We start from the raw sequence: 72,089 nt of genomic DNA, 5'->3' as shown, positions 1-72,089 counted from the left end.
TCCTTAAACCCTGTTGTTATACTCTAACTACACTCCTTAAACCCCGTTGTTATACTCTAACTACACTCCTTAAACCCCGTAGTTACCCTGTAAGTATAGTGTGGTACCCCGTAATTAGCCTATAAGTACAAACATTTGTCCCCTGCTTCATAATACAGCCCGCGACCCCGTAGTTAGACTATAAGTACAGATCTTGTTACCCTCTAGTTAAAGTATTTTTTCACTCCTTAAACCCCATTGTTATACTCTAACTAGACTCCTTAAACCCCGTTGTTATACTATAACTACACTCCTTAAACCCCGTAGTTAGACTATAAGTACAGATCTTATAATTCACTCCTTAAACCCCGTAGTTAGACTATAACTACAGCCCTAAACCCCGTTGTTATACTCTAACTACATGCTTATTTGCGGGCTGTATTCTAAAGCGTTACCCTGATTACTTTTTCAAAAAGTAACTAGGTACGTTACTAGTTAGTTTTTTTCACCCCAAATACCTTACACTTAAGTTGTTACATGTCTAGCATGTCACTGTATTCATTATTTTCGCTTTGGTATTATATAGGCAATGTTAAAAGAAACGCCAAAGGCATTTTACTTTGAAATTCGGTTAGAAAGAACAGGAAGTGGTGTGTTAAGACTGGCTAGCTTCACACTGGAAAAGACGTGAAATGACAGTCAGACAGATAGATAACGTGAGTGGTTGCTGTTACTGTCGGAGACGAGTGGTAATAAAACAACAGCCTCAATGCAAACGTTTCAAGCTTCGTTGCTGAAAGAAAAGTGATGATGATCTGTCAACATTCCCTGGGCCGTCTGACTAGGTCAGAAGACTTTGACGAGAAGGTTAGGAAGTAACAAAGTGTACAACACTTACCTGTAATGTTTCTGTTGTAACTGACCAGACGGACAACGACGTACTGAACGATATCTTTATTCTTGTCTCTCGTGCATACAACCGTATCGTATCTAGCTGTCTCGCTGACTGCCTGATTGCAAAGATAGCTGACTGTTTATATCTTGCAACCTCCACTAGGTGGCATAGCTTATCTGCAAACATGTAAGTAGTGTAAACATCACATTGCTCTTTTTTTTTTCTTTTTAACATTGTTGTCAATACTATGGTTTGTCATTATCACAGTGAGCTTACTCATCTATTAAACATATCTCAATACGTGCCTCACATTACTCCTCTAGTAATATGGCAAATCTGTCTTTAACAGTACATAAGCACTTCACCTTTACATTCTAGGTCTGAACACATAACCCGTAGCACTTGTATGAAGAACCGTACCAATTATGACAAATATTATGACAAATACATTTTCGATTTTTTTTTTCTTTTCTTTTTTTTTTTTACAGGACTTTTCTCTTTTTTTTTTTCTTTTCTTTTTTTATATCAGTCCTTAAACTATGTGTAGTCCTGAAGGTACACGGGAGGACGTCTGTCACGCCTCGAGGGGTACCTCGGTGGTTCTGAGATTGTAGAGGCATCATCATGGTCGCTACCATCATCATCACGATCAGATGAAATGTCCTGTATCCCTGGAATTATCTTCTTGAAGAAGGATGAATTCCGGACGATGGAGTGTCCATTTCTGGCCGCCGTCACCATGGAGCCTTTCACTTTGGTCACAGTGTATGGCCTGCTGTTGTATGGTGTGGTGAGCTTATTACGCTTAGGCTGACGATGAAGCACAGTATCACCTGGAGCGAGGGTGTGTGGTGTAGCATGACGATGAGAGTCTGCATGAGATTTCATCTTGGTTTTAGCCTTCATATCCCTTGCTCTCACTTCAGAGTCCGAGCTGTTCCTTGTGGCATGAGTGACTGAGGGAATCTTTGTATACATCTTGCGTTGGAACAGCAGCTCGGCAGGTGAGATTTCCGTTGTGCTGTGAGGTGTGGATCTGTACTCACGTAGGAAGATGTTCAGCTGTTGTTTCCATGGAAGTCCTTGTGTTTCAGCCACACGGATAGCTTTACCCAGTGTGCGCATGAATCTTTCAGCTGTAGCATTGGCTTGAGGCCACAGTGGTGTTATCCGGCGGTGATGGAATCCTAGGTGTGCTGCGAACTGGGAGAATTGGTCACCGTTGAAAGGGGGGCCATTATCAGTCCTCACGACTCTGGGGATTCCAAACATGGAGAAAACCTTATCCATGACCGGCATGACTGTGTTAGCTGAAGTTGACTTTACACTCTCAACGACTGGGTAGCGTGTGTAATCATCCACGATGACTAGCAGGTACTCTCCTGTTGGAAGTGGTCCATAGAAGTCTGCACTAACGCTGTGCCAGGGAGCTTCTGGCAGTGCTGACATTTTTAGTGGCTCAGTATTTGATACTGGTGTGCTGGCCTGGCATGGTAGACAACTGCGTACTGCTGCTTCTGCTTTGCGATCAATGTCTGGGAACCAAACCTTGGTTCTGATTAGTGCTTTAGTTTTGGCAATACCTTGGTGTCCTTCGTGGGCCAGCTGTATGACTCTATCTTGTAGGGCAGTGGGAATCACTATTCTGGTGCCCCTGAGTACCACGTCTGATTCATGTGACACAGTTAGCTCAGTGTGGACTTTTCGAAACTGCTTTAGTATGTCAGCATATGGTGACTTGTCAGTTTGGTGCCATGTGTTATTCCTGATGTGAGCAATTACTTCTTGAAGGATCGGATCTGTGAGCGTCTTTGCCTTGATCTCGTCGAGTGTCATGGCTTTAGGTGTTGCATGACTCGCGATGAAGCTCACATACTCCTCTGCTACTTTTGCTGCTCGTGTGCTCTCAACTGTCTGAGATGGGAGGGGGTGTCGAGACATGTAGTCTGCTGGATTGTCGGCTCCCTTCCTGTATTCCACCCTGAAATCATAGGGCTGAAGCCTCAGACCCCATCTCTCAATCCTGGCGGGTGGTCTTGATCTGGGATTGTTCCATATTATTTCTAGTGCTTTGTGGTCAGTCACCAGAATAAAAGGGTGGCCATAGATGTATAGATGGAAATGCTCACAGCTCCACACTATAGCCAGCGCTTCCTTTTCTGTCTGGGAGTATCTCCTCTCCACATCGCTGAGAGACCGACTTGCATATGCTATGATATACTTCACCCCTTTTTCATCTTTCTGGCAGAGGATAGCACCTAGTCCAACAGGGCTAGCATCCACAACCAGCTCTGTTTCTCTACCAGGGTAGAAATATGACATGGCATTGTCACTGGTTAGGCTGTCTTTCAGTGTCTGTAACGCATCTTGCTGTTCTGGGCCCCACACCCAGGGTGCGTCTTTTCTGGTGAGCTTGCGTAGCGGGTCTGAGACGGAGGAGAAATCTTTGATAAACCTGGAGCAATAATTGGCCATGCCCAGTAGACTTTTGATTTCAGCTGGGCTCTCTGGGTCTGCAGCACGCTTGACTGCAGCAACCTTCTTTGGATCAGCTGAGACACCTTCAGCTGAGAACATGAAACCGAAGAACTCAAGCCTGGACTTGTTGAATTCACATTTTTCACGGTTGAGCGTAAGACCGCTTTCACTGAGCCTCTGGAACAACGCTCGAAGGTTGTCATCATGTTCAGTCTGGGAGGCACCATAGACGATGATGTCATCGCTGAGGTTCTTGACACCAGCGAGACCTTGCAGTGTTTGGCATATGGCGTTTTGAAACACCTCGGCAGCGGAAGATATGCCAAAACTCAGTCTTTTGTAGCGCCTCAATCCACGGTGAGTAGTGAACGTGGTGATATATCTGCTGTCTGGGTGTAGCTCCAACTGGTGGTATCCAGCTCTCAGATCCAGCTTGGAAAACACAGTTGCTCCATTCAACTCGTGTATTACGTCATCCATGGTGGGAGTAATATGACGCTCTCTCTCTATGGCCATGTTAGCTTGGCGCATGTCGACACAAAGCCGTACTTTGTCAGGCTCTTTAGGCTTTGGAGGTGTGACGATAGGCGAGACCCATGGAGTTGGGCCCGTGACCTTTTCGATGATGTCATCCGCCTCCAGTTTCCGAAGCTCATCCTCGACCTTCTTCCTTATGTGGAACGGTACTCGTCGATGCGGTTGGCATGTGGGTCTGATATCAGGGTTTATGTGGATCTTTACCTGAACATCCTTTAGTTTTCCGATTCCTTTAAACAGCTCAGGGTGACTTTCCACCAGCTCCTCTGCAACTGTTGAATATTGTGGTGTGGACGACACTGTGGTGACTATTTTAATCAGTCCCAGCGCTTTGGATGTGTTGTAGCTGAGAACATTGAAGCAGTCACTTTTAATGACAAAGAATGTGCACATTGTCTTTTTCTGTCTTTTTTCCACGCTGCACCTGAAGGCACCACTGACTGGCAAAGGAACTTTGGAGCGGAATGGATAGATCCTGGTTTTGGTGGCGCTGAGCTGTGGACATGGCATCAGAGTCTCAAAGCATGTTTCACTGATGCAGTTTACTGAGGCTCCTGAATCCAGCAAGACTCGCACACTGCTGCCATTCAGCATCACGTTAGTCTGTGGCAGCTCTGTCTGTGAGATCTGTCCACCATCCACTGCAAAGACATAAGCATCATCACTGCTGGAAGAGTTGTGCTCAGTTTGCTCATTATGTGCAGCCTTTGTTATGTGATGGACCTTCTTATGGCGTTGATCAGCCTTGCTTTGTGGTCGTCTTGAGTCTCCGGATTTTGAACGGCACTGTTTTGCAAAATGATTTTGCTTACCACAGGCTCTGCATTCTTTTCCTCTAGCAGGACAGTCACCATCATGAGGGTATTTACCTCCACAGTTCCTGCAGCGGTTGTCGGAACGCCGTTTTTCTGACCACCTGCTGTTGTTTGTATATTTCTCCCCTGTCTTTCGATCCATAACGTTGATTGCAGCTGCTGTGCCTTTCTCTATGCCAGATGCTTGCATTTCTGACAGTTCAAGTGTTCTCCCATGGTCAAGAAGCTCATCTAGGCTTAATTCAGGCTCCCTTAGCGCTTTCCTGCGCAGCCTGGATGATGCACAGCTTTGTATGATTTGCGTTTTAATCTCTGCTTCAGTATCTGCAAATTCACAGTTCTTAGCTAGCATCCTTAGCCTAGTGTGATAACTGTCCAGATTTTCTCCTGGCTCTTGCATGGTTTTTCTGAAGATGTACACTTGATACTGGATGTTTTTCTTGGGGGAGAAGTATCCAGATAACTTCTGTTTCGTTTCAGCATACTTGTCTCCTGTTGCTGCTAATGTATCATAGATATCATGCACTCGTTCACCTGCTATATGCAACAACAGTGCTTTGAGCCTAGCATCGCCAGTAATGTTCATTGCTGTGGTGTAGTTTTCAAACCTTTGCACCCATTTATTCCAGCGAAGTCCTACAGATCCAGGATCTGTTTCGGTGTCGAATGGTGGGAGAGCCGGAGTGTTTCCTGCCATGCTTACTGCAGTGCGCCGATCTCCCGTCTTCTTGTTGCTAGCTCGTTAGCTTCGCTCTTGTTGTTGCTAGCTTCGTTAGCTTAGCTTCACGTTTCCACTTGTCCGTCCTCTCCCTCTTTCTTTTTCGGGAGTTTCCGCGGTGACCGTGTTAACTCTTCACACGCCTTGCCTTTTTACACCTCGTCGCCAATGTAATGTTTCTGTTGTAACTGACCAGACGGACAACGACGTACTGAACGATATCTTTATTCTTGTCTCTCGTGCATACAACCGTATCGTATCTAGCTGTCTCGCTGACTGCCTGATTGCAAAGATAGCTGACTGTTTATATCTTGCAACCTCCACTAGGTGGCATAGCTTATCTGCAAACATGTAAGTAGTGTAAACATCACATTACCCAAAGTGTATCTGTTAATCCAGTGAACTGTTACACCCAAGTCTACCTCACCCAGCGTCGCCTTCAATTTAACCTCCATCCCCGCATATTCTCTCTCGAGGTAGCCAGCAAACGTCTTTCTCTGTGTGGCAGCTTGATATTGTTCTTCGTGGCTATTTTCTCTATGATGCATCGATATGAGGGCGAGTCAACAGTGCAAATAGGTAGCATCTGCCAAGCTGCTCGCACATGGTTTACAAAGGACAATAATGGTCCAGCTTTTGAACGCATATTTCTCTTGCTCGTCTCCCTTCTTCTGACTCCATCATGCTTCGGTTTGTTTTGAAAGCCGGTGTCATGCCGAGTTTTGCACCCCCGCCGCCAAATGCATCCCCATCTCACGGGAGCATATTGTAATGATTTATACGGAAACTTAACTGTTTACAAATGATATAATTGTCTCGGTAGACGTGATCTCAAGGCCAGGGGGTCTGTCCTGGCTCATGGAGACCGACTTTGATGCATAAAATCTGCATCGAGGTGTCTTCCATGCTTGGGGCTCTCTTCTGGCTCATGGAGGCTGACTTTGGTGCTTAAAATCCAGCTACAGGTGACCTCGATGCCTGGGGTCTCTCCTGGCTTTATGGAGGGGGAGGCAAGTCCCGGCGGTTTGTACCTGCCGAGATTTGCATCCCTGTTTTTAAGTTAAAACAGCCCCAAAATGTGGTGGGGATGCAATTCTCGGCGGGGGTGCAAAACTCGGCATGACACCGGCGTGCATGCTCTGACGCTGTCGCGCGCACATACACGTCATAGATGACGTATATGTGTGCGCGACAGGTCTACCTGAGTCCGTGAGGATAAAATGTTTTCTTTTCTTCTTTTACATAGAAAACACTGCATTCTGGCAGGCAATGATGTAACGCAGTAACGCATGCGTTACTTGGATTAGTAACTGTAATCTAATTACTGTTTTGGAAATTGTAACGCCTTATATTACTTAGTTACTAAAAAAGTAACTAATTACAGTAACGCGTTACTAAGTAACGCGTTACTGCCCAACACTGGTTACCATGCACTATAACCTGCCCTTTATAGACCCCTTATACGACTACGTCACACTGACGTCACGCAGCTGGCTGGAGGCAGGAAGACAGCCCTGGCAAGTATCTGCGGCTGGAAAACTAGTCGAGCTAGACATGTCTTCGTGTTGTGCAGTGGGATGCCAGAATCGGAAAGCTAATAATTGCAAGAGTACCTGGCTGCAGCTGCTGGGCGGAACTCACACCTCCGCAACTGACAGGAAGTCACGTGACCTCCGCAGCGGAAGTTAATCTTTTTTTCATCTTTATTGACATAAACCTCACACCTCGGCAGCGGAACCAAATAACTTTTATGGAAAGAAATGGCAGCTCCATACTGCCCCATTGCAACATCAGCGCCCAGTAGCCTCCGCCATTTTTGATTTTTGGAAACGTGACAGCGCCAAAAGAACCTCGCAGTGGTCAGCTGCGGTAGCGCTGGCCCCTATAATCAGCCTCTCTAAACAGTAACTCAACGGGAGTTGAACCTCGGGTCCTTTTCATTAGCTATTTATCTTGAAAAAAATAAAAAAATAAAACGAAAAATTTTGCTTAGTTTCCACAATATGGTTGTTGTTTTACATCCCTGCACTACACCACTTCAATCAAGATTTGCAGTACGCCCGGAAAAGATGTGAATCCCCAAAGTTTAGAGTGTTCTAATCTCCCGTTGAGTTACTGTTTAGAGAGGCTGATTATAGGGGCCAGCGCTACCGCAGCTGACCACTGCGAGGCGCATTCTGTTTCCAAAAATGGCCGGAGTGTCCTCTCTTTCCTTCTACGCTCTTTGGCGGACTTCGTTTTTTTGTAATCTTTATCGACATATTGAAGTTAAAAAGACACACAATGAACATAAATGCAACTTTGCCAATGAAGTAGCCTACATGACGTCGGCAGTTCGTCTTCATGTTTTGAACACAGATTTAAAAGGCCATGGTCTGGGTGAATACTCGATTCTGATTGGCTGCAGGGTGTCCATTAAAAAGTGATAATGTACAGTTGGTAAAGTTGTTCAGCCAAATGGTCTGTTCACCATTCATATCAATGCGCCATAGTTTCAACAGTGTTATCAAGAGAGCAGTCTGAGCTCTATACCCCCGTTAAGGGTTAATATGACACTTTTGGAAGTTGAGAAAAAAATTGAGCCGGTCAAAGTAAGTATTTAAATCACCCCTGTGTGCTCAGTTTATCAAAAATAACTCTTATTTACAATTTTGATTTTCGTTTCGGAGATTCCCTCTCCTGACAGAAGCCGGCTCTGAGCCATTAAGTGACGCGCGCGTGCAAGCTGAGCGGGGGCGAGCTGCGCCCTTCGTTCTGGTCAGCTGACAGAAGCCGGGCTCTCAGCTGTCAACTGTCAAACCCTCTGTTTACAACTTGCAGCAACCAGCAGCTCTGGGAGAGCCTGGCTGCCTCCATCACTGATACAAATCAAGTCAAAGAGGAAAAAGACGAGATCAACAATACAAAACAACGAAATGGGGAGTTAACAGCAACACACTGAGAGACGTCCTTGTACAAAACATACCTGGACTCCAACATACTGAAAGCAGATAGTTTTCACTCCTGCCTCGCGCCATTCATTTATCTTATAAGACCCGCAGACGTAAACGCAATTCCCTGGAATGCGAGTTTAAACGACCCAGTTACATGGCGTTGCATTCTTAGACATTGCCATTTTATTTTGTATGTTGTTACATAGGCAACAATTGGCCAAATTATTAGTTAGCTTGATTCGAGAATTGTGCCAGGTGTAGAAACTAAGCAGTCATTTTATCCAATGATAGCCTAATCTCGAGGGGACTATTTTGTCTCGCCGGTTCTCAACTCATATTCAAGGTTATGTGACCAGATTGATGCTAGTCGTACTTTTGGATGAATCAAAGTGACAACGCCACTCTCTTTAAGGGGAGAGACCCTGAACCAACTATACAATTACTCAGTTACTGTTGTGACCAAATATCCCCACTAGGTTGACAAGACAGACAGAGGCTTTTTTGCGTACAATCATTTGACACTTTATTTAAATAGCAGCAGAAAGAGTCTACAGGTAACACTGTGTCTGTACCAACACGCTCATTGACCGGGGGGGGGGGGGGGGGGGGGCAATGGCACTTTACAAAATAATCACACCGCACACTGATAACATTGAACACTGTTAAAACACTGCACACTAATAAAATTGAACACTCCGTTAAAACACTGCACACTCAAAGTGGGGAAGGGACATGCACGGTCGTCAATGTGAAGGCACAAAATAAGTGAGGACTCTTTATAAACTGAACACAAGGGAGGCACTTGGGCTACTGAAATAAACTACATGGAGGAAAAGAACAGTGGCTGCCCTGCTGACCACGGTCCTGTGTGTCACCAGTTCAGCCTACAATACACAAAAGCACCAATTAGTCACTGAGCACCCATCCTCATTACATAACACATACACCATACTGGCAAGCCCAACTCCCTACCTCCTAGGCCAGAGGCACCTGTGTACCCAACAGGTAGGAGCGTGGGCTGACCAGGGTTTGGGTCTGGTCTGGCACTCTACAACACAACACAGAAAATAATAGTTTAAACATCACAAAACGGTATTGGTTGCTATCAGACATAATGAGCAGGTTAATTCCTACCTCAGACTCTGCTAATGCACATATGGCAGTGTGTGGTTTCTGGTTCCCACACAACTCCTGCTGCACAGCACCACCAGAGATTCTGGAATTGCAGCAACAGCAAGTACTCATAAAACTCATAAAACAAACAAATAAAGTGTAACCCAAAATGTCTAAACATTCTGTGACCTACCTCTGTAGTTAGTTGCACACACAGCGCTGCGCTGACCACCCGGAAACAAGGACACGACGGACGAGAACAAACGCGACTTGTCTTTGATCTCACGGGATCTGCTCCTTCCCATATATAGGCTGCTTTCGCCTGCTCTGGGCTCCCAGGTCCTAGCGTCCCACCCCTCACATACACCCCCACTTTAAAAGGTTGCCGTCCCGGTAACATAACTTGCCCTGGCTAAAAGAGCATTAGTCCCATGGCCTGAATGTCACTTGCTGGGAGTGTACTGGTAGGTGTGAGGTTGGTTGGGCCAAGGGCAGGGGCAGGTTAAATGGGTTTGAGTGTTGACCAGCAGTGGTTCTGTGTGAGCGCCTTACGACCACCGGCTCTAGCTCCAGAGGCTGCAGGGTTGGCGCCGACCTTTCGGGGGGATGTAGACCATTCTCTAAGAGTTCTGGGGGCTCTTGAATGGACACTGCACCAGTGTCTGGCAGCAGGGGGTCTGGCTCCCTATGCCCTGCGTTCCATCGGTTTTGGGGGGGGGCATCATTTGGGAGGATCACAAAACCTGACGAAAAACTGCTGTTACTGTCGTCCTCCTCAGTTTCACTTCCTAGGAGAGGACTGTCATCCATTTGGTTGGGTGGGGGGGGCACTGCCAGTGGTTCTGACACCAGGGCTCCTCTCTCCGTGATGGGTCTTATTTGTGAGCGATGGACATTCTTCTGCTGTTCTGGGTTGTTGCGGGACTGGATCTTGTATACTGTACCCACATTGTCAAGGCATTCCACCACTTGGTAAACTGTCGATTCCCACATGTCTTGAATTTTTCTTCGTCCTGGTCCATGATTCTTCCGGTAAACTAGGGTGCCGACTGGAAGAATAGATGTAGTTGTTGGGGGTTGACGCCGCTCCCTGGCTGTAGCGGCTGCGTCCAGATGTTTTCGGGCCGCCACATACACAGTGGCCAGGTGATCTTGATGTTCTTTCACCCAATCATCTGCTGTAGTAGAAGCTGACTCTTCGTCGGCTCGTCCCAGCAGTAAGTCAACGGGCAGCTGGGGCTTCGGGCCAAACATCAATTCGTATGGTGAATGAGCAGTTGACTGGTGGACTGTGGTGTTATAGGCGAACAGCAACTGGGGGAGCATTTGAGGCCACTTTTGCTTCTTCTCACCTGGGAGGGAACGCAACAGGTCGTGAAGTGTGCGATTAAACCTCTCACATTGTCCGTTTCCCTCTGGATGGTAAGGGGTCGTCCTAGTTTTTGCTATGCCATACAGCTGGCAGAGGCGTTTGAGTAGTTCTCCTTCAAAGCTCCGGCCTTGGTCCGAATGGATCCGTTTAGGGACCCCGTAGGTGTAGAACCACTTCTCCGTCAGAATTTTAACTACTGTGTGGGCCTTTTGATCTGACGTCGGATATGCTTGAGTGAATTTTGAGAAAACGTCGGTCACAACCAAGATGTGTTCTCTCCCATCACTGGCTCTCTCCAACGTGGTAAAGTCAATGGCTAGCACTTCCAATGGTTTGGAGGCCATTAGGTGTTCCATAAAGGTTCTGACTGACGGCCGTACTGCTTTGGCAATGACACAGCGTTCACACTCTTTACACCACTGGTCAATGTCCAAGCGCATGTTGGGCCAGTAACACCTCTCCCGGACAAGGGCTGTTGTCCTCTCTGCCCCCTGGTGGCCATGGTTGTCATGTAGACTGGTCAGTACCTCAGTGTGTAGTGCTTTTGGTAATAGCAGCTGTTGCACTGCCTTTCGGCCTGGGGGCATCTGTACTTCTCGGTACAGCACACTGTCTTTCTCTCTTATTCTCCTCCACTGCCGAGCGAGCTCCAAAACCTGGTCAGCTTCCCTTGACCGTACTACTTTGTTTGGGGGGCGCCCTCTCCTCCAGTAGGTAAGGAATGGTTTAATCACTGGGTCAGTGGCTTGCAGGGCCTGCAGGTCGGCCTTCTCCCGTACTGGAGCTGCGTCCACGGCCATGGTACTGACAGTGAGCCGTGGTTGCCCCACCGGGCGCTGTATGGAACTATTGGCCACCTGTGGGGGGACGGAGAAGCCAGGCACAATGGCAGGGAGGGACTGGGGCACTGGGGTGTTTGGTTGGCGGGAAAGGGCATCAGCATTGCGATTGGCTGTGCCGGGGCGGTACTTAAGGTCAAAGTTGAAACTGGCCAACTGGGATGCCCACCACTGTTCTACAGCTGCCAATTTAGCCGTCTGGAGATAGCTCAGGGGGTTGTTATCTGTATATACAGTAAAGGTCGTCCCTAGGAGGTATTCTCTGAACTTCTCGGTGACGGCCCACTTCAAGGCAAGGAATTCCAATTTCATGGAGCTGTAGTTGGACATGTTTCTGTTTCTTTCCGTTGGCTTTAGTCCCCGACTGGCGAAAGCAATTGGCCTGCGTGCGCCATCCTGTGCTTGGGAGAGTACCGCACCAAGGCCCTGGTGACTGGCATCAATTTCCAGGATAAAGGGCTGCTTAAAATCGGCATAGCCCAGGACAGGGGCAGTAACCAGCTTGTTCTTTAGTGTCTGGAATGCCTGTTCACAGTGTTCACTCCAATGTTTTTCCAACTTGACACTGACCCTTGACCGTCGTTTCTTGGGGCCTCCTTCCAACTCTCCGACCAGCCGGTGGAGTGGAGCAGCATGTTTGGCAAATCCTTCCACAAAACGTCTATAGTAGTAGCAGAAACCTAGGAAGGAACGGAGCTCGGTCACGGTTGACGGATGTTTCCACTCTGTTACCGCCCTGGTCTTCTCCGGGTCGGTGGCCACACCGACAGAGGAGATGACATGGCCCAGATATTTCACCTCCCGCTGAAAGAAGTGGCATTTGGACAGCTTCAGTTTCAGGTTGTGCTGCTGGAGTCGACTCAGGACCATCTCCAACCGCTGCAGGTGTTGACTGAAGGTCGTGGAGAAGATGACGATGTCATCCAAGTATAGCAGTAGTGACTGGAAACTCTGGTCGCCGAAGTGCCTGGTGCATTGCAAAGTCCAAATGGCATTCTGTTGAATTCGAAGAGGCCAAACGGGGTACAGAAAGCCGTCTTCTTTGTCTTTCTCTGCCATTGGGACTTGATTGTAACCGCTTGCCAAGTCGAGAGTCGAGAACCATCTAGCCCCTGTAAGGGCATCCAACGACTCCTCGATACGTGGCAGAGGGTAGGCGTCTTTTCTTGTCTTGGCGTCGAGTTGTCTGTAATCAACACACAGCCGTATATCCCCACACTTCTTCTGGACCACCACGATAGGGGAAGAGTAGGGGCTGCAGCTCACTCTCACAATGCCCCGCTGTAGCAGGTCTTGTATGTGGGCCTTGACCAGTGAGAACTGAGAGGGGGGGAGGCGGCGGTACCGCTGGCGTACCGGGGCCTCGTCCATCACTGGAATATCGTGGTGGATCAAGTTGGTACAACCCAACTCCCCGTCAACCAGGCTGAATGCATCTCGATACTTAGTTAACAATGTCTTGGCTGCCTGTACATCATCAGGGGGCAGCTCAGGCCACTTCAGCTCATTCAGACCAGAGAGGGGGGGAGAGGGGGAGGGAGACGGGGAACGGGGCTGTGCTGACATGGACTGAATGAATACGACCTGTCTGTCCGAGTCCTCCAACTGCTCCTCTACGTGCACCGACTGGGAGGGGGAATGTAGATCGGCCAGCACTGTTTTTGGTTTCAGCCACTGGTCTTCCTCTCCAACATTCACAATGGGGATGTTGACAGTCCCCCTAGAAACGGCGAGGAGGGCACTGGAAATCAGCAGGTTTACAGGGAGGTGACCTTTTCCATAGGGCAGGGGCTCCAGCATTACATTGTCCAGTGCCGGACCAGGGCCTTGGTTACATGTGGCCTGGACGAACTTTAGGGAGCCTGCTGGTATGCGGAGTGCCGGACCTGGCAGGGCCACCGCTTCCCCCACACAGCCAGTCTGTAGGAGGCGTTCCAGTTGTTGGCACTCTGACAATGCACGCACCCATTCCTTCCCAGCTTGTTGGACTAGAGGAGAATAAAAGAGGTTGTTACCATGTTCCCTGAATAATACAGAATAGCAACCACTGAGAATGTTCATTCCCAGCAGGCCAGGGACAGCAGTTTTTCGACACTTGGAAACTGGGTGAGGAGGGTCTTTTACCATCAGGATACCCATCTGTGGGAGGACCGTGCCCAGGACTTCAACATCCAACTCCACATATCCCAAATATGGGATCTCCAATCCATTGGCTGCTATTAACACGTTCACTGCCAATGACGAGATATCTCGTCTTACAGAATCCAACCGTTGACTGCCAAAGACGAGATATCTCGTCTTAAAAAAAAAAAAAAAAATTTGACGGTCGGGCGTGGATCAACGCCCCCCACGTCTTTTATAAAAATATTAGAGCCACCGAACGTGTACAACCCATTCCACCGACCCACTAAGTGGCGACAGTGCTCTCCTGACTAGAGGAAGGCAAGCAAAAAGCAGCTTCCTCGAAGCCATTCTCATGAAAATGGATTGGCGAAAACGCTTTCGTTTTCGCGCTGATTGCTGGCGGTGCGGGATTGCAAATTTGCATAATAGATTACGGGTGGAACACACTTTGAAACACGCAGCATAAATATGACCATAAAAATGACTGTTCAAAACTATTGTTTAGATGTCTGACGTCTTACTGATGCCAAAAATGAATGGTTAAAGTGACTGTTCTATCGAATTTCACAAAAAGCCGTTTATCTCAGAATAATTTTTCTGACGCTGAAACCATGCTGTATTCAACTGCTAATGCTTACATAACTACTAACTCTACAAACTAACTCTTTTAGACAGAGAAAGCACACATTCTATTAGTTATTTTGAGATATTGTGTGTTCACAAAATCTTAGCAGAAAAGAATCCTCGGGTCTTGAAAGATGAGCCAGAATCCTCAAAAAAACCCTCTGGCAGAACCTACCTACAGTAAAAAAAAACGGCTGGCAGTGAATGTGTTAAGTGAAGCCAGTTACAAGATTTCAGCTGTTCGTTAGTTTGGGGCTTAAGATCTTGTTCAAAGAAGGCCTGTGTTACGGTAGTTACCATTGACCCGGTATCAAACAAGGACGGCACCACCACCCCTCCTATGATGACCTTAACCACTGGGCAACGTCCAATTAGCCTGGATGCTAAACTTGCCTGTTTTGAACCCAAAAAAAAACCTCCTGATGCCGGGTTCCCAACAACAGAGGGCGCTAGTTTTCCTGCTGCTCAACAGCATTCACCCTTACCCCCACCCTTTGGCCCTGTCCCCTCGACTCCACCCCACCTAGGAGCCCACTAGTGTCAACCCGACAAAACCTTGCAATATGACCTGCTCTGTTGCACCGCATGCATATTGGTTTACCATCTGGCTGAAACTTGTATGGCTTCAGCCTATTGCCATTGTGGAAGTCCTGGGGATTTACATAGTTAGGGACAGAGGAAGAGGGGCCTAGATGTTTAAGAATGGCGTCGAGTTGTACCTGCTGTTTACGTAAACACTCCTTCAATTCCCCCAACTCATCACTGGGCCTAACAGAAATGGCATTAGTATCAACCTCACCTTGACCAACTCCTGAGGCATAAGAGTCACAAGAATAGGCTCGTGCTCTGTGTGTACTAGTAGGGGGCCCTCGCTTTTCCCATTTGATGGCGGCATTACGTACCTCCGTAAATGACTGGTTCGGGTGTTGCCAAACCAGGTGAGCCAATTCACGCTGTAATTTGGTATCACGTACATTTTCAATGAAAGTGTCACGAATGACCAATTCTGGATGTAAAACACCACGTGGATCTTTGCATTTAAGCAGCTCCATCAAATGTAACAAAGCATGAGAGAATTCACGTACTCATTGTCCTGTTGTCTGCGTTGAAAGAACTGTCTCTGCAGCGTCACATATGTTTGATCACAACCAAAATTGTCAAACAATATAGTAAAAATTGAGTCAGGGTTGGCTCTATCTGCTGAAGATAGAAATTTAACTTCTCTTTTTGCTTCCCCATCTAAAAGATCACAGAGGAATGCTGCCTGTTCAGCTGGGGATGTTTGCCGTACAGACAATGACTTTCGCGCCTCCTCCACCCAATCCTCCACAGTCAAACCATCCTGAACCATGACTCCTGAAAAGCGTGGACATTTCCTCTCTCTTGGTGCATAAACATACACCCGCTCCGGTGCTGGATCATTGCTGACACCATTAGCAGCTACATGGCTAGCTGACCCAGAGGCCTCTACATTCACTGTGTCATTACCGCTGTCTTTGAGCCTATTATTTTCTGCCTGTAGCTGTTTAACAAGTTCAGTCAAAGCCCTGATTTGTTCATCAGATTCAGACATTTTACTAAGCTTTTTTTTTCACAGCCAAAATGTCAATAACCTGGGTAGAGGTGAACCACACAAGAAATGTCCACAGTGTATGCACCTGGATGGTATTGCAGCTAGAGGGCGGTAGATGTCCTCTTGATCTCCTCCTGGACAACCACTGCTCTTTTCCTCCAACTCTAACCTGTTGCCCTACAATGTTAGTGCCTCAAATTAACAAAACACAAAAAGCCTCTGCGTCCGCTGCCGACTTACGCCAAATGTGACCAGATTGATGCTAGTCATACTTTTGGATGAATCAAAGTGACAACGCCACTCTCTTTAAGGGGAGAGACCCTGAACCAACTATACAATTACTCAGTTACTGTTGTGACCAAATATCCCCACTAGGTTGACAAGACAGACAGAGGCTTTTGTGCATACAATCATTTGACACTTTATTTAAATAGCAGCAGAAAGAGTCTACAGGTAACACTGTGTCTGTACCAACACGCTCATTGACCGGGGGGGGACGGGGGGGGAGGCAATAGCAATCTACAAAATAATCACACAGCACACTGATAACATTGAACACTGTTAAAACACTGCACACTAATAAAATTGAACACTCCGTTAAAACACTGCACACTCAAAGTGGGGAAGGGACATGCACGGTCGTCAATGTGAAGGCACAAAATAAGTAAGGACTCTTTATAAACTGAACACAAGGGAGGCACTTGGGCTACTGAAATAAACTACATGGAGGAAAAGAACAGTGGCTGCCCTGCTGACCACGGTCCTGTGTGTCACCAGTTCAGCCTACAATACACAAAAGCACCAATTAGTCACTGAGCACCCATCCTCATTACATAACACATACACCATACTGGCAAGCCCAACTCCCTACCTCCTAGGCCAGAGGCACCTGTGTACCCAACAGGTAGGAGCGTGGGCTGACCAGGGTTTGGGTCTGGTCTGGCACTCTACAACACAACACAGAAAATAATAGTTTAAACATCACAAAACGGTATTGGTTGCTATCAGACATAATGAGCAGGTTAATTCCTACCTCAGACTCTGCTAATGCACATATGGCAGTGTGTGGTTTCTGGTTCCCACACAACTCCTGCTGCACAGCACCACCAGAGATTCTGGAATTGCAGCAACAGCAAGTACTCATAAAACTCATAAAACAAACAAATAAAGTGTAACCCAAAATGTCTAAACATTCTGTGACATACCTCTGTAGTTAGTTGCACACACAGCGCTGCGCTGACCACCCGGAAACAAGGACACGACGGACGAGAACAAACGCGACTTGTCTTTGATCTCACGGGATCTGCTCCTTCCCATATATAGGCTGCTTTCGCCTGCTCTGGGCTCCCAGGTAGCATCCCACCCCTCACAGTTATGAAAACTAGATTTTGATTGCAAAATGTATGAAAATATAAATGAATGGTCTTGTTTTGTTTCTTTGGCAAGTGACCATGGTATAAGCGGGTTAATGCACTTCGCGGAGGCAACCATCCTCGGCTTCGCCTCGGACGGTTCACGCCTCCACGTCGTCCCTTAAAAAGTGATAATGGACACCTCGTCGTGCATTAACCCTTACTTATACAATATATAAAACTGAGAAGTTAGCAGGTAAATGTGCTATGGATAGCATTTCTAAAGTAAAGATCTAACTATAAGTGACAGTCAGAATTATTGGTCGCCATGGAGACACCCACACACACCTAGGCTACATAGCCCTGTCAAAAACGTGTAAACGGAACATTCATATTGACCCTTAAAAAAAAAGAAAACTGTCTACAGTCTATACTGTAGCCTGCAGTCTATATTTATATACTGTAGCCTACCGTCTATATTGATCTACTGTAGCATACAGTCTATATTTATATAGCCTACTGTGGCCTATGTAGCCTACAGTCTATACTGTACCCTACAGTCTATACTGTAGCCTGCAGTCTATATTGATCTACTGTAGCCTGCAGTCTATATGTATATACTGTAGCCTACAGTCTATATTGATCTACTGTAGCATACAGTCTATATTTATATAGCCTACTGTGGCCTATGTAGCCTACAGTCTATACTGTAGCCTGCAGTCTATATTGATCTACTGTAGCCTGCAGTCTATATGTATATACTGTAGCCTACAGTCTATATTGATCTACTGTAGCATACAGTCTATATTTATATAGCCTACTGTGGCCTATGTAGCCTACAGTCTATACTGTAGCCTGCAGTCTATATTGATCTACTGTAGCCTGCAGTCTATATTTATATACTGTAGCCTACAGTCTTTATTGATCTACTGTAGCATACAGTCTATATTTATATAGCCTACTGTGGCCTATGTAGCCACAGTCTATACTGTAGCCTGCAGTCTATATTTATATACTGTAGCCTGCAGTCTATATTATTTTCAGAACATCAATAAAGAATATATGGCAGTTAGTCAATGGGGGGGTTAAAATAAACACCACCACCACCACACACAAATCAATAAAACTTTACTTATTTATTCAGGCAGCCAACAAACTAAACCAAAGTCCTCTTCTTCCAACAGTCAGCTACGGTCAAAATCTTCTTCTTCTGTTTTACGGTGGTTGGCTTCTTCTTCTTCTTCTTTGTTGGGTTTTATGGCGGTTGGCAAACATATGTATGTGCATTACCGCCACCTACTGGAGTTTCGGCGGTTGGCATTGGAGCATTGGAGGTAACGCAAGAAGAACTTCCGCTGCGGAGGTCACGTGACTTCCTGTCAGTTGCGGAGGCGTGAGGTTCGCCCAGCAGCTGCAGCCAGACCCTTCTCAATAATTGTGGCCGAGTGTTCGGGTCCGCCTATTCACACTTACAAACGATAGAGCCAGGCTGTAACGTTATAACCAGCTTCACCTTTATTCTTCCCACCTATCCTGTTCTACGGCAACGCTACAGCCTCGCATACACACGCAATAGAACACAACACAACACTGAACAGTCTGTTACACTAGCAACAAAGCAAGGACTAAAGTTTTACCGAATCCCGTCAACTCATACTCCTTTTAATGCTAACCGTAGGCGTCTTTGGTTGCAAGCCGAAAGAGGAAATCATTAAAAATGCCTGACTTTGCAGTGCTTCATATCAGGTAAACTGTAGCTGTAGGCTGCTAACAGCCACATCGCTCGGTTAGTCAACAACCAAGTAACGTTAAATAATGTCATTATTGAGTTGAACTGATTGGAACGAGGACATCATTAAAAATGCCCGACTTTGCAGTGCTCATTTCATATCAGGTAAGCAGCTGTAGGCTGCTAACAGCCACATCGCATCGCTCGGTTAGTTAACATTGATGAAGTAATAAACAGTGAAAGAATGAAAAGGCTGATTTAAGTATTGTTATGTAAGTAGGCTACTCACTCCAACATTAGCTGACATGGCCTTCGGGAGCGATCCTGGCCGGTCACGACACTGCGCCAGCTCCACTCGGTTGATTGCGTGAGGAATCCAGAGTAATCCTCCTGCGCTATAAGTGGGACAGAACAAAAGTGACAAAACAAGACGGAAACTAGTATAGACTATCAACAAGATGCATGACGGGCCGCAGCAACCTTTTCTGTATGGACCAGACTGAACCCCCGTGTGCAAGCACGGCATGCATTTTAAGTCTGCCTATGGCAGCCCCATATGGCCAAAAAGGCATATGGACACAGAGGTCATAGAGGTATAAAGGGTGCCTGTATATCCTTCTAAATGAACACCCACACACATCAAAGATAAATCAGTCATAGCAAATAGAAGTAAATATCATCATAACCATGTGAGAAGGACTGTAACACATGTTTGTACCAAATTTAAAAACCTTTGACCAATGACATGCTGAGCTAGAGTCAATTAGGCTATAATGTGCGAAATTATAAGAATCTGATTAAAAACAATGGGTTCCTAACGAGTGCTCCCTGTCTATAAGCTTGTGATGCCAAACTATTGCTCTCTTACTGTGCAGATATCACTGACTCCAATAATATTTACATGCTAATTTCATCTATTCATTGTAATGCTACAAGAACATACATACATATCTGTTCCATATCAAAACAACTGGGGGAATTATGTCCTCCCTCTGAACTGTATGAACACTAGTCAACTATGACACGTTCATTGTTGCACTGCTTGTTTTTCATTTTGAATAGAAGCACCCAGGACTAGGGCTGAGGGGCAGGTCCGCCTGGCTGATGGAGGGAACAGCTGCTGTTCTGGCAGAGTGGAGGTCTTCCACCTTGGACAGTGGGGGACAGTGTGTGATGATGACTGGGGCCTGCTTGAAGCTCAGGTGGTGTGTAGACAGCTGGGTTGTGGCAGAGTCCTGGCAGCACCACAATATGCACATTTTGGACAGGGCAGAGGGCCCATCTGGCTGGATGATGTCTTCTGTTTAGGAGATGAGTCATCAATAACAGACTGTTATCTTGGGTTTTGGTCCCACAACTGTCATCACAATGAAGACGCTGCTGTGATCTGTGAAGGTAAATGTGTCTCTATTCTTTAAGTACATTACAGATGTTATTACTGACATATAACTGGTGGATTTACTTTATATGTGAGCATTAATGTAAACCACACGGAGTGGACATCATCTCGCCGCACAATAAGCCAAATGTACAGTCAAAAGAATAGATTGTGTTTTGAACATTATTACTAAATGGAGTTTAGAGGAAGTGGCACCTTTGGACACAATAATCAGGACATTTCCAAGATGGTGGACAATCCACCCAGATGGACCTTATGGGTCCAAATTGGAGATTTGTTCTGCATACTAAATGAGAGCTACATACCAAGTTTCAATTGTCTATGTCAACTGGGGCGGCCAAGAGGACTCTAGGTTTGGCTGCTTGTTATAGCGCCCTTCCTGTAGCCGAAATATGACAAAAACACCCAGAGACCTGCTTAACGCAGTTTGCCATGCGTTACAATTCACATTAGTGTTCATTATCTCAATCCCGCACGGGCCAACATAATGATACGGGTCGGCAGAAATGCATCATTAATTAACTTGGCATCATTCGTTGTCTAGGGGCTTTCTACTACTTCACCGAGAATGGTAACATGAAGTAATAAACAGTGAAAGAATGAAAAGGCTGATTTAAGTATTGTTATGTAAGTAGGCTACTCACTCCAACATTAGCTGACATGGCCTTCGGGAGCGATCCTGGCCGGTCACGACACTGCGCCAGCTCCACTCGGTTGATTGCGTGAGGAATCCAGAGTAATCCTCCTGCGCTATAAGTGGGACAGAACAAAAGTGACAAAACAAGACGGAAACTAGTATAGACTATCAACAAGATGCATGACGGGCCACAGCAACCTTTTCTGTATGGACCAGACTGAACCCCACACGGCATGCATTTTAAGTCTGCCTATGGCAGCCCCATATGGCCAAAAAGGCACCATATGGACACAGAGGTCATATAGAGGTTTAGAACACGGCTCTCTCGAATACTCGATTCTGATTGGTCAATCAACAATATTCACCGGTCATTATTTCTCGACAACCGACCGCTGCTCTGCCACACCTGGATTAATCAGTTGGTAAGAGCATTTTGTCCGCAGACGCTACTAATTAGGCCAACCAGTTGCAGCTGTGGTGTCTTGTGTGCCAATTACGAATGAAACCGCTTTGTGTTGAAAACGCTATTAAAAAATCTATTTGAATAATTATTTTTGTCAGATTATTGAATGATTTAGTTGTAGGCCGTGTTCTAAGCGGGATAATGTATACTGAGCTGGTGATTACTGGAAATAATGACCTTCAGGTGAATATTAAGCCCTCCGCTGCGCGTCGGGCTAAATCATTCACCTGTCGGTCATTATTTCCACAGTAATCACCGGCTCAGTATACATTATCCCTTACATAAAGGGTGCCTGTATATCCTTCTAAATGAACACCCACACACATCAAAGATAAATCAGTCATAGCAAATAGAAGTAAATATTAGCATAACCATGTGAGAAGGACTGTAACACATGTTTGTACCAAATTTAAAAACCTTTGACCAATGACATGCTGAGCTAGAGTCAATTAGGCTACAATGTGCGAAATTATAAGAATCTGATTAAAAACAATGGGTTCCTAACGAGTGCTCCCTGTCTATAAGCTTGTGATGCCAAACTATTGCTCTCTTACTGTGCAGATATCACTCCAATAATATTTACATGCTAATTTCATCTATTCATTGTAATGCTACAAGAACATACATACATATCTGTTCCATATCAAAACAACTGGGGGAATTATGTCCTCCCTCTGAACTGTATGAACACTAGTCAACTATGACACATTCATTGTTGCACTGCTTGTTTTTCATTTTGAATAGAAGTCCCTGAGGTGCAGGCCCGCCTGGCCGATGGAGGGAACAGCTCCTGTTCTGGCAGAGTGGAGGTCTTCCTTGGACACCTTGGACACCTTAGACACCGTGGACACCTTGGACACCTTAGACACCTTGGACACCTTAGACACCTTAGACACCGTGGACAGTGGGGGACAGTGTGTGATGATGACTGGGGCCTGCTTGATGCTCAGGTGGTGTGTAGACAGCTGGGTTGTGGCAGAGCCCTGGAAGCACCACAGAGGGCACGTTTTGGACAGGGCAGAGGGCCCATCTGGCTGCATGATGTCACCTGTTCAGGAAATGAGTCATCAATAACAGACTGTAGACATACTAGACATCGAGGGTTTGGGTCCTACAACTGTCGTCACAATGAAGACGCTGCTGTGATCTGTGAAGGTAAATGTGTCTCTATTCTTTAAGTACATTACAGATGTTATTACTGACATATAACTGGTGGATTTACTTTATATGTGAGCATTAATGTAAACCACACAGAGTGGACATCATCTCGCTGCACAATAAGCCAAATGTACAGTCAAAAGAATAGATTGTGTTTTGAACATTATTACTAAATGGAGTTTAGAGGAAGTGGCACCTTTGGACACAATAATCAGGACATTTCCAAGATGGTGGACAATCCACCCAGATGGACCTTATGGGTCCAAATTGGAGATTTGTTCTGCATACTAAATGAGAGCTACATACCAAGTTTCAATTGTCTATGTCAACTGGGCCGGCCAAGAGGACTCTAAGTTTGGCTGCTTGTTATAGCGCCCTTCCCGTAGCCGAAATATGACAAAAACACCCAGAGACCTGCTTAACGCAGTTTGCCATGCGTTACAATTCACATTAGTGTTCATTATCTCAATCCCGCACGGGCCAACATAATGATACGGGTCGGCAGAAATGCATCATTAATTAACTTGGCATCATTCGTTGTCTAGGGGCTTTCTACTACTTCACCGAGAATGGTAACATGAAGTAATAAACAGTGAAAGAATGAAAAGGCTGATTTAAGTATTGTTATGTAAGTAGGCTACTCACTCCAACATTAGCTGACATGGCCTTCGGGAGCGATCCTGGCCGGTCACGACACTGCGCCAGCTCCACTCGGTTGATTGCGTGAGGAATCCAGAGTAATCCTCCTGTGCTATAAGTGGGACAGAACAAAAGTGACAAAACAAGACGGAAACTAGTATAGACTATCAACAAGATGCATGACGGGCCACAGCAACCTTTTCTGTATGGACCAGACTGAACCCCCGTGTGCAAGCACGGCATCCATTTTAAGTCTGCCTATGGCAGCCCCATATGGCCAAAAAGGCATATGGACACAGAGGTCATATAGAGGTATAAAGGGTGCCTGTATATCCTTCTAAATTAACACCCACACACATCAAAGATAAATCAGTCATAGCAAATAGAAGTAAATATTAGCATAACCATGTGAGAAGGACTCTAACACATGTTTGTACCAAATTTAAAAACCTTTGACCAATGACATGCTGAGCTAGAGCCAATTAGGCTATAATGTGCGAAATTATAAGAATCTGATTAAAAACAATGGGTTCCTAACGAGTGCTCCCTGTCTATAAGCTTGTGATGCCAAACTATTGCTCTCTTACTGTGCAGATATCACTCCAATAATATTTACATGCTAATTTCATCTATTCATTGTAATGCTACAAGAGCATACATACATATCTGTTCCATATCAAAACAACTGGGGGAATTATGTTCTCCCTCTGAACTGTATGAACACTAGTCAACTATGACACATTCATTGTTGCACTGCTTGTTTTTCATTTTGAATAGAAGTCCCTGAGGGGCAGGTCCGCCTGGCCGATGAATGGAACAGCTTCTGTTCTGGCAGAGTGGAGGTCTTCCACCGTCGACACTGGGTGACAGTGTGTGATGATAACTGGGACCTGCTTGAAGCTCAGGTGGTGTGTAGACAGCTGGGTTGTGGCAGAGTCCTGGCAGCACCACAATATGCACGTTTTGGACAGGGCAGAGGGCCCATCTGGCTGCATGATGTCACCTGTTCAGGAAGTGAGTCATCAATAACAGACTGTAGACATCGAGGGTTTGGGTACCACAACTGTGATCACTATCAAGACGCTGCTGTGATCTGTGAAGGTAAATGTGTCTCTATTCTTTAAGTACATTACAGATGTTATTACTCACATATAACTGGTGGATTTACTTTATATGTGAGCATTCATGTAAACCACACAGAGTGGACATCATCTCGCTGCACAATAAGCCAAATGTACAGTCAAAAGAATAGATTGTGTTTTGAACATTATTACTAAATGGAGTTTAGAGGAAGTGGCACCTTTGGACACAATAATCAGGAAATTTCCAAAATGGCGGACAATCCACCCAGATGGACCTTATGGGTCCAAATTGGAGATTTGTTCTGCATACTAAATGAGAGCTACATACCAAGTTTTAATTGTCTGTCAACTGGGGCGGCCAAGAGGACTATAAGTTTGGCTGCTTGTTATAGCGCCCTTCCTGTAGCCAAAATATGACAAAAACACCCAGAGACCTGCTTAACGCAGTTTGCCATGCATTACAATTCACATTAGTGTTCATTATCTCAATCCCGCACGGGCCAACATAATGATACGGGTCGGCAGAAATGCATCATTAATTAACTTGGCATCATTCGTTGTCTAGGGGCTTTCCACTACTTCACCGAGAATGGTAACATGAAGTAATAAACAGTGAAAGAATGAAAAGGCTGATTTAAGTATTGTTATGTAAGTAGGCTACTCACTCCAACATTAGCTGACATGGCCTTCAGGAGCGATCCTGGCCGGTCACGACACTGCGCCAGCTCCACTCGGGTGATTGCGTGAGGAATCCAGAGTAATCCTCCTGCGCTATAAGTGGGACAGAACAAAAGTGACAAAACAAAACAAAACAAGACGCAAACTAGTATAGACTATCAACAAGATGCATGACGGGCCACAGACGCCTCTTCTGTATGGACCAGACTGAACCCCCGTGTGCAAGCACGGCATGCATTTTAAGTCTGCCTATGGCAGCCCCATATGGCCAAAAAGGCACCATATGGACACAGAGGTCATATAGAGGTATAAAGGGTGCCTGTATATCCTTCTAAATGAACACCCACACACATCAAAGATAAATCAGTCATAGCAAATAGAAGTAAAAATTATCATAACCATGTGAGAAGGACTGTAACACATGTTTGTACCAAATTTAAAAACATTTGACCAATGACATGCTGAGCTAGAGTCAAGTAGGCTACAATGTGCGAAATTATAAGAATCTGATTAAAAACAATGGGTTCCTAATGAGTGCTCCCTGTCTATAAGCTTGTGATGCCAAACTATTGCTCTCTTACTGTGCAGATATCACTCCAATAATATTTACATGCTAATTTCATCTATTCATTGTAATGCTACAAGAACATACATACATATCTGTTCCATATCAAAACAACTGGGGGAATTATGTTCTCCCTCTGAACTGTATGAACACTAGTCAACTATGACACGTTCATTGTTGCACTGCTTGTTTTTCATTTTGAATAGAAGCACACATCACTGCAGCTGAGGTGCAGGTCCGCTTGGCTGATGGAGGGAACAGCTCCTGTTCTGGCAGAGTGGAGGTCTTCCACCTTGGACAGTGGGGGACAGTGTGTGATGATCACTGGGACCTGCTTCAAGCTGAGGTGGTGTGTAGACAGCTGGGTTGTGGCAGAGTCCTGGCAGCACCACAGGGGGCACATTTTGGACGGGGCAGAGGGCCCATCTGGCTGCATGATGTCACCTGTTCAGGAAATGAGTCATCAATAACAGACTGTAGACATCCAGGGTTTGGGTCCCACGACTGTCATCACAATGAAGACGCTGCTGTGATCTGTGAAGGTAAATGTGTCTCTATTCTTTAAGTACATTACAGATGTTATTACTGACATATAACTGGTGGATTTACTTTATATGTGAGCATTAATGTAAACCACACAGAGTGGACATCATCTCGCCGCACAATAAGCCAAATGTACAGTCAAAAGAATAGATTGTGTTTTGAACATTATTACTAAATGGAGTTTAGAGGAAGTGGCACCTTTGGACACAATAATCAGGAAATTTCCAAGATGGCGGACAATCCACCCAGATGGACCTTATGGGTCCAAATTGGAGATTTGTTCTGCATACTAAATGAGAGCTACATACCAAGTTTTAATTGTCTGTCAACTGGGGCGGCCAAGAGGACTATAAGTTTGGCTGCTTGTTATAGCGCCCTTCCTGTAGCCGAAATATGACAAAAACACCCAGAGACCTGCTTAACGCAGTTTGCCATGCGTTACAATTCACATTAGTGTTCATTATCTCAATCCCGCACGGGCCAACATAATGATACGGGTCGGCAGAAATGCATCATTAATTAACTTGGCATCATTCGTTGTCTAGGGGCTTTCCACTACTTCACCGAGAATGGTAACATGAAGTAATAAACAGTGAAAGAATGAAAAGGCTGATTTAAGTATTGTTATGTAAGTAGGCTACTCACTCCAACATTAGCTGACATGGCCTTCAGGAGCGATCCTGGCCGGTCACGACACTGCGCCAGCTCCACTCGGTTGATTGCGTGAGGAATCCAGAGTAATCCTCCTGCGCTATAAGTGGGACAGAACAAAAGTGACAAAACAAGACGGAAACTAGTATAGACTATCAACAAGATGCATGACGGGCCACAGACGCCTCTTCTGTATGGACCAGACTGAACCCCCGTGTGCAAGCACGGCATGCATTTTAAGTCTGCCTATGGCAGCCCCATATGGCCAAAAAGGCACCATATGGACACAGAGGTCATATAGAGGTATAAAGGGTGCCTGTATATCCTTCTAAATGAACACCCACACACATCAAAGATAAATCAGTCATAGCAAATAGAAGTAAATATTAGCATAACCATGTGAGAAGGACTGTAACACATGTTTGTACTAAATTTAAAAACCTTTGACCAATGACATGCTGAGCTAGAGTCAAGTAGGCTATAATGTGCGAAATTATAAGAATCTGATTAAAAACAATGGGTTCCTAACGAGTGCTCCCTGTCTATAAGCTTGTGATGCCAAACTATTGCTCTCTTACTGTGCAGATATCACTCCAATAATATTTACATGCTAATTTCATCTATTCATTGTAATGCTACAAGAACATACATACATATCTGTTCCATATCAAAACAACTGGGGGAATTATGTCCTCCCTCTGAACTGTATGAACACTAGTCAACTATGACACATTCATTGTTGCACTGCTTGTTTTTCATTTTGAATAGAAGTCAATATGACAGCAGCTCCAACAAGCCCTCCAACAGCAACTCCCTCAAGACCATTTTCCACTGACGTCACTCAGGTGATAGCCAGCAGCAGCAGCAGCAGCACAGCAGCAGCAGCAGCACACATCACAGCAGCTGAGGTGCAGGTCTGCCTGGCTGATGGATGGAACAGCTTCTGTTCTGGCAGAGTGGAGGTCTTCCACCTTGGACATTGGGGGACAGTGTGTGATGATGACTGGGGCCTGCTTGATGCTCAGGTGGTGTGTAGACAGCTGGGTTGTGGCAGAGTCCTGGCAGTATCACCGAGAACATTTTTTGGATGGGGCAGAGGGCCCATCTGGCTGGATGATGTCACCTGTTCAGGAAGTGAGTCATCAATAACAGACTGTGGACATCGAGGGTTTGGCATCAACAACTGTCGTCACAATGAAGAAGCTGCTGTGATCTGTGAAGGTAAATGTGTCTCTATTCTTTAAGTACATTACAGATGTTATTACTGACATATAACTGGTGGATTTACTTTATATGTGAGCATTCATGTAAACCACACAGAGTGGACATCATCTCGCTGCACAATAAGCCAAATGTACAGTCAAAAGAATAGATTGTGTTTTGAACATTATTACTAAATGGAGTTTAGAGGAAGTGGCACCTTTGGACACAATAATCAGGAAATTTCCAAGATGGCGGACAATCCACCCAGATGGACCTTATGGGTCCAAATTGGAGATTTGTTCTGCATACTAAATGAGAGCTACATACAAAGTTTCAATTGTCTATGTCAACTGGGGCGGCCAAGAGGACTCTAAGTTTGGCTGCTTGTTATAGCGCCCTTCCTGTAGCCGAAATATGACAAAAACACCCAGAGACCTGCTTAACGCAGTTTGCCATGCGTTACAATTCACATCAGTGTTCATTATCTCAATCCCGCACGGGCCAACATAATGATACGGGTCGGCAGAAATGCATCATTAATTAACTTGGCATCATTCGTTGTCTAGGGGCTTTCTACTACTTCACCGAGAATGGTAACATGAAGTAATAAACAGTGAAAGAATGAAAAGGCTGATTTAAGTATTGTTATGTAAGTAGGCTACTCACTCCAACATTAGCTGACATGGCCTTCAGGAGCGATCCTGGCCGGTCACGACACTGCGCCAGCTCCACTCGGTTGATTGCGTGAGGAATCCAGAGTAATCCTCCTGCGCTATAAGTGGGACAGAACAAAAGTGACAAAACAAGACGGAAACTAGTATAGACTATCAACAAGATGCATGACGGGCCACAGCAACCTTTTCTGTATGGACCAGACTGAACCCCCGTGTGCAACCACGGCATCCATTTTAAGTCTGCCTATGGCAGCCCCATATGGCCAAAAAGGCACCATATGGACACAGAGGTCATATAGAGGTATAAAGGGTGCCTGTATATCCTTCTAAATGAACACCCACACACATCAAAGATAAATCAGTCATAGCAAATAGAAGTAAATATTAGCATAACCATGTGAGAAGGACTGTAACACATGTTTGTACCAAATTTAAAAACCTTTGACCAATGACATGCTGAGCTAGAGTCAATTAGGCTATAATGTGCGAAATTATAAGAATCTGATTAAAAACAATGGGTTCCTAACGAGTGCTCCCTGTCTATAAGCTTGTGATGCCAAACTATTGCTCTCTTACTGTGCAGATATCACTCCAATAATATTTACATGCTAATTTCATCTATTCATTGTAATGCTACAAGAACATACATACATATCTGTTCCATATCAAAACAACTGGGGGAATTATGTCCTCCCTCTGAACTGTATGAACACTAGTCAACTATGACACATTCATTGTTGCACTGCTTGTTTTTCATTTTGAATATAAGCACCCATCACTGCAGCTGAGGTGCAGGTCCGCCTGGCTGATGGAGGGAACAGCTCCTGTTCTGGCAGAGTGGAGGTCTTCCACCTTGGACAGTGGGGGACAGTGTGTGATGATGACTGGGGCCTGCTTGAAGCTCACGTGGTGTGTAGACAGCTGGGTTGTGGCAGAGTCCTGGCAGCACCACAAGATGCACATTTTGGACAGGGCAGAGGGCCCATCTGGCTGGATGATGTCTTCTGTTCAGGAGATGAGCCATCAATAACAGACTGTTATCTTGGGTTTTGGTCCCACAACTGTGGTCACAAGGAAGACGCTGCTGTGATCTGTGAAGGTAAATGTGTCTCTATTCTTTAAAGTGTAACTAACCCCCAAAACACTTTTTTCAGCTTTTAACCAATGACTTTGGGGGTGATGTGTGAAGAATTCTGGTCAGAATTTCCACATTTGACACCAAACTGTTGCCATTTTACCATTTGTATCATTTTTCAGCAGCAAATCTGGCATAAGCGCCCTCTAAGGGTGGAAGACTGCTTGTTTTTTTTCCTCAAATGAATGGGAGATTTGGTACAACCTGACGTCAGGTTGTCCCCAAAGACTATGGGATTTCAAGATAATTACTCCCCTACCTCCCCTGTACCCTTTCGGCTCCTCAGAACTCCAAGCCTATTCCTATTGAAGTTTGCTCTTAAAATACTGAACCAAACGTCATCAAAGTTGGCACATGTCTTAATTATAGTTAGTTTCCCGCTGAATGTGTCATTACTTTATTAATATCTAACCTGGATAAGCTCGAATGATGATGTTTATATTATCAGTCCGAGTGGGAAGCACTGTCTCCAGCCCAGGCAGGCGGGAGCGGGCGGGAGAGAGTTGTACTGTAACCTCATGGACGAGCGGCCCCCAAGCTCCGGCGGCGCGCGCAGCAGCAGCTGGGCTCTCTCGGTGTGTCTGTGTGTGTGTGTGTTTTGCTGCGCGGATAGGGTTTGACCGTTTGATCAAGCAAGTAGCTCATGTGCTCTTAAAATACTGAACACCACGTTGTCATATTTGACATATGTCTTCATTGTAGACAGTTTATCGCTGAATGTGTCATTACATTATAAATATCTTACCTGGATAAGCTCTAATTATGTTGTTTATATTATCAGTCCGACTTGGAAGCACTTTCTCTCGGCCAGTCAAACGGGAGAGTCTGCACTCTCATGCACCCGCGGGGGCGCGCACAGCAGACAGACTGTGAATGGGCGGAGGAGGAGGAGGAGGAGAGATCCGACTATAGCAGGCTACTCAGCTACTGTGCCCGTCTGTGAAAAGCGTCCTGTCCAGTCGCACCTTCGCAAAAAGATGCGGGATTCCCTCAATCCTCCACTTCTTCATATGACATTTCTGTCGCAGGACTGCTTGTGCTGCTATCAGAGTCACTCATTGTTAGAGACCTAATTTAGAGGCAAGAGAGGCAAGAGACAAGCTAACCTAGCCTATGCTATCAGTGTTCAGTATGTTTGTGATTGTGGTGGGCGGGGGGGGAAGGGGGGGTGAATGCAATGACTATCCACACCAGTATGCGACTGGCGATAACGAGTCTCGCGTCACTAGTCTCTTGTAACGTAGTTACATGCAGATACATGCAGAAAAATAATTAAATTTCTAGTTCGCCACTGAATTACCAAATTTATATAACTTTCAACCATTTTAAGCAATGCTGTTTCCATACAGACCACCAGGGTTGGCTAGTTGTTGATATTTATAAAGATATTGCCCCTCTCAAATAAATTATTTTTGAGGCAGTAGGCAAACTGTAATGGCGTCCATTTCCGAAAAAAAATCTTGACTTGAACACAGCCAAAGAGTTTAGTATAGACAAGAGCATATGTCATTTCTTGGTTTTTTCCATAGGTATTTTCAAATCACTGTTCTGATACATATGTAGGGGGTTAGTCCCCCTTTAAGTACATTACAGATGTTATTACTCACATATAACTGGTGGATTTACTTTATATGTGAGCATTAATGTAAACCACACAGAGTGGACATCATCTCGCTGCACAATAAGCCAAATGTACAGTCAAAAGAATAGATTGTGTTTTGAACATTATTACTAAATGGAGTTTAGAGGAAGTGGCACCTTTGGACACAATAATCAGGACATTTCCAAGATGGCGGACAATCCACCCAGATGGACCTTATGGGTCCAAATTGGAGATTTGTTCTGCATACTAAATGAGAGCTACATACCAAGTTTCAATTGTCTATGTCAACTGGGGCGGCCAAGAGGACTATAAGTTTGGCTGCTTGTTATAGCGCCCTTCCTGTAGCCGAAATATGACAAAAACACCCAGAGACCTGCTTAACGCAGTTTGCCATGCGTTACAATTCACATTAGTGTTCATTATCTCAATCCCGCACGGGCCAACATAATGATACGGGTCGGCAGAAATGCATCATTAATTAACTTGGCATCATTCGTTGTCTAGGGGCTTTCTACTACTTCACCGAGAATGGTAACATGAAGTAATAAACAGTGAAAGAATGAAAAGGCTGATTTAAGTATTGTTATGTAAGTAGGCTACTCACTCCAACATTAGCTGACATGGCCTTCAGGAGCGATCCTGGCCGGTCACGACACTGCGCCAGCTCCACTCGGTTGATTGCGTGAGGAATCCAGAGTAATCCTCCTGCGCTATAAGTGGGACAGAACAAAAGTGACAAAACAAGACGGAAACTAGTATAGACTATCAACAAGATGCATGACGGGCCGCAGCAACCTTTTCTGTATGGACCAGACTGAACCCCCGTGTGCAAGCACGGCATGCATTTTAAGTCTGCCTATGGCAGCCCCATATGGCCAAAAAGGCACCATATGGACACAGAGGTCATATGCGGTCCACCAGTTCCCTGTACTCTGTCTCCTCTCCACCACTGACACACCCCACAACTGCAGAGTCACCTGAGAATTTCTGCAAATCGAAGGATTGGAACCATTTTTAATATGCAACATATTTGTGCAAGCTTCAAAAGTGCATCAGTGGACAACAGTGCTTAATGAGCATCAACATACAGTATATAGACTGTAAACATGCACAATATACAAGGTGTTTCAAGCTCAGTGCTCTTCCTCAGGCAGCATGACAAATGTACACATTTACCAGTGGGGTTGTGAATCAAAACCTTTGCTCAGGTGAATCTGGTGAATGTACTGTAAATATTTCCCAGTTAATATGAGTGGAAAATGATGGTCACAGTTGCCACGTACCTCCATCTAAACAGATGTGGTTGCAGAACTGCAGCATTGGACAGTGCACAAAATGCACAATCATCATGTTAACAGATATGTGGTTAGAAGGTCAAGGAATGTGAGAGCCTGGGGTAATGTGTACATTTAGTGTCCAGCTGGTAAATATGCACATAATTTCACACATTTACTGTAACATATAAAGATAACTATTCTATTCTATTTTATTCACACTTCTGGTGTGTAGGCAAATTGGTCGATTGTTAGCTAAATGGTGCCTGAGACAAAAGTAATATTTTTTATTATCATCATGACCTTTTTTCACAGAGCCTTTTGATGTGGACACTCATCAGATATGTTGTGTTCATGAGAATAGTGCCAGTCTCCTGACCAAGAAATCAGGAGACCACACTTGCTGTGGAAATGACCAGTTCAACCTGAAGACCCAGTGCTGCAGTGACACTCATCAGATACACCCTCTCAATTCAACATGCTGTAGGAAGGGGGTCAAGTGTTGTGGACAAGGTGAGTAGATCAAGGTGCACTCAGCAATCACAAGGGCTTTGGGATTCTCTCTTGGTCGCTGTTATAAAATATAAATGTAAATATGATTCTTAATCAGCCTCTGTTATAATTCAAACAAATTGTAACTAAGCTATTTTAATTCACTAAGTTGTGTACTATTATATTGCCACCTACTGAATGCTACTAAGCAGATACTTTGCTGTACATTTATCACAGCAGGCCATGTGGGATAACTGCTCTTTGGGCATAACTTTTGTAGCAATCCTAGTTGTAGGAGTGAGTGGTATGGGGCTTGTTTCAAAAACATACAGTATACAGTATGTTAGAGTAAATATGGGTAAAATTGTAAATGTATACATTTAAGATCAAAATCGAAGGATTGGAATCCTTTTACTTATGCAACATCAGCTCTTTATGTAAGCTTCAGAAGTGCATCAGTGGACAACAGTGCTTAATGAGCATCAACATACAGGAGACTGTAAACATGCACAATATACAAGGTGTTTCAAGCTCAGTGCTCTTCCTCAGGCAGCATGACAAATGTACACATTTACCAGTGGGGTTGTGAATCAAAACCTTTGCTCAGGTGAATCTGGTGAATGTACTGTAAATATTTCCCAGTTAATATGAGTGGAAAATGATGGTCACAGTTGCCACGTACCTCCATCTAAACAGATGTGGTTGCAGAACTGCAGCATTGGACAGTGCACAAAATGCACAATCATCATGTTAACAGATATGTGGTTAGAAGGTCAAGGAATGTGAGAGCCTGGGGTAATGTGTACATTTAGTGTCCAGCTGGTAAATATGCACATAATTTCACCCATTTACTGTAACATATAAAGATAACTATTCTATTCTATTTTATTCACACTTCTGGTGTGTAGGCAAATTGGTAGATTGTTAGCTAAATGGTGCCTGAGACAAAAGTAATATTTTTGATTATCATCATGACCCTTTTTCACAGAGCCTTTTGATGTGGACACTCAGATATGTTGTGTTCATGAGAATAGTGCCAGTCTCCTGACCAAGAAATCAGGAGACCACACTTGCTGTGGAGATGACCAGTTCAACCTGAAGACCCAGTGCTGCAGTGACACTCATCAGATACACCCTCTCAATTCAACATGCTGTAGGAAGGGGGTCAAGTGTTGTGGACAAGGTGAGTAGATCAAGGTGCACTCAGCAATCACAAGGACTTTGGGATTCCCTCTTGGTCGGTGTTATAAAATATAAATGTAAATATGATTCTTAATCAGTCTCTGTTTTATTTCAGACAAACTAGAAACAAATTGTAAATACTGTATAGCCGCAAGCGGCAATACCAGGGGTTCAAGCCTATTGCCCCCGAAGGGGCTTGAATATCTGTATCTTGAATATCTGTATCTGTATCTGTCACCCAGGTCAGCAGTTGACCTGGGTGGATGGATCTCTTCTAAGAAAGTGAAGTCACCTGTAGGTCAGCAGTTGACCTGGGCAAATGTCATGCATTTGCTCAACTGTGATCTCATCAGCCTCCTAGGGACATTAGGGAGAAGTGATGTCATCAGTGATGTGACATATTGATGACATCATCAGTAGTGTCACAATACTGAGTGACATCATTAGGGACTGGGGTCGTGAATCAAAACTTTTGCTCAGGTATATCTGCTGAATGTACTGTATATATTTCCCAGTTAATGTGAGTGGAAAATGATGATCACAGTTACAATATACCTTCATGCAAAGACCTGTTGGTGCAGAACTGCAGCATTGAACAGTGCACAAAATGCACAGTCATCGTGTTACAGATATGTGTTCAGCAGGTCAAGGACTGTGAGAGCCCATTTACAATTTCACACATTTACTGACAAAGCTATTCTATTCTATTCTATTCACACTTCTGGTGTGTAGGTAAATTGGTAGATTGGTAGCTAAATGGTGCCTGAGACAAAAGTAATGTTTTTTATTATCATGACCTTTTTTCACAGAGCCTTTTGATGAGGACACTCAGATCTGTTGTGTTCATGAGAATAGTGCCAGAATCCTGACCAAGAAATCAGGAGACCACACTTGCTGTGGAGATGACCAGTTCAACCTGAAGACCCAGTGCTGCAGTGACACTCATCAGATACACCCTCTCAATTCAACATGCTGTAGGAAGGGGGTCAAGTGTTGTGGACAAGGTGAGTAGATCAAGGTGCACTCAGCAATCACAAGGGCTTTGGGATTCTCTCTTGGTCGCTGTTATAAAATATAAATGTAAATATAATTCTTAATCAGCCTCTGTTATAATTCAAACAAATTGTAACTAAGCTATTTTAATTCACTAAGTTGTGTACTATTATATTGCCACCTACTGAATGCTACTAAGCAGATACTTTGCTGTACATTTATCACAGCAGGCCATGTGGGATAACTGCTCTTTGGGCATAACTTTTGTAGCAATCCTAGTTGTAGGAGTGAGTGGTATGGGGCTTGTTTCAAAAACATACAGTATACAGTATGTTAGAGTAAATATGGGGAAAATTGTAAATGTATACATTTAAGATCAAAATCGAAGGATTGGAATCCTTTTACTTATGCAACATCAGCTCTTTATGTAAGCTTCAGAAGTGCATCAGTGGACAACAGTGCTTAATGAGCATCAACATACAGTATATAGACTGTAAACATGCACAATATACAAGGTGTTTCAAGCTCAGTGCTCTTCCTCAGGCAGCATGACAAATGTACACATTTACCAGTGGGGTCGTGAATCAAAACCTTTGCTCAGGTGAATCTGGTGAATGTACTGTAAATATTTCCCAGTTAATATGAGTGGAAAATGATGGTCACAGTTGCCACGTACCTCCATCTAAACAGCTGTGGTTGCAGAACTGCAGCATTGGACAGTGCACAAAATGCACAATCATCATGTTAACAGATATGTGGTTAGAAGGTCAAGGAATGTGAGAGCCTGGGGTAATGTGTACATTTAGTGTCCAGCTGGTAAATATGCACATAATTTCACCCATTTACTGTAACATATAAAGATAACTATTCTATTCTATTTTATTCACACTTCTGGTGTGTAGGTAAATTGGTAGATTGTTAGCTAAATGGTGCCTGAGACAAAAGTAATATTTTTGATTATCATCATGACCTTTTTTCACAGAGCCTTTTGATGTGGACACTCAGATATGTTGTGGTCATGAGAATAGTGCCAGTCTCCTGACCAAGAAATCAGGAGACCACACTTGCTGTGGAGATGACCAGTTCAACCTGAAGACCCAGTGCTGCAGTGACACTCATCAGATACACCCTCTCAATTCAACATGCTGTAGGAAGGGGGTCAAGTGTTGTGGACAAGGTGAGTAGATCAAGGTGCACTCAGCAATCACAAGGGCTTTGGGATTCTCTCTTGGTCGCTGTTATAAAATATAAATGTAAATATGATTCTTAATCAGCCTCTGTTATAATTCAAACAAATTGTAACTAAGCTATTTTACTGATAGCTACTGAATGCTACTAAGCAGATACTTTGCTGTACATTTATCACAGCAGGCCATGTGGGATAACTGCTCTTTGGTAAGGTGACCAGATTTCTCAAATGAAAATCGGGGACATTTTCTGGTCCGCTAGGGGGGCCCAGGGGGGGCTGTGCCCCCCAGGCTTTTAGAAAATTGTGTACATTTTACAGTAAAATGCATAAATCTGGTGCACTTTGAGAGCAAAAGTAAGAGGCTAGATCTGTGAAGAACTTTGTGATTTTGAAACAATTGAAAAAGAAGCAGTTTACAATGGTTAGTTATCTGGCACAATTTACCACAAATTAGACAGCCTAGGTAATTCATGGGAAATAGGCTACTGGTGTATTGTGTAGAGTGGCAGGAAGAGAGGGACAACTTCTCTCTTCACCAACTGGTGGATAATTTATTTACACAAAACAAAAACATTACAGTAGTGATTTATTACCTCAGTAAACACTTTCCTTGAGTTTAGGGTGTCGCTCACCAGTTTCAAGTATTCAATGGCCACATGACCATATTAACTGCTAATTTAATATTAAATGCTGACAAAATAATTTAAAAAATCATGTTAATACTAAAAAGCAATTTTAATGATTAAAATTGTAATCTAGAGATAAATATGACCTATTGTGTTTAATTTAAACCAGGGGTTATCAAAGTTTTGATGGCTGAAGGCCAATTTAGGGAACAGTAGGCTAATGACTAGATAACAATGATCCATCGCCAATCATGTTAAAAATTGTCATTTTTTTCAATGGAGTTTGGTGTACATAAAAACGTTACTGACTTCTCTGCAAAAACGTTTTGAGTTAGTTACTGCACTTACTTACCAGATAGTTTTACTGTACTTTTAACTATTCAAAACAACTGGGATGGATAACCCGCTGAATGGGGTCCGGTAAACAAGGACGGTAGCAAAAGCAGCAAGCAGACTCCGCCTCTCGTTCGCCACCTCTGGGGCTTCAGTTGCGGGCGGCTGGGTCCTGGGAAAACCACGGCACGGGCAGAGGGAGGACATCTACTCTGTGATCTACTCTGTCACACACAGGCAGCACTTTGCACAACGTGCACAATGACAGGCTTTTGTGGTGCCGCAAATGCTCTGTTATCGAGTTTCTTGCCAGTATTATTATTTGACGTTGTGGCCAAAATCGGGGACATTTTCGGGGACAGCTCCAGCCGGGGACAGAGCACCGAAATCGGGGACTGTCCCCGAAAATCGGGGACGTCTGGTCACCCTACTCTTTGGGCATTTCAATCAGGAGAGGCCAGTTGGTAGGATTAGACAAACTTTATTTAGCAATCGGCGTGCATGGCAAATGCTTTGGCGCTTGACTCCATTGGCCAGTGGCGCTGCTCTTGAGGCAGAGGAGGGCGCCTGCATGGGCTAGGAGATCCCCCCCCCGTGGGGGATCAGGAGTCAAGACTCGTTGGTGGTGGACTGGGGAGGTGGGTGGGGCAAAACAACGCTTCGGAGGCCGGCTTCAAGGGAGATGGACTGCCGTGGGCTGCTGCTGCTATGATCGGCCAGAGAGAGAGAGGTGACGTAGAAACCTTGCTATATATATGAGGATTAACTGACGTCATGTTTGACGTCATAGCAGACGTCATACTAGGATTTTTGACTGACCACGTTGAGATCGGATTACGCGTGAGTGGCCTTCTGCTTGAACTATGGTCTGGAGACCTCACTTCAATCAGGAGAGGCCAGTTGGTAGGATTAGACAAACTTTATTTAGCAATCGGCGTGCATGGCAAATGCTTTGGCGCTTGACTCCATTGGCCAGTGGCGCTGCTCTTGAGGCAGAGGAGGGCGCCTGCATGGGCTAGGAGATCCCCCCCCCGTGGGGGATCAGGAGTCAAGACTCGTTGGTGGTGGACTGGGGAGGTGGGTGGGGCAAAACAACGCTTCGGAGGCCGGCTTCAAGGGAGATGGACTGCCGTGGGCTGCTGCTGCTATGATCGGCCAGAGAGAGAGAGGTGACGTAGAAACCTTGCTATATATATGAGGATTAACTGACGTCATGTTTGACGTCATAGCAGACGTCATACTAGGATTTTTGACTGACCACGTTGAGATCGGATTACGCGTGAGTGGCCTTCTGCTTGAACTATGGTCTGGAGACCTCACTTCAATCAGGAGAGGCCAGTTGGTAGGATTAGACAAACTTTATTTAGCAATCGGCGTGCATGGCAAATGCTTTGGCGCTTGACTCCATTGGCCAGTGGCGCTGCTCTTGAGGCAGAGGAGGGCGCCTGCATGGGCTAGGAGATCCCCCAAAAGGAAGATCTGATTACCGGAGGTTAATTGAGATCTGCAGGCGCCAGTAGTTGATTGCACTATTCCGGCCTTCGACCTTTTTAGCGGCTTACAGCTATTTGCGGCTGGCGCTCCCAACTCGGTCGGGCACCTTGCGATAGCGCTTCCCAGCTTGGCCTACCTGGCCGCCTTGGCGCTTCGCGATCGAACTTTCCGGCCTTCGACCTTTTTAGCGACTTACAGCTATTTGCGGCTGGCGCTCCCAACTTGGTCGGGCCTTCGATCTTGCTTTTCCTGCCTTCGACCTTTTTAGCGACTTACAGCTATTTGCGGCTGGCGCTCCCAACTCGGTCGGGCACCTCGTGATAGCGCTTCCCAGCTTAGCCTACCTGGCCGCCTTGGCGCTTCACGATTGTACTTTTCCTGCCTTCGACCTTTTTAGCGACTTACAGCTATTTGCGGCTGGCGCTCCCAACTCGGTCGGGCACGTGATAGCGCTTCCCAGCTTAGCCTACCTGGCCGCCTTGGCGCTTCACGATTGTACTTTTCCTGCCTTCGACCTTTTTAGCGACTTACAGCTATTTGCGGCTGGCGCTCCCAACTCGGTCGGGCACCTCGCGATAGCGCTTCCCAGCTTAGCCTACCTGGCCGCCTTGGCGCTTCGCGATTGTACTTTTCCGGCCTTCGACCTTTTAGCGGCTAACGGCTATTTGCGGCCGGCGCTCCTAACTCGGTCGGGCCTTCGATCTTGGTACATTAGCGTTTAGCTTGGCGCTTCCCGGCTTGGCCTACTTGGCTGCCTTGGCGCGACTACCCTGACTTTTTGCTCTCTCTTTCTCTTTCCCCCCCCAAAAATGAGCCGGGGAGTTTACTGCGCCTTGCTGGCGCCGTGCTTTCGGGGAGCCACCACCAACGAGACATTTTCTTCATCGGCACGGAAGTCCGGGACATTGTTTGTTGCCATGCTCACCGATTTAAGGGAGGAGGGTTCTTTGGGCCGCCAGTATGGCCGCCTGCTCCGGGCGGATGTAGCTGGAGAATGCCGATGACGACCAGCGGCCCATTTGCTGGAGGGAGGCGGAGGACACTCCTTGCTCGGCGGCCGAGGTGGCCGCTCCGATCCTGAAGGAGTGGCTGGAGTAGTTCTTTGTCGGGAGGTTGCATTGCTGGAGCGTTTGCTTGAGGTGCAGGGTGAGCCAGGATCTTGTCATGTGGTGACAAGGTGCGATGAGGAACAGGGGGGCCGAGGGGCCGGTCCGAGGCCTGAGCCTGACGTAGTGAGCCATGGACGAGAAGGGGCAGAAGGGGGAATTGTTCCGGGCGATGACGATGTGCCGATGAGGGCCGGCGGCCCGTTTGCTGGAGGGAGGCGGAGGGCGCTCCTTGCTCGGCGGCCGAGGTGGTCGCTCCGATCCTGAAGGAGTGGCTAGAGTAGTCCTTCGTCGGGGGGTTGCATTGCTGGAGCGTCTGCTTGAGGTGCAGGGTGAACCGGGATTTTGTCGTGTGGTGACAGGGTGCGATGAGGAGCAGGGGAGCCGAGGGGCCGGTCCGAGGCCTGAGCTTGACGTAGTGAGCCATGAACGAGAAAGGGCAGAAGGGGGCTAGTGCCTTCCTGTATGCTATTGTGTGCTGGGGCGGCGGGGCTCTCTGGCTGCGGTGTCAGGGAAGAGAACGTTGTCCAGGCTACGCTCCATCGTGAACGATGACTCGCGCCCACTCCACGGCGTGCTAGTCGAACGCAGGAGTACGTTCAGTGAGAGACTGATTCCACCTAGATGCAGTACGGAGAGGCACAGGAAATCATTCCTGCCTGTGGCCATTAGTCTATTTAATGCCTCTCTTACGGAGCACCTCGGAGACGCTCAGTCTCCCTGAGACTGAGCCAGCCGATAGGTTAACTGTGCCTGGCTGAGCCACGTGTGACGTATAGGGCAAGCCGACTTAATATAGTCCAGGGTGCAATAATGATAATTGACACGGAATGTATACTTACCTGACGTGTTTTGTATTTTGCTACTTAGACATTCCACTTATTTTTGCTTCTAGCGCATTTACTAGTTATTCTATGCTATGTTTTTTTTTTTTTTTTTTTTTTTTTGAAAAAATATTGCTTAATATTGCATTTGCGATGCATTTACTACTGTTCATTTTATTTTAAGCTATGTGTGTACTGTGAGCGAGCTACTGTAACCTGTCCCGATTTCCCCTCGGGGATCATTAAGTCATTCTGATTCTGCTTCTGAAGAAATGCCAGAGGCATTTTACTTTGAAATTCGTTAAGAACAGGAGGTGGTGTATTAAGACCGGGTAGCTTAACATGGAAAGACGTCAGCATTCCCTGGGCCGTCTGGCTTCGGTCCGAAGTTATGCAGTAACACTCATTCTAGCTGATGCTCAGACAAGCTCCGTGGGCCAGGGGTGTTAGAATGGCCCCTTGCGTGGTTATTATTATTATTGTTGTAATTATTATTATTATAATTATTATTATTATTATTATTATTGTGACTCCCGCTGGCCAGTTCCAGAGGCCATTCGACTGGTGAACAGCCACAGTACGAGAAGTGGTCGGTTTATCTAGACTAGGTCTGTACCTTGACCTTTTGATTTGAACCCTTGAACAAGTCTAATATGTACTTGGGTTGTATTGACTGAAATTAATTTGTATTGATCTGACACCTATATTCCTTTGTGGTGTTGGATACACTGTAATCAGGGATCTTGCTTTATCAGTGTCATTTATTGTATTTATTGTCTTTTTTATTTTTATTTTTATTTTTATGTGTACACAGCGTACAGCTTGTTTGCAGTATTCATGCCTTAAATTGCCCTTTGTGGGACTGGACTGGTAGATTGCCCGTTTAAATGCTGAAGTACTGATACTTTCCTCATGGGTCCTTTCGCGTCCACGGGTGACTGGTCCTCCGGGGTATGCTCGGTGCTGTGGTCGTCAACCCCGTCCTTGGTAGAGCAGGTAGCTCTTGAGAGAGGCGGGCAGGGGCAGTCCGTGGATTCCGCTCAAGCGGTCCCTTCCTAGAGCCGCCCGCACGGAGCGCCTGCACAGGTCCATCAGAGGGAGGGGATCCGGCTCGAGTCCGTTTATGTACCGGATTCGTATTTCGCAGTGTCCCCACACGGCGCTCACTGCGGGGTACACCTTCCTGCCCTTAAGTCCTCCGAACGCCACCCCTAGGTCATGTCCGTCCACTATGAAACCTAACGTCCCCTCGTCCATGTCCAGGACGACTAACAGCGAGTCTGGTATTATGAAGGTGTCGTCGGGCTCCAGGAAGGCGGGGTAGGTTCTGCCCGCGTGGTTCTTGCCGTCGTGGTAGAGTTTACACCGGCCCAGGTCCCAGCCCCAGGACTCGGTGTTGTTTCCCACCAGGACCGTGTAGCCCGCTGAATGTATCGGCGCGTCGCCCGTGGCCACCCCGACCACGGCGTGGGACCCCCTCTGGCGCGTGGCCCAGCTGATCTCCCACACGTGCAGTCCCTGCGTGTAGCCCACCCGGCCGCGGATGGCGTCCGTGCTCTGCGCCACGGGTTGGCGGTGGAGCACCAGCTTGTTGACGTCCTTGACGAAGATGTTGAGCGAGCGGTCGTCGTTGTTCCAGGAATGCTGCTCCTGGACGTCCGGGCCGGCGGGCGGCATGTCCAGCAGCCGGTCCAGCCGGGAGGGCTTGGTGTGCTCCGGGGGCGTGGCGGATGCCAGGGTATTCGTCCGGGCGGGTTGGGTGGTGGTGGGGAGCACGTCGGCTTGCTGCGCGGGCGGGGGCGGGATCGGCTGTTGAGCCGGCTGGGCTGAGGCGGGCGTGGGGGAAATGGGGGGGGGGGGTTTCGAGCACCCTCAGGCGAGCCTCCACTGATCTGTTAGCATCTAGCAGGGACAGCAGGATGGCTCTTAATGGCCCGGGCAGGATCGGCTGCTGCTGGGCTGAGGCTAACGTGGGGGGAGTGGGGGGAATGGGGGGGGGGGTTTCCAGGGCTCTCAGACGAGCTTCTACAGATCTGCTATTATCTAGCAGGGACAGCAGAATGGCTCTTGACGACCCCTGTCGGCTCGGCGGAGCTACGAATGGGGCCGCTTCCGCTTCCGGGGCGGCGGCCTGGAGGTCAGTGCGACCAGGAGGTACGTGGCGTCTCGCGGCGGCCCCGCGGCCTGCATTTCCTCGGCGGCTCCCGGCTCCCGGGGCAGCTGCCTCTACTGGTCTTCGCCCGCGGCCTCTCGCACGTCCGCGCCGAGCGGCCTCTCCCTCCGGCACGCTCGCACGCGTTCTTGGGCGTCCACGGCGCGGCGCTTCGTCTTCTGTTAAGCTTCTGGCATACTCTTCGCGCCCAGCCAAGCGCATAGGGCGCGCGGCGATTATGACGTCATCGCACGGGGCGTGTCGGGGGGTGAGGTCTGAGCGCAGCGCGGCGCGTCCATGGAGATTTTTCTATCAGCGCGTCGGGTTTTGCTGCCTGTGCCTGTGAGATCTCCGTGGTAGGCTATCAGCGGATATCTGCTGTGATTGAGTCCTCACCGTCGTAAAGTCACCTTTGAAGCATGACGTTCGATTATAACGAACTAGTTGTGTGGCTTAGCCTTCCCAAATGTTGAGGGTCGTTTTTTAGAATTTAATACATAGAATTGGGAACGTTACATTCAATTTCATTCAGACTGCCTGGAGGAGCGAGCTGAGCACTGAGTATGTTCTGTTTTGGCCTGCGCAGAGTGCGTGCACCCTCCCCGGAGCCCCTCCTCCAGCGCGTGCGCGAAGAGTATGCCAGAAGCTTTACACGGGCCGTCGCAGTGGCGCGCCCCGTGCCACGGGAACGCGCGCTGGGCCTTCTCGTCGGGGCTATGCTGGCAGCCTGTGGTCCGGTCGCTTTGCCAACGTTTTCGTCGGACAGGGGACCGATGTCTAGGCTGCCGTCACAGTCCATGGGCTGCCCTGGCTCGGAACTCAACATGCCAGGAATGGGAATATCCACGGGTAGAGAAGGCTTGAGGGTGCTGATTCGGTCTGCGGATCTGGTGCAAAACAACGCTTCGGAGGCCGGCTTCAAGGGAGATGGACTGCCGTGGGCTGCTGCTGCTATGATCGGCCAGAGAGAGAGAGGTGACGTAGAAACCTTGCTATATATATGAGGATTAACTGACGTCATGTTTGACGTCATAGCAGACGTCATACTAGGATTTTTGACTGACCACGTTGAGATCGGATTACGCGTGAGTGGCCTTCTGCTTGAACTATGGTCTGGAGACCTCACAACTTTTGTAGCAATCCTAGTTGTAGGAGTGAGTGGTATGGGGCTTGTTTCAAAAACATACACAGTATACAGTATGTTAGAGTAAATATGGGGAAAATTGCAAATGTATACATTTAAGATCAAAATCGAAGGATTGGAATCCTTTTACTTATGCAACATCAGCTCTTTATGTAAGCTTCAAAAGTGCATCAGTGGACAACAGTGCTTAATGAGCATCAACATACAGTATATAGACTGTAAACATGCACAATATACAAGGTGTTTCAAGCTCAGTGCTCTTCCTCAGGCAGCATGACAAATGTACACATTTACCAGTGGGGTTGTGAATCAAAACCTTTGCTCCGGTGTGTGTGTGTGTGTGTGTGTGTGTGTGTGTGTGTGTGTGTGTGTGTGTGTGTGTGTGTGTGTGTTGTATCTTGCTGAGATGTTCATTCTCAGGTGTTTGTTGGTAGGAATACCTGATCTTGCGGCGGATACATGCTGCTCTACTTTTTTTCCGAGGAAGCTGCCCATATGGATGGTGAGCGATTACTGCTGCACCAATATCCAGTGCGCCCAACCTCGAGTGGTGTAAGTAGAGCACACTACACTATAGTATAGCAATAGGCTGTTACTGGGTGGCTATAATGATTACCAACATCATCTAGATCAACATCTATCATTATCTACAGATAATCATCAATCATTATAAATATCTACACATCAACATCTACATCAGGGCTATTCAACTAAATTGTTCAGGGGCCCACATTGTCAGAAACCTAAGGGGCCAGGGGCCGGACTGTTCCCCGAGCCATTATATGTACACTTGACACAACCCGCCACCACATTTTCGCAGCCATGCTGGAACTATTATTAAATAGGGGTGCTGTAAGGAATGGAATCTCGACAGAAAATTTGATGTTTTTTGGACTTTTATCCATATTTAGAAGAATATTTAATTTTAAATGAACATTAGGATTATACTGTTGTGATGTCATTATTCAGTATCTTCTCCTTTTCTCACTCACTTTCATGTAACCACCTGCTCTCCCTTTTGTCGTTTTACACTACAACAGACAGCAACACAGGCATAAACACTGAACTTATTATTATTATGGAAAATTATGATGTTATGTGTTATGATGAAAATCAAACACTGTAATGTAATAAACAAGGAAAAATGAAATAAAAAAGCTTCTCCCGGGCCAGTCATAGATCTTTGTCCCCCACCCCAATTTTTTTATTTTTTTATATCAAACTCTGGCGATCAAAATTCAATTCAAATTAAATTCAAACGGGCCGTATCCGGCCCGCAGGCCGCCAGTTGAATAAGCCTGATCTACATGGTCACTAGTGTCAATCACATCACCGTCATAATCTTCACCAACATCATCATCATCATCATCATCATCACCAACATTATCTCATCATCCATATCGACAGAAATTTCAGAAAAATCTGGCAAAGTTTGTATTTGTATTATAATAACACATCGTATCGTATCGTATTATAACATATTGTAACGTAGTATAAAGTATCGTATAATAACACATCATATCGTATCATATTGTATAACACATTATATCGTAGCATATACCGTATTGTATTATAGCACATCGTATTGTATCGCATTGTATTATATAACATATCGTATCATAGTATATCGTATCGTATTATAAGCCGCAAGTGGAGTCTGCAGTGCCACCAATTACTGGTACTGCATGGTATCCACCAAGATACCATCACATCGGAATGAGATGTTTGGAGCGGAGGAGTCTGGTGCAGCGCACAGGTCCTAGACCTGGTGAGACGAGGGAGGAGCCCGGCCGGGTGGCAACCCACAGAGCCCGGTCCCTCTACGTACCAGAGCCCTTCTCCCCCCCGGTCCCGGCAGAGTAGTTCCGGAGCAGCCGATTGAGTGGCCCTGACCACGTGACCACCTTCGACCCTTCCTAGACGGCTGACCATGGGTAGCTACTGGGACGTAAGTTGGGGCTTGGCCAGCCCCGGCTGGGTCACCTGGGCGAGGGTGTATGATGTTGCGAGACCCGAAACATCCTATGACCCCAGGGTACATCACTGAGGATACGTCCCAGTTGCATCCATGCGATGCTTTCTCTTTATTTACATATCGTATCATATTATAACATATCGTATTGTATTGTATCGTATTATAAAATATTGTGGTCTCTGTGGTCGTTAAAGATCCCATCAGCACTCTTCACAACATTAGGGGTGTAACCCCGGTGCCCTGGCTCAATTCCCACACAGGCCTTCCTTCAATCATGGCCACCTAATCATCCCTCATTACTTAATTGGCACATTCAGTCCTCAACTCTCCACCTGATGCTGATGTGTGGTGAGCCTTCTGGAGCAAACTGGCTGCTGTGCATCACCCAGGTTGGTGCTACACATCAGTGGTGGATGAGTTGAGCCCCCCGTCCCCTGATATGTGAAGCGCTTTGAGTTAGTATCTAGAAAGGCGCTATATAAATCCAATTAATTATTATTATTATCATTATTATAACATATCGTATCATAACATGTCGTGTAACACATATGTATTGCATTATAACATATTGTATTGTATTATAACACATCATATCGTATTATAATGTATTGTATTATAACACATTGTATCGTATTGTATTATAACACATTGTATCTTATCATAATCATATTGTATCATCTTCACCAACAACATCAATCCCAGTCACCATCGTCACCATCGTGGTGCCTATACTCCCTCTGAAATGTTGAGCCTGTCTAACAGTCTCTTTGCTCATCCCCTCCAGGCTGGAGATCAGGAGACATAGATGGATGTGTGCCAACCCTTCAGACAGCTGGGTGCAGGACATCATCAGCTACCTGGACAGGAGGTGGATCCAACGGGTTATTGGATGACTTCAGACATCGTAGTAGACACCGTGAAAACTACAAAACATGATACAAAAATCAATACATAGTTTCCACATCAAATTAAAACTGTACAACAATTTATTAAACTAGTTAAAATAACTATCAAAATACACAATTTATTTAGCAAATTAACAAATAAGATACTTTAAGGGGGGATTTGAGGATTTGGCCTTTAAAGATTTAGCTTATCAAAAAGACTCAAAAGATATTTTCAAAGATTTGAATGATAAAAAAAGGAAAAGAAAAACGTTTCCAGGCAGGTTCGAATTCTTGGTTGAAAAGCGCTGTTCAAAGAAAAACTAAATAATGACAATGACATCTTAAAGTGTTTGGTAGTCTGTTATTAATCAAGGTTGTTTTGTTTATTATGCTGTTTATTATGCTGACAACCCATTAGGACTTGTTGACAGATGATTAACAACCTTGTAACAAGCCTATGCTGACTACTATTGCTGACCAATGACTGAGTCCAAAACATGATGATTCTGTGTTATGAAGGGATGATGTTTGGTAAAAGGAGGGCATTTAGAGGGATCTCTTATATGCAAAGGGAGGATGTGTTGACGGGGGGGAAAGGTCATATATTTTTTGTTTTCTTGAGGCAAATGGAGAAAATGTGTAGAGGTTTATGTGACCATATTTTGATGTTTATGTGGCAATATTTGATGCTCATGTGACTATAACTTGATGCCGATTCAATAAGTGCCTTATATGCTTATATCCAACAATCACACCCGTATAGGCGGCGTGTTATAATGTCTGCTTTGTAATAGGAGTGCTTGTAACAAAAGGGAGCTGATAAACTGGATACCGTCCCTAAGCCAGGGGCTGAACATGGAGTACATCGGATAAGTGAGTGGGTTAAAACAGTTTCCTATGGTGAAATGTATTTTTGTGATGGAGGAAAAATTGTAAAATTGACTCTAAACCAGAGATGCCATTACCATGAAACCATTATGTTAAACTTAGTATAGGCTAGTGCTTTACAATCATTTTTATATCATCATTTTTATAATAATCATTTTATACAATCTTTTAATATCCACATGTTTACTGGTAGCATGACAAGTTATGTAGTTAGATCTAAACGGTGGTCAAATTATGTTTTCTTGAAATGTGCCAGAGGCCTGGAGGAGAGTACCGGAAGGTTGATGTGTAAGGAAAACAGATAGAGCGGATAAGCACAATAATTGTGCACTTTTTGACAGAAACGTGAAATTTCACACATAGTTAGGGAATACCACGATTTATTTTAAGATTGGGAGGGAAGTCAGATTTGACCAAAATTCCAAGATGGCCACCATTTCCCCGCGTCTAATGTACAAATGTGCTTATAACAATTGTGCACTTCTTAAAAAAAAAACTAAATTTCTCACATAGTGAGTGAATACCATAAGGTTTATTTTAAGATTGGGAGGGAAGTCAGATTTGACCTCAAATCCAAGATGGCCACCATTTCCCCCGAGTCCAATGTACAAATCTGCCTATAAAAATGTTGCACCTTTTCAGAGAAGCATGACATTTCTCACATAGTGAGAAATATAGCGATTCAGCTATATTTAGAATCGAGAGGCCATATATTTCATATTTCACTCTGACCACAAATAAAACATACAAATGGTGAAAGAAAGTTTTAACCTATTTTATTTGTGCGTGTGTGTGTGTGTGTGTGTGTGTGTGTGTGTGTGTGTGTGTGTGTGTGTGCGTGCGTGCGTGCGTGCGCACGTGCGTGTGTGCGTGTGTATGCGTCTTTGTGTATTTCTCACTTGTGTCAATCCATTTCCTCTTTTTGTCCAACATGAACTGTAATCAGATAGCAATGCATAAGGCTACTAATTGGCACTCAAAGTTCAAAGGTTTGTCGACATTGTAGAACACAATATTCAGCTCACACCAAATGTCTTGTTTTTCTTGAAAGGCAAAGAATGAAGAAGTGAAAGAAGCGTTAGGTTCAGCACGTCCTTCTGCTTTTTGACAGGGGGACAAATCAGACGTCAGTTAGTCAACTATACATTTACATATTGGTAGTTTCTGTCAAAGATGACCAAAATGACTGGTCTATGAGGGGACAGCCCAGTCCACTTTATACAGATAACTATGACCTTTATGAGGATCATGAGACTAAAACATATAAAAGGTCTTTGTTTCGCTTAAGTGGGGTAATAGAGAGCCGCAGGGATGACGTATTTTTGTAGGCTGAATGCGGAAGTCCCGAACTTCCTGGTTCAACGCTGTTTCTGTCTATGGGATTTTTGAATGGGTTTTTGGCGCGATGCTTCAAATAAGGTCTCTGGGCAACGCAAGTTTAATCAAACGCGAACCAAGGTTCAGCGGGATAATCTTCACACATGAGGACCACTTTCATGAGTTTTGAAGCGTAAATGCGAGCCCTAGAGGTAAAAAGCTCGTGCTAAGCTAATCCAGAACTACACACTGTCGCATATATAGGCTTCCACGTCACGTCAGCACACAACCTGGACTGTTGTTGATGTGTGCACTGATTACCCCGGGCTGAACGGGGCTGAACCAGGTGAGGGAAAGATAATTTCCGTGTTCGTCCTTTGAGTGGTGACGTTATTGACGTATATATCCCCATCAACTCAACAGTGTAGTCCCATTTAGCCGTTTGCTAGCTAGCCGCCCTTTTAACGGCACATAAAAGCTTCAAAACTCATAAAAGTGGTCTTCATGTGTGAAGATGATGTTACTACCATCTGGTTCGCGTTTGATTAAGCCAGCGTTGCCCAGAGAGATTATTAGAAGCATCGCGCCAAAAACCCATTCAAAACTCCCATAGGCGAAAACTGTGTTGAACCAGGGCTGTTAGCATCGATGATTTCCGGACTCGTTACTGCGGCTCTCTATTTCAGATCATTTTATCAAGTTGATAGTCCTCTAAATCATAGCATTTGATCTAAACAGCAGGCATCCTATTCCACACACAACTCAATCGGCAGAATAAAATGTCAGCCTTCTATGACATGTGGGTCGGTGTGGGTCTTGTACACAGTGCAATTTCACATACAAATGCACCACATATACCCACCCGATAACAGGCAAAACTATGAAAATAAAGAGCATGATAAGTTGCTCAACTAAAAATGTGATTTATTTCATCAAATGTCCATGTGTGGCCTGGCCTACATGTACGTGGGGAAAACACAGAGGGCCCTTAGAACCAGAATTACAGAACATAGGAGTTGTATCCATAATCAGGACCCACGTAATCCGTTGGCAGTCCATTTCAGTGAGGCAAACCATCCAGTGTCCTCCCTGAAATACATTGGGATAGAACAAGTAAAAACTCCAAGAAGAGGAGGTGATATGAATGCCCTCCTACTCAGAAGAGAGAGTTTCCATATAATTACTCTCCAGACTCTCACACCCAGAGGCCTGAATCAGGAGTATGACATTAAACACTTCCTCTAAAAACATGTTTTTTGTAATTATAAATGTAGCCCAAAAATCCAATCAAGGGTGATGAATACCCCTTTCTAATGGTCTTATAATACTTTTTCCTAATATGTCTTTGCTTCCTTTTGTGTTATTTACATACTAGGGAGTTTTGTGCTCCCTTCAAATTTAAATTTTAAAACTTTTCCAATTTATTAAATATCTTTTTTATATGTGTGGAATCATTTTTACTATGGTCTGTATATTACAATGTATTGTATACAACCCCTAATTTTATTCTCTTGGCATCTTGTGTTAGGTTGCACTTGTTTGTTTCAGCACTTGCTATTTGTTGCAAGTCCCTATTGCTTTTTCTCTCTTCCCTGTGTACTTGTATGCACTTCTATACGACCCCTGGGTTGAGTAATCTGTATCAATTATGTTTGGATATGCTTCACCCTGAGAGGTGCTGATTGCACCACCCACACCAGCCACCCATAGAGCCTATTAGCCGATGATTGGCAGTTTATATATATGGGTGGGTGTCAGTCACCAAACATTTCTGACCTGAAGAAGATCCAATAGGATCGAAACGTTGTCCATTCTTGTTCCCAATAAACTATACAGCATGGAGTAAGTGTGCAGGCTCTACCTTTTTTCATTTATCTGAGCTCTTTTGCTATAGCCTTGCACCTGTATACGTGATGTGCGTATCATTTTTCCCTTTCAGCATTCTATGACATTTCACTCTATGACGTGTATAATGTTGATATACACGTATCTAGAAATGTGATAGTATGCAACATGTTTTTGGTTCAGAAACATGATATTCTACATATCCGTGGATTGCAGAAACGTAGATTGTGGAAACTTTAATCTGGCAACCAAGCTGTCCAATAGGGCTGGCTATACCATTACCAGTACCAGTACCCTTAAAGTGATACCGATACCAATAGAGGAGTACTTCATTCTTCTTCTTTTTTTAGACGCCATACTTTTGAATGTTTTGATGGCATCTCAGCACGCTAAACTAGTGGTTCTACTGTTTCACATCAAGGACCCCTAAACTGACACAAATTAGACCACGGACCCCCGTTTGATAAGACTTTGTCCCCATCTGATACGGTTTTTGCTTTTAGATGTTCACTTTACAGAAAGTGTATGAAACCCATGACCAAAATAGCCATACATTCTGTCATTGTGTTGCTATGTATGGAATTATAGTGAAAATAACTTTGAGAACAACTGCGCTAAACCGCCAACACCGTGCCACTGCCACATACACCGCTCGACTTCACCGCCACAGACTGTACGGGTTGTAGCTGCTGCGGTCGTGGCCCAATCACATATCACATTAAATCAAAGAACGCTTGCCGTGATTGGCTGTGAGCAAAACCATACAAATAGTAATTTTTTTCTCAAACTGTGTACAAAAAGGATCGAATACAGGTATCGTTTGACTGGAGATGTTTTGATACTGGGTCATTTTGGTCGATATTTTAAAGGTATCGAGTACTGATACAGCCTTAACTGTCCCCACCCCCAAAAACATCCATTTTAACTTATATTTAATTTTAAAATCTTAGTGAAAGAATCATGGGAGATTTTCTTGATACTAGTGATGTTCCTCATTTTGCCTTGTTTCAAGATACGGACACTTGTTAGACCCTGGAACACGTGAAACTGCAACTTTCAGTACCTCACTGTCACTGGCAGAATTAAGAAAAACATTTTAAGATTGAACTCATGACTGTCTGACATCTTTCATCACATGTTCTGATGGGTATTGGGTGGGTGATATGAGTGGGCGGGTGGGAAGAGGGCTCATACATCCTGGCTAATGTATTTCAATAATGTCATGTACCTGTATTGAATGAATGATGTCAATAAAAAGTTGATCACAATAACAAAAAGATTGAACATATGACAAAATAAATGTACCGCAGGTCTGGTGAGCTGAAAGATCTGAAGCAAAAATGTTGTAAAGTACCGAATAAACTACAGCTGTAGTTGTAAACTACATACTGCTGCATTGTGCCTTCATGAATGGCTGGTCAGGCGCGAGGGAATGTATGACTAACTATGCTGAGAAACTGAGAATCTGACTAATTCTGAACTTACAGTAACTAAAGAGCAGCTATGAGTAATGCGGACAATAACCTCCCATACAGGTGTAGCCATCACAGAGACATCACTTTTTTAAGGTACATTATGCATGGAAAAGACAATTGCTGCTCGCTATTTCTCTGCCTTTAAGGAGTGCCAATTTTATATTATAATACGCCTGTACTGCTTTAATCATCCGAGAAAGAATACGCTCCTGATAAAGGATTATAGATCGATCGATAGATCGGTCGGTCGATAGATCGGTCGATAGATAGATAGATAGATAGATAGATAGATAGATAGATAGATAGACAGATAGACAGATAGACAGTTAGATAGATAGATAGATAGATAGATAGATAGATAGATAGATAGATAGATAGATAGATAGATAGATAGATAGATAGATAGATAGATAGATCGATCGATAGATCGGTCGGTCGGTCAATAGATCGGTCGATAGATAGATAGATAGATAGATAGATCGATAGATAGACAGATAGACAGATAGATAGATAGATAGATCGATCGATCGATAGATAGATAGACAGATAGATAGATAGGTAGATAGATAGATAGATAGATAGACAGATAGATAGATAGATAGATAGACAGACAGATAGATAGATAGATAGATAGATAGATAGATAGATAGATAGATAGATAGATAGATAGATAGATAGATAGATAGATAGATAGATAGATAGATAGATAGGTTTGTGCACACTGCCAAAATATATAGTCTGCCTAAGGAATCCCACAGGGCTCATTAACATTGCTGTTTTGCTACATCTGAAAAAACCTTAAGAATTCCCAAACTGGTTTTGTCACTGTGCAGTCTGCCTCAAGGAGAAAAGGGTGGCATTCTAAATGAACCATGGTGGTGCACATTGAATTTTGTAATGGATTTATATTTTGGCCTGATGATTATTATGAACATGCCCCAAAAAACAAAAACAAACAAATGTTCCTGTCCTCCAGGACAGAAATATTGAGAAAAAGGTGTCATTCTAAATAAATGGACATTCTCCACCTGTGACATCACTTGTTGCTGGATGTTCTACTGGGTCTGACATCACAGGTGTACAGTTTCATTTCAGGAACAGTGGCCAACTGCTTTACCAAAATGATTCTAGATGCAGCTACGTATGTGTGGTAAAAAAAAAGGAAGAAAAAAATAGATAAAGAAAACCCCATTGCTATATTATACCCCTCCCACATAATGTGGTCTCCAACCTGCACCAGGCTCTTTAATTAAACATCCCAACATGTGACATTTCAAGCTACTACTCTTCTTCTGAAGAAGAGCAGCTGCCGTAGCTGGAACATCAGCTAACGGGGGCTACAGTGTGGGGACTTTTCTTTTATGCTCTCTTCTTTTGGTCCAGCACTTCCCTTGAAGGCTCAGGATCTGCATGACTCCTTCACAGTATTGAACTGTCGAGCCGGGGGAATATTACCGTCAAGCAGCAAGTAGCAAGCAAGTAGGTGACGTCAGGTCTAGGTCAAAGGTCATGGCCAAACTCAAAGCCCCTCTTATATGGGAGAGACCACCACGTTCCACACGTCATGCGCTCTGCACATGGCTGAACTCTATGAATGGAGGTGTGAATAGGGGAGATGTATTCCGCTGCAGTTACTCTACCCGGTATTTACAAAACAAAATCCCTCAAGGGAAAGTTCTGTCAAAAAAAACTATGTATCCTTACACATTTTTAAGTGGGTATTTGGAAATCCTGGAGCTTTCTTAGTGGGTATATACAGCATACCTGTGTATCACGTAGACTACACCACTGGTTGCGCGTGTTACCAAGCACACAAATCAGACCAAAAGGAGGATAAGATGCTCTGGAGTATAGCCTAGTAAAACAGTTCTAAGATAGAGCAATCAACATTAAATCTTTTCCATTTTCGAAAAAGGGACATTCATTGTTGCGGTTTTTTTACTTCACAGTAGCACCTTCGCTGAAGCTCAACTGGTCGTCAATTTATATCCCTAAATATTTAAAGGTCTTAAGTCTTTCGATGGTTACATTGTTTTGAGGTTTTTGAATTAGGACAGACTAAATGGGCAAAGATGGCTAATTAGTGGCCCAAATGAGTCAACACGGGTTCAGCACCATAGAGAGCTCCATTCGTTATACTGATGGAGCTCACCTGAGTAGAGGAGCAAAGCTGGCCTAATATGGGTCCAAGGTTACATAGGAATGTTGCTTAGTTTAGGTAGGGCCTACTTTTCCATTTCTTCCCCACCAAAAGGTCAAGTTGGGGTTTCATTCAAGGAACAAAACGGTTTTAGTTTTTGGTGGGGGGGAATAAACGTTGTTGCCTCTTTTATATTAATTACGACAACATTTTAGATTCACATATTTGTGCCTGTCTGTCTCATACTGTATTACGGTATATTGATTGTAAAGCGCTCACTCATTAGTTTACATTGTATTATGTGGGTTTACTGGCCTGTTTTGTCCTGTTGTGGGTTTCTTTATACATCCCGGAACTGGCATTGATGGTCAACCACAGAACCACTTCTTTCTAAACTCACTCAACTAGGCAATTTGTAGAAATATGTCAATGATGTCACTGAAAGTTGTGTAAAACAGGAGGATGGAAAGTTAGGCACACCCCCAAACAGTCACATGGCATATACCATAGAACAAACAACAGATTTAACAGGGAGAGCACATATATAGTCTACTTCCTCTTCCATCAGAGAGCTTGGTGTTATGTTTGTTTTGGGAAGTGAAATACAGATGCAAGACAAACATGGAACTCCCACTCTCGGTAACCCCCACACGGAGGGACTGGGCTACGTAATGTCCCGAGAGTCCAGCCGGTTCTTCCCCTGATGCCTGTACTGTATAAAGGGAACAGGTGTAACGGAGCAGAGAGCCACACATCACCACAGCAGTGACAGCTTCCCAGTCACTTCTATCAGGCTGTACTGACCACAAAGAACACACACTCTCTCCAGCATGGCTGCTCCTCGTCTCGCTCTGTCTGTGTTCGTGCTGCTGCTGGCTGTCATCACCCTGAGCCAAGGTAAGAGCCCAACACCTAAAACTCAGTGTGTGTGAGTGTGTGTGTGTGTGTGTGTGTGTGTGTGTGTGTGTGTGTGTGTGTGTGTGTGTGTGTGTGTGTGTGTGTGTGTGTGTGTGTGTGAGAGAGAGAGAGAGAGAGAGAGAGAGCTGATAGGGCAATTTATAGTAGGCTACATGACTATAACCCCTGTCTATCATCGATGTCCAATGGACACCGTCGTGATGATAGACAGTGGTCATTGTCGGTGGTTACCATGTAGCCTACTATAAACTGCCCTTTAGACCGGTCAGATCTGGTCCTGTCAGTGTGATCCACCTCTGAAATGACAGTATTTGATTGAGTACATGTTTATTGTGGAATTGGTCATTAGGCTACAGGTTATCTATATAAGAGCTTAACCTGAACTAGTTCTAATGGCATCTTTTGGTCAGATGCCACACAAATATGCATGAATGATAGTGAGAGTAGTACCCTCCTAGTTCATTCAGAGTTTTAGTTTGGGATTTTCTTTTTGAATGAAAATGATCCAATTGACGTGAAAAACATCATTGGATCACAGTCAAAAACGGGCTGAAGACGGCTCTGAAATGTTTGTGTCATTTGTTCCCTTGCTGCTGTTGCTTGCCATAATAATTCTACAATTTGTAAGAGTCTTAAAAACAGAATTTAGACGATGGGACGCTAGAACTCTCCTGCTTGATAGATCCAGACACATTGGTTGTGTACAAGAACTATGGTTCAAATTGAAAGATATTGAATATTGGCACAAAATATCAGCTCTCAGCAGCTTCAATTAAACAATTCAATAAAAAATCAGTAGCCTTTTAAAAACCCATACCAGTCGAACCCTGGTGTGTGTGTGTGTGTGTGTGTGTGTGTGTGTGTGTGTGTGTGTGTGTGTGTGTGTGTGTGTGTGTGTGTGTTGTATCTTGCTGAGATGTTCATTCTCAGGTGTTTGTTGGTAGGAATGCGTGGTCCTGGGCCGAAGAGATGCTGCTTCAATTTCGCTACGGTTCAGCCCAAAGCGAGAGTGATCGATTATTACAGGACCAGCCAGAAGTGTTCCAACCCTGGCGTGCTGTAAGTAGGGCACACTACACTACAGTATAACAATAGGCTGTTACTGGGTGTGTATAATTATTACCAACATCATCTAGATCAACATCTATCATTATCTACAGATAATCATCAATCATTATCAATATCTACACGTCAACATCTACAGTACATGGTCACTAACATCAATCACAACACCGGCATAATCTTCAACAACAGCATCTTCATCAACATCATCATCACCAACATTATCTCATCATCCATATCGAAAGAAATTTCTGACAAATCTGGCAAAGTTTGTATTTGTATTATAATAACACATCGTATCGTATTGTATTATAACATACTGTAATGTATTATAAAGTATCGTATTATAACACATCATATCATAACATATTGTATAACACATTACATCGTAGCATACCGTATTGTATTATAACACATCATATCGTATCGTATCGTATCGTATTGTATTATATAACATATCGTATCATATTATATCATATCGTATCGTATCATATTATAACATATCGTATTGTATTGTATCGTATTATAACATATTGTGGTCTCTGTGGTCATTGTTGATGTGGTCTCATCAGCACACTTCACAACATTAGGGGTGTAACCCCGGTGCCCTGGCTCAATTCCCACACAGGCTTTCCTTCCATCATGGCCACCTAATTATCCCTCATTACTTAATTGGCACATTCAGTCCTCAACTCTCCACCGTGATGCTGATGTGTGGTGAGCCTTCTGGAGCAAACTGGCTGCTGTGCATCACCCAGGTGGCTGCTACACATCGCTGGTGGATGAGTTGAGCCCCCCGTCCCCTGATATGTGAAGTGATTTGAGTATCTAGAAAGGCGCTATATAAATCCAATTAATTATTATTATTATCATTATTATAACATATCGTATCGTAACATATCGTGTAACACATCATATGTATTGCATGATAACATATCGTATTGTATTATAACATTGTATTGTATTATAACACAACGGATCGGATCGTATTATAACACATTGTATCGTATTGTATTATAACACATTGTATCGTATTGTATTATAACACATTGTATCTTATCATAATCATATTGTATCATCATCACCAACAACATCAATCCCAGTCACCATCGTCACCATCATGGGGCCTATACTCCCTCTGAAATGTTGAGCCTGTCTAACAGTCTCTTTGCTCCTCCCCTCCAGGCTGGAGATCCGGTCTGGTAAACGGCTGTGTGCCAGACCTTCAGACAGCTGGGTGCAGGACATCATCAGCAAGCTGGACAACATCCTCCCTGGAGAGAAGAGCAGCATCTAACCACGGCAACACCATATATGCACCACCAGAGCCACTAAGAGAGGGATTCGGTCCGGTGTGTGCATCGCGATGCTGCAACATATCTAACTAAACTAACAACTGTTGACTGCAAATATGTAACTACCTTTCTGTCTATGTTGCCATATAAGAACCTATACGCTAGATTCTGATTTATATTTAAAAATATGCTGAATAATTGTGAATAATACTGTATATCCTGGCAAGCTGCTTCAAGTACATGTATAATAATGTCCTGGGATGAGCACGTACAGTTGATTTGAAATATTAGTAAATACATTCATAAATAATGCATATTGGGATTAGCACATATTTTAAAATAGACTCTTGGATAATAATAAGAAAGATTTACACACATTCCATATTGTATTTTTTTTATATATTTTTGTAATACTAACTTATTTTATCTGTGTCAAAACATAACATAGGCCTACAAGTTATTCAAATGTGTGTAATATAGGGAGCCTATGTTTTTGTGTGGGTGTTTATACTGTACAACATTGTTGCACAATTGACTTATACAGAAAAAAACTGAAACACCCCTTGGCATCATCAATACAATATAAGCTATCAGCTTGACCACTATAGACTGAACCACTGTGAGCTATTTGTCAGGTCTTATATATCTGAATGTACAACCAGATGAAAATAACATAACGAATGTTGCTGTTAGTTGATGGAATGTGTCATGTGACTAGAAGAGTGATGTGTGTAATATTTACAAATTACAATCATGCTTTAAAGTGTTAAATTCTGTATGCTTCGGGTCTATACTCTCTTACTGGATTAAATAAAGCATGTGAAAGTCTGCCGCTGCATCAATTGACTTTGTAACCTGATAACACACTTTTCGTTCTGCCACTAGAGTCAAGTCAAGTCAAGTCAAGTTTATTTGTATAGCCCTAATTCACAAGCATGTCCCAGAGGGCTTCACAGAAAATATGTCTAGCTAATTCTAGCTGACACAACATTTGCAAATTACAGAATAAAGATAACACATTGAACAATTGATAGAGAAATATAGAAAATATAGGAATATAGGAGAGAGCAGAGGAGAGAGCAGGAGAAGGGAGCTGGCAGGGGGAATGTGAGAGAGTGATGGGGTGGGGAGGGAATGGGAAATGTTGGAGAGTATTCATTCATTTACTCATTCATTCAATCTTTATTTAAACTCGAAAATTAATTGAGGACAAGCCTCATTTGCAATGATGTCGAGTATTACACAATACCCCCCCCCCCAAAAAAGAAAAACATACATAATAAATACAGTAAATGTACAAAATGCAAACATAATAAATGGTAAACATATAAAGTGTGTACGGTCAACCAAAACAAGTGCAGGTTATGGTGGTGGAATGGTTGGTGATCAGAGATTTAAGCTGACCGAAAGATACCAGGGTATTGAGTTTTTAGTGTTTGTTGAATGGTGTTCCATGTATGAGGTGCACAGTAGTTAAAAGCAGTTTTTCCAAGTTCCGTATGAACTCTTGGTATCATAAGAGTGAGCCAGTTGGTGGCACGTGTGCTATAGTAGCCAGATTTCCACTTCAGTAACGAAGTGAGGTAATTTGGGCAGTCTCCAATTAAGGCTTTATATAAAACAAATGCCAGTGCAATTTTCGCCTTTGTGCTACGAACACCAGCCAACTCTATTATATAAAACACAGTGATGAGTATCATATTTATCACCGGTGATAAATCTAATGGCTGAGTGATATACAGAGTCTAGGGGCTTAAGAATAGAAGCAGAGGCGTGTCTGTAAATCACATCCCCGTAATCCAATACAGACAGAAAAATTGCTCCAATCACTCTTTTCCGACTAATCATCTGGAAGCTGGCTCTGTTCCTATACAGGAATCAAATTTTTTGCCTCAGTTTACTGGCAAGAGTGTCCACATGATATTTAAAATTAAGTTGTGTTCATCCAGCCAGATACCAAGATATTTATATTCTGGGACTCTCTCAATATTAGATCCATCTACAGTAGATATATGCAAGTTGTTATAAACAATGTCTTTGGCCCGAGAGAACAGCATAAATTTGGTCTTACTAGCATTAAGCACCAATTTAAGATTTATAAGGGCATCCTGCAAGGCACTAAAGGTGATTTGCAGATTCTCAGTGGTCAATTTCACAGAATAGATAATAGTGTCATCCACGTATAGATGACACTGACAACCACTAAGTGAAGAAACAATATTATTAATATAAACAGTAAATAAGACAGGGCCCAGGATTGAACCTTGAGGGACACCTTTAGTAATGGACAGAAACTCTGACTGAGCAGTTCCTGTTTATACACATTGTTGCCTCTCAGACAAATAGTTTTTAAACCAACTACAAGCATTTGCATGAAGGCCAATATCACACAATCTTTTTAATAGAAGGGAATGGTCAACCGTATCAAATGCCTTTGAAAGATCTACAAACAGGGCAGCACAATGTTTTTGCTTGTCAAGGGCAGATACAATGTCATTTATGACTAAAGTGGTGGCAGAGATTGTGCTATGGTTTTCTCTAAAGCCTGATTGATGTGGGGTCAATATGGAGTATTTAGAAAGGTTCCAGGATTTTTGATAGACAGGACAGTTTGGATATTGGTCGATAATTATTTAGGTCACTTTTATCTCCTCCTTTATGCAAGGGGGTTACATGGGCTGTTTTCCAGGCTATAGGGACTGTACCTGTTAACAGAGAAAGATTAAAAATATGTGTTACCTGTTCTGAGATCAAGGGTGCAGCCAATTTAAGGAAAAAGGGGGGTAGATTATCCTCTCATGTTGATTTCCTGGTGTCAATTGATTGTCAAGCTTCTAAAACAAGATTATTTGTGAGGGGCTGGAAATGGAATTGGGGTATAGGAGGTGGGGAAGGAGCAGGGGAAGGGGGAAAGAGGAGAGAGCAGGAGAGGGGAGGGGGGAGGGAGAGCAGGGGGATGTGGGGGAGAAGAGAGCAGGGAGAGGGAGGAGGTGGGGAGAGAATGGGAAATGTGGGGGAGGAGAGAACGGAGAAGGAGAGGTGGGGAAAGTTAAGTAGCAGGGGAAGGGGGAAAGAAAGAGAATGGGTGCCATGCTTTAAAATGGAGTGGATGCCATGCTTTAGAAAAGTGGAGGGGGGGGGGGGGGCTTCGGGAACGGGAGGAGGTGGGGAGGGAGAGCAGGGGAGTATGAGAGACAATATGGAGAGAACAGGGAAAGGAGGGCTAACTGACACAACAGTAACAAATTACAATAGTAATAATAATAACACATCAAACAATCATATGATAGAGAAATATAGACACACATTTTACAAACGGACATATGACGATTTCTTTGCAACCAAACTATGCTTAACTTAATTTGCTGCAAGCCTTTAGTAGTGAATCCCTTTGCCAAATAAACACATGTTCATAGAGCTTATGGGTGCCTCGCTTTAGGGTAGAATGGGTGCCATGCTTTAAAATAGTGGCGTGATAGTGAGAGGGGATAGAATGGGTGCCATGCTATGGAGTAGAATGGGTACTATGCTTTAGAATAATGGGGGAAGGGGGGAAGAGGAGAGCGCAGGAGAGGGGAGGAGGGAGGGAGAGCAGGGGGATGTGGGGGAGGAGAGAGCAGGGAGAGGGAGGAGAGAATGGGAAATGTGGGGGAGGAGAGAACGGAGAGGGAGAGGTGGGAGGGTGCAGGGGAGGGAGAGCAGGGGGAATGTGAGAGAGGAGAGAGCAGGAAGTGACATGGAATGGGGAAAATTGGGGAGGAGAGGAGGAGGGGAAGGAGCAGGGGAGGGGAGAAAGAGGAGAGAGCAGGAGAAGGGAGGGGGGGGAGCGGTGGGATGTGGGGGAGGAGAGAGCATGGAAAGAGAGGAGGTGGGGAGGGAATGGGAAATGTGGGAGAGGAGAGAACGGGAAGGGGGAAGTGGGGAAGGAGCAAGGGAAGGGGAAAAGAGAAAGAGAGGGAGGGGAGAAGATCAGACAAACTGACTACTCTAGACATTAACCAGAACTAACTAGGACACAGGGGATCTAGTTAATCTACAGCCTAGTCTGGCCTGTCCTATTCTGCTCTAGTCTGAATCTTAGCCTGAACACTATAACAGGTCTACAGCCTATAGTTAGGCTGTAGCTAATCTATCGCCTACCTAAGCTATTCTAACCTACCGGCAGCCCTCGACCAGTGATGGTGAGCACCGATGCCCCCCACCCCGGCCGCCGCCCCCACACACATAAGGCATGGGAGAGAAGGCCAGGCCGGGACACAGCGGCACCCCCTCACCCCCAGTGCACGCAAGAAAACCTTTCCACCACATGGATTGCCACATGGATTGCCACAGCTCAGCGTCCAGAACACTATACCTATTTCAGTTACTCAGTGACTTGGCTGAGGAGGAACCTTGTGAGGCCGATGTACTGTAGGGGTCCAGCTATGGACTCCATCTGGGGACCCCCCTAGAGAGCGCACCTAGACCATTTACCCAGTTAAATCTACTAGAAACCCATTTAAAAGGTCATGATTTGTTGGGGTTGGGGTTAGGGTTAGAAGCGGGGTTAGGTCCATCAATATTGTTCGGTATTTGCAAAACAAAATCACAGAAGTGAAAGTTCTGTCAAAAAACGATGTATCCTCCTTAGACATTTTTAAGTGGGTATTTGGAAATCCTGGAGCTTTCTTAGTGGGTATATACAGCATACCTGCGTATCACGTAGACTACACCACTGGTTGCGCATGTTACCAAGTACACAAATCAGACCAAAAGGAGGATAAGATGCTCTGGAGTATAGCCTAGTAAAAAAGTTCTAAGATAGAGCAATCAACATTAAATCTTTTCCATTTTCGAAAAAGGGACATTCATTGTTGCGGTTTTTTTACCTTCACAGTAGTACATTCATTGAAATTGAACTGGTCGTCAATTTATATCCCTAAGTATTTATAGGTCTTAAGTCTTTCAATGGTTACATTGTTTTGAGGTTTTTGAATTAGGACAGACTAAATGGGCAAAGATGGTTAATTGGTGGCCCAAATGAGTCAACACGGGTTCAGCACCATGGAGAGCTCCATTCGTTATACTGATTAAGCTCACCTGAGTAGAGGAGCAAAGCTGGCCCTAATATGGGTCCAAGGTTACATAGGAATGTTGCTTAGTTTAGGTAGGGCCTACTTTTCCATTTCTTCCCCACCAAAAGGTCAAGTTGGGGTTTGATTCAAGGAACAAGACAGTGTCAGTTTTAGTTTTTGGTGAGGGGGAATAAACCTTGTTGCCTCTTTTATATTAATTACGACAACATTTTAGATTCACATATTTGTGCCTGTCTGTCTCATACTGTATTACGGTATATTGATTGTAAAGCACTCACTCATTAGTTTACATTGTATTATGTGGGTTTACTGGCCTGTTTTGTCCTATTGTGGGTTTGACCATCGCTGGTCAACCACAGTACTTCATTAAACCGAGCTTCCGTGGAACGCTACTTCTTTCTAAAAGACACTCGCTTACTCACTCAATTAGGCAATTTGTAGAAATATGTCAATGATGTCACTGAAAGTTGTGTGAAACAGGAGGATGGAAAGTTAGGCACACTCCCAAACAGTCACATGGCATATACCATAGAACAAACAACAGATTTCACAGGGAGAGCACATAGTCTACTTCCTCTTCCATCAGAGAGCTTGGTGTTATGTTTGTTTTGGGAAGTGAAATACAGATGCAAGACAAACATGGAACTCCCACTCTCGGTAACCCCCACACTTAGGGACTGGGCTACGTAATGTCCCGAGAGTCCCGCCACTTCTTCCCCTGATGCCTGTACTGTATAAAGGGAACAGGTGTAACGGAGCAGAGAGCCACACATCACCACAGCAGTGACAGCTTCCCAGTCACTTCTATCAGGCTGTACTGACCACAAAGAACACACACTCTCTCCAGCATGGCTGCTCCTCGTCTCGCTCTGTCTGTGTTCGTGCTGCTGCTGGCTGTCATCACCCTGAGCCAAGGTAAGAGCCCAACACCTAAAACTCGGTGTGTGAGTGTGTGTGTGTGTGTGTGTGTGTGTGTGTGTGTGTGTGTGTGTGTGTGTGTGTGTGTGTGTGTGTGTGTGTGTGTGTGTGTGTGTGTGTGTGTGTGTGTGTGTGTGTGTGTGTGTGTGTGTGTGTGTGTGTGTGTGTGTGTGTGTGTGTGCGTGTGTGTTGTATCTTGCTGAGATGTTCATTCTCAGGTGTTTGTTGGTAGGAATGCGTGGTCCTGGGCCGAAGAGATGCTGCTTCAAATTCGTTAAGGTTCAGCCCAAAGCGAAAGTGATCGATTACTTCAGGACCAGCCAGAAGTGCTCCAACCCTGGCGTGCTGTAAGTAGGGCACACTACAACAATAGGCTGTTACTGGGTGTGTATAAATATTACCAACATCATCTAGATCAACATCTATCATTATCTACAGATAATCACCAATCATTATCAATATCTACACGTCAACATCTACAGTACATGGTCACTAACATCAATCACAAGACCGGCATAATCTTCAACAACATCACCTTCATCAACATCATCATCACCAACATTATCTCATCATCCATATCGACAGAAATTTCTGACAAATCTGGCAAAGTTTGTATTTGTATTATAATAACACATCGTATCGTATCGTATTGTATTATAACATATTAGAACGTATTATAAAGTATCATATTATAACATATCGTATTGTATTGTATCGTATTATAACATATTGTGGTCTCTGTGGTCGTTAAAGATCCCATCTGCACTCTTCACAACATCAGGGGTGTAACCCCGGTGCCCTGGCTAAAATTCCCACACAGGCCTTCCTTCAATCATGGCCACCTAATCATAGCCTAGGTAAACCCAGCCCCCACGTGACCTGCTCTCTCAGTTCCCAGTCACATAGTGACTGACAACAGGTCTGAGAGCAGGTCACGTGGGGGATGGGTTTACCCAGGCTAACCTAATCATCCCTCATTACTTAATTGGCACATTCAGTCCTCAACTCTCCACCGTGATGCTGATGTGTGGTGAGCCTTCTGGAGCAAACTGGCTGCTGTGCACCACCCAGGTGGGTGCTACACATCAGTGGTGGATGAGTTGAGCCCCCCATCCCCTGATATGTGAAGCGATTTGAGTATCTAGAAAGGCGCTATATAAATCCAATTAATTATTATTATTATCATTATTATAACATATCGTATCATAACATATCGTATCATAACATATCGTATCATCACATATCGTATCGTAACATATCGTGTAACACATCATATGTATTGCATGATAACATATCGTATTGTATTATAACATTGTATTGTATTATAACACATCGGATCGGATCGTATTATGACACATTGTATCGTATTGTATTATGACACATTGTATCGTATTCTATTATAACACATCATATCATATTATAATGTATTGTATAGTAACACATTGTATCATATTGTATTAACATTGTATTGTATTATAACACATCAGGATCGGATCGTATTATAACACATTGTATCGGATCGTATTATAACACATTGTATCTTATCATAATCATATTGTATCATCATTCATCATCACCAACAACATCAATCCCAGTCACCATCGTCACCATCATGGTGCCTATACTCCCTCTGAAATGTTGAGCCTATCTAACAGTCTCTTTGCTCCTCCCCTCCAGGCTGGAGATCGTGGCTGGTAAACAGCTGTGTGCCAGACCTTCAGACAGCTGGGTGCAGGACATCATCAGCAAGCTGGACAGCAGTAACATCCTCCCTGGAGAGAAGAGCAGCATCTAACCACGGCAACACTATATGCATCACCAGAGCCACTGAGAGAGGGATTCGGTCCGGTGTGTGCATCGCGATGCTGCAACATTTCTAACTAAACTAACAACTGTTGACTGCAAATATGTAACTACCTTTCTATCTATGTTGCCATATAAGAACCTATACGCTAGATTCTGATTTATATTTCAAAATATGCTGAATAATTGTGAATAATACTGTATATCCTGGCAAGCTGCTTCAAGTACATATATCAATGTATAATAATGTCCTGGGATGAGCACGTACAGTTGATTTGAAATATTAGTAAATACATTCATAAATAATGCATATTGGGATTAGCACATATTTTAAAATAGACTCTTGGATAATAATAAGAAAGATTTACACACATTCCATATTGTATTTTTTTAATATATTTTTGTAATACTAACTTATTTTATCTGTGTCAAAACATAACATAGGCCTACAAGTTATTCAAATGTGTGTAATATAGGGAGCCTATGTTTTTGTGTGGGTGTTTATACTGTACAACATTATGCACAATTGACTTATACAGAAAAAAAAAACTGAAACACCCCTTGGCATCATCAATAGAATATAAGCTATCAGCTTGACCACTATAGACTGAACCACTGTGAGCTATTTGTCAGGTCTTATATATCTGAATGTACAACCAGATGCAAATAACATAAAGAACGTTGCTGTTAGTTGATGGAATGTGTCATGTGACTAGAAGAGTGATGTGTGTAATATTTACAAATTACAATCATGTTTTAAAGTGTTAAATTCTGTATGCTTCGGGTCTACATATATACTCTCTTACTGGATTAAATAAAGCATGTGAAAGTCTGCCGCTGCATCAATTGACTCTGTAACCTGATAACACACTTTTCGTTCTGCCACTAGAGAGCGCACCTAGACCATTTACCCAGTTAAACCTACTAGAAACCCATTTAAAATGTTATGATTTGTTGGGGTTGGGGTTAGGGTTAGAAGGTCCATCCATTCTAGCTTCAACCTTCTGAAAGATTTTGGCCGCATTTGCATTTTTTTTAACCTTTATAGATAACTAATCTATACTATCACTGAGAAACTAGCCTTTGGAGATAAGGATGAAAGGGAATGTTCTGAAGACTCTTGTATGATTTTTTTCTTTTTCTTTTTTCTTTCTTTCGTTTTAAGATATGGCTTTTGAGTAGATTTCTGACAATTTTTGTGGCTGATCTTCTCCTACAAGATCAAAATTAGCCGACTGCCACCAGTGACTGCCACACCTACAGACATGCCCAGTTGACGCCCACTCGTATTTACCACTTGTTCCGACCCCATGGTTCCGACATTATCAGACAGCATTTGAAGGCAGCACATTTTCGCCTCGAGCGTGTGACGTCATTGCGTTTAACAAGGAAGGGAGGCGGATCCAGAAGAAGACGGAGGAAATGTATTAAGCTAGCCACAGACAGCCAGCGTAAAACCAAAAGTAAGGCCTTCAAAATAAAACTATGAATATGTTGCTTTTTAAATAAACGAATACTTAAATACCCTACATAACAGTTTCAAAGTAAAAAGCAACCATGTTTTATTCATTATATACCTTTAAATACATTGCAATTTTTTTCTTGGGAGTTGCTGCAATAGACTCTAGTTATTTTGGAATTCTCATCCGGAAGTTTCATGTTACAATCTGGGTGACTTGACACTGGTAGAAAAAACAGTTTTTTGAGCATTTTTCTCCATTGCCTTTGGTAGTATTTCTCAGTTGCCATTTTCCGCAATTCATTCATTTTCAGAGGCACTGCTCGTCTGTTTTGTACCCCGAGTTGCGGCTTTTAGGGCGGAAAGCCGCATATTTGTTAGACTCCGTGGTTTTCTGGACGTGTATCTGTGTATGCCGTCTGCAGGCTGGGTGGTGACAGACAGCACAGCACAATGATCGAGCGACCAGAGACTGCGGTTCCGAGCATCGCTGTAAGTCCACGTCTCTTTCAAATACACACCCATGTGTAATTGTTAGCGCTAACTGTTTTGCAATAGGGTACATGGGGGGAAAAACTCAAGCCCATATTGAAACGTTGCTGTTTGGTTTGTAGCCCCAAGACCAACCGTTCTCTGTATGGAGAGATGTGTCACCAGACTCTGTTAAAAATCTGTTTATGTTCCCTTGCGTACGGACAAAGGGGCATACCTACTTAGTAGAACATAACTTACAACTTTTGAGAAATCGTTAACGTAGTCTACTGGTAAATTCGGCATAATATAATAGCCTATACCAGCATTTACTTCATTAAAATGTCATCATGCTTCACGCTGCTCGCTACAGCAGACCACGATGCATTTTGGTGGAAGAAGATTGTAACTAGGCTATTTTAAGTTGATGTTTTTATTGAATATGTATTTCAATAAAAACATCAACTTAAACTATCCACAATCTTGAACATGGTGAATAATACATGCCGAATTTACCAATTGAATCGTGAAATTCGCAAGAGATCGTAAGTCATGTTTTGTTTGCCAACAAGCAAGGAAACATTAGCTCAGCTGACACATTTTTGAATGGAGTTTGGAATAGGCAAGATAGCCTATCCCCCTGTCCTACGCTACGAGGCGACAAGTATCTGGATATTGTGGTCTGGTCTCCATCATCGTCTGTTGAAATAATGTGTGAATTCTAAATGTTTAAACGCGTAAATTCTTGCTTTGAAATGCTTAACTCTGACTTTGACAACTGTACAAGTGATAGAGAATTATTTGGTATGCCATTATCCAAACACACGCCTGCATGATCTGAGGCCCCGTGGAGCATCATAGCGTCGACAAGATTGGTACCTCTTGGATGGAGAAAACTGTAGTTACACCAATCTCCATTTAAATATCTGTGCTGCCTTGCTTATCGATAAACATACATACCTGGTAGAATATAAATTAAGATCCTTTACAATCATCAATGTCGGAACCCATAGTCTATCAGTCTGACGACTAATTATTAGTGTCAGACTGAGTGTCACAGGGTAGCATAAGGAATTTTGGGGGGTCAAGCATTCAAAACGCTCTCCTACCCGTCTCCGACATCCCATTGCAGATCCAAAGATATAATAATCCCCCTACGGAAGCCAGTAGTTTAGGCGGGGGGGTTAAAATGATATTCCTGCGTGAAACAACTGTTTAAAAGCAGTCTTTCTACAGCCTGTGCTGAATTTACAGCAGGGTGTGTTTGATCTCACTATCACGGTGCCCCGCTTGCAAGCGGCGAGCCAACGACATTGCAAACACGTACGCATACGGCGGCACAGTGATCAAATCCAGCGCACCTGGGAAGCAAAACATGTCATGAAATACTCAAACTCCCAAGGTTCCTGTCGGTTCATCTGTTCCTCCCACAATCTTTCTAGAACATCTTTCTAGAAATAGACCATGTTGGGCACCGGGGGGTAGCAGCTGAGCACTGCAGTGTGTGTGAAGTGATTCTAAAAGTAGATTTTGTTTCTATTGAAGTAATGCTCAGGTGGACTAGGCCGAATCTACCAGAAGACACTATAGACTTGTAAACAAATAACATGTTATACCAGACCGGGTATGTATCTTCACTGATAAGCAAGGCCACAGTTGAACTGCTTGATCTTTGATGGTTGCTTTTCCACACAGCTCTTCTGGAGGCTTTAGGAGCATCCTGCTGGCTGGCCGGATCTGGCTTCCTTTGTCCGGGGCATTTCTCCTGCCACTTCCACGTCAGTCAGCTGACAGCAGCGCTTTACTGATCGCACACTATTCAGTCACTGTAGCTTTGAACTGATCTGTTTGCCACCATGGCCTCTGAGGGTGATGGGCAGCCACAACACCAAGGGGCGAGTGGGCATGCATAATAATGTGCCCAGAGAGAGAGAGAGAGAGAGAGAGAGAGAGAGTGAGAGAGAGAGAGAGAGAGAGAGAGAGAGAGAGAGAGAGAGAGAGAGAGAGAGAGAGAGAGAGAGAGAGAGAGAGAGAGAGAGAGAGAGAGAGAGAGAGAGAGAGAGAGTATTTTCTATGGCTGACATTTTGAAATAGTGGAGAGAGTGGGCCACAGCATCGGCCACTGGATGCAAATGCATGTGTGTGTGTGTGTGTGTGGGGGGGGGGGCAGAGCAAGCTGTATGGTGAGGCAGATGATGTCAGTCAACCAGGCAGCTACTATCAGCACTGGATAGAGTGGGGGAGGGGCTCAAATGAATGCTATTATGGACTGATTAGCCTGCCTCTCTCTCTCTCTCTCTCTCTCTCTCTCTCTCTCTCTCTTCTGCCTCTTTCTCTCAAGCTGTGTTCACACGGAGATATTTATTTTTCTCTCTGTCGCTCGATTTAACCCTTTGGAATCGCTCTGTCGCTCGTCAACAGGCACAATAATTCATGGCTATAACGTTACGCAATGTCATGATATTTGTCCACTACGAGCCACCGTAGTTGTTTACAAGCTAAGCCTATCAGCGTGCTCCTAACCCCGAGCTCTAAACCAGTAGTACAGACTTCACTTCATGTCAGCTGTCAGCCTGTCAATCAGCTGTAAATGCGGTTTGTTGCCACACAATAAACCATTATCTCGGGCGACGAGCAAATTTTCTCCCTATCTCTCTGTCTCTGTCGCTCTGTCTCTGTCGCTCTGTCTCTGTCGCTCTGTCTCTGTCGCTCTGTCTCGATCTCTCTGTCTCTGTCGCTCTGTCGCTCTGTCTCTGTCGCTCTGTCTCTGTCGCTCTGTCTCTATCGCTCTGTCTCTGTCGCTCTGTCTCTATCGCTCTGTCGCTCTGTCTCTATCGCTCTGTCTCTATCGCTCTGTCTCTGTCGCTATGTCTCTATCGCTCTGTCTCTGTCGCTCTGTCTCTATCGCTCTGTCTCTGTCGCTCTGTCTCTATCGCTCTGTCTCTGTCGCTCTGTCTCTATCGCTCTGTCTCTGTCGCTCTGTCTCTATCGCTCTGTCTCTATCGCTCTGTCTCTGTCGCTCTGTCTCTATCGCTCTGTCTCTATCGCTCTGTCTCTATCGCTCTGTCTCTATCGCTCTGTCTATCGCTCTGTCGCTCTGTCTCTGTCGCTCTGTCTCTGTCGCTCTGTCTCTATCGCTCTGTCGCTCTGTCTCTGTCTCTATCGCTCTGTCTCTGTCGCTCTGTCTCTGTCGCTCTGTCTCTATCGCTCTGTCTCTATCGCTCGGTCTTTGTCGCTCGGTCTCTGTCGCTCTGTCTCTATCGCTCTGTCTCTATCGCTCTGTCTCTATCGCTCTGTCTCTATCGCTCTGTCTCTGTCGCTCTGTCTATCGCTCTGTCGCTCTGTCTCTATCGCTCTGTCTCTGTCGCTCTGTCTCTGTCGCTCTGTCTCTGTCGCTCTGTCTCTGTCGCTCTGTCTCTGTCGCTCTGTCTCTATCGCTCTGTCGCTCTGTCTCTGTCGCTCTGTCTCTGTCGCTCTGTCTCTGTCGCTCTGTCTCTGTCGCTCTGTCTCTATCGCTCTGTCTCTGTCGCTCTGTCTCTGTCGCTCTGTCTCTATCGCTCTGTCTCTATCGCTCGGTCTCTGTCGCTCGGTCTCTGTCGCTCTGTCTCTATCGCTCTGTCTCTATCGCTCTGTCTCTGTCGCTCTGTCTCTATAGCTCTGTCTCTATTGCTCTGTCTCTATCGCTCTGTCTCTGTCGCTCGGTCTCTGTCGCTCGGTCTCTGTCGCTCTGTCTCTGTCGCTCTGTCTCTATCGCTCTGTCTCTGTCGCTCTGTCTCTGTCGCTCTGTCTCTATCGCTCTGTCTCTATCTCTCTGTCTCTGTCGCTCTGTCTCTATCGCTCTGTCTCTATCGCTCTGTCTCTGTCTCTATTGCTCTGTCTCTGTCGCTCGGACGCCTTTGCATTGACTTTGTATGTAAACTCGATGCCAGCGAAAAACTTTAATAGGTCGGTGTGAACGCAGCTTCAGTCTGTCACAAGGATTTTTTATTTATAGAAGATCTGTCACACTGAAAATAACTACAGTATAGCAATCATGTAATACATTTAGCACGGACGCCACATACAAATAGCACAGAAACTCATGGAAATATTATAGTGATGCATACTAGAGGAGCCCGCAAGTACCACAATGCACACTGTGAGCCTCTATTAGAGTCCCGCATGGAGGACGTATTTTTGTAGTCGCAACTCGGAAGTCCCGTACTTCCGGCCGGGTTCTCCGCTGTTTCTGCCTCTGGGAT

The 72,089-nt window shown here is 44.5% G+C and overlaps 4 protein-coding genes and 1 pseudogene across 5 annotated transcripts in view; 4 read left to right on the top strand and 1 right to left on the bottom strand.

Moving 5' to 3' along the window:
- The first annotated feature begins 26,058 nt into the window (after nt 1-26,058).
- On the top strand, nt 26,059-48,796 carry LOC310793221 (uncharacterized protein). Its single transcript, XM_083654984.1, has 9 exons — nt 26,059-26,244; nt 27,665-28,117; nt 29,543-29,872; nt 33,101-33,298; nt 34,266-34,460; nt 35,269-35,463; nt 36,435-36,629; nt 44,755-44,872; nt 47,080-48,796. The coding sequence occupies exons 2-9, from the start codon at nt 27,673-27,675 to the stop codon at nt 47,186-47,188; spliced, it is 1,785 nt and encodes a 594-aa protein (XP_083511110.1). The 5' UTR covers nt 26,059-26,244; nt 27,665-27,672; the 3' UTR covers nt 47,189-48,796.
- LOC310792413 (SPRY domain-containing SOCS box protein 1 pseudogene) lies at nt 41,997-44,002 on the bottom strand (annotated as a pseudogene). The gene is made up of 3 exons: nt 43,924-44,002; nt 42,895-42,989; nt 41,997-42,737 (listed from the first exon to the last, which is right to left on the bottom strand). The product of its transcript is annotated as an SPRY domain-containing SOCS box protein 1 pseudogene (transcript).
- A 6,810-nt stretch (nt 48,797-55,606) lies between the features above and the next one.
- Nucleotides 55,607-58,930, top strand: LOC310793224 (C-C motif chemokine 4-like). Its single transcript, XM_083654987.1, has 3 exons — nt 55,607-55,744; nt 56,710-56,824; nt 58,013-58,930. The coding sequence occupies exons 1-3, from the start codon at nt 55,678-55,680 to the stop codon at nt 58,122-58,124; spliced, it is 294 nt and encodes a 97-aa protein (XP_083511113.1). The 5' UTR covers nt 55,607-55,677; the 3' UTR covers nt 58,125-58,930.
- Nucleotides 58,931-63,975: 5,045 nt separating this feature from the next.
- On the top strand, nt 63,976-66,707 carry LOC310793223 (C-C motif chemokine 3-like). The gene is made up of 3 exons (XM_083654986.1): nt 63,976-64,112; nt 64,348-64,462; nt 65,793-66,707. The coding sequence occupies exons 1-3, from the start codon at nt 64,046-64,048 to the stop codon at nt 65,908-65,910; spliced, it is 300 nt and encodes a 99-aa protein (XP_083511112.1). The 5' UTR covers nt 63,976-64,045; the 3' UTR covers nt 65,911-66,707.
- A 951-nt stretch (nt 66,708-67,658) lies between these two features.
- LOC310792493 (septin-7-like) overlaps nt 67,659-72,089 on the top strand; it is a gene marked incomplete at its 3' end in the record, with an annotated part of 28,003 nt that continues 23,572 nt past the window's right edge. The window contains exon 1 of the mRNA XM_083654172.1: nt 67,659-67,869. Coding sequence (XP_083510298.1) covers nt 67,831-67,869 — 39 coding nt within the window. The 5' untranslated portion in view covers nt 67,659-67,830. The remainder of the gene's footprint in view (nt 67,870-72,089) is intronic.

The sequence above is a fragment of the Poromitra crassiceps genome, assembly GCF_964638095.1.
Source record: "Poromitra crassiceps genome assembly, chromosome: 18".
Classification (NCBI taxonomy): domain Eukaryota; kingdom Metazoa; phylum Chordata; class Actinopteri; order Beryciformes; family Melamphaidae; genus Poromitra; species Poromitra crassiceps.
The sequence above is the reverse complement of the archived record's forward strand: the minus strand, read 5'-3'. Positions and strand labels throughout refer to the sequence as shown.

Excerpts from the sequence above, each read along its gene's own strand:
- LOC310793221 (XM_083654984.1), top strand. The coding sequence starts at position 27,673 with ATGACAGCAGCTCCAACAAGCCCTCCAACAGCAACTCCCTCAAGACCA. Across the intron at positions 28,118-29,542 it reads AGCTGCTGTGATCTGTGAAG|CACCCATCACTGCAGCTGAG; the intron begins GTAAATGTGTCT and ends TTTGAATATAAG. Across the intron at positions 35,464-36,434 it reads GGTCAAGTGTTGTGGACAAG|AGCCTTTTGATGTGGACACT; the intron begins GTGAGTAGATCA and ends CTTTTTTCACAG.
- LOC310793224 (XM_083654987.1), top strand. The coding sequence starts at position 55,678 with ATGGCTGCTCCTCGTCTCGCTCTGTCTGTGTTCGTGCTGCTGCTGGCT. Across the intron at positions 55,745-56,709 it reads TGTCATCACCCTGAGCCAAG|GAATGCGTGGTCCTGGGCCG; the intron begins GTAAGAGCCCAA and ends GTTTGTTGGTAG. Across the intron at positions 56,825-58,012 it reads TGTTCCAACCCTGGCGTGCT|GCTGGAGATCCGGTCTGGTA; the intron begins GTAAGTAGGGCA and ends CCTCCCCTCCAG.
- LOC310793223 (XM_083654986.1), top strand. The coding sequence starts at position 64,046 with ATGGCTGCTCCTCGTCTCGCTCTGTCTGTGTTCGTGCTGCTGCTGGCT. Across the intron at positions 64,113-64,347 it reads TGTCATCACCCTGAGCCAAG|GAATGCGTGGTCCTGGGCCG; the intron begins GTAAGAGCCCAA and ends GTTTGTTGGTAG. Across the intron at positions 64,463-65,792 it reads TGCTCCAACCCTGGCGTGCT|GCTGGAGATCGTGGCTGGTA; the intron begins GTAAGTAGGGCA and ends CCTCCCCTCCAG.